General features: G+C 45.2%; 1 protein-coding gene, 2 long non-coding RNA genes and 1 pseudogene across 4 annotated transcripts; 1 reads left to right on the top strand and 3 right to left on the bottom strand.

Moving 5' to 3' along the window:
• Positions 1 to 4554: 4554 nt before the first annotated feature.
• Positions 4555 to 7525, bottom strand: LOC123429310 (receptor-like protein 15). Its single transcript, XM_045113365.1, has 3 exons — positions 7077 to 7525; positions 6834 to 6980; positions 4555 to 6746 (listed from the first exon to the last, which is right to left on the bottom strand). Exons 1-3 carry the CDS (start codon positions 7477 to 7479, stop codon positions 4657 to 4659), a joined length of 2640 nt encoding a protein of 879 aa, XP_044969300.1. The 5' UTR covers positions 7480 to 7525; the 3' UTR covers positions 4555 to 4656.
• A 1644-nt stretch (positions 7526 to 9169) lies between these two features.
• Positions 9170 to 13269, bottom strand: LOC123429309. 2 transcript variants are annotated; one of them, XR_006622639.1, is made up of 4 exons: positions 13196 to 13269; positions 9779 to 9823; positions 9631 to 9689; positions 9170 to 9452 (listed from the first exon to the last, which is right to left on the bottom strand). It is a non-coding gene; the product is annotated as an uncharacterized LOC123429309 (long non-coding RNA). The 2 variants fall into 2 exon arrangements; XR_006622638.1 differs by lacking the exons at positions 9779 to 9823; positions 13196 to 13269 and adding an exon at positions 9859 to 9870.
• Positions 13270 to 20434: 7165 nt separating this feature from the next.
• Positions 20435 to 60677, bottom strand: LOC123425082 (annotated as a pseudogene).
• On the top strand, positions 52140 to 53015 carry LOC123429308. The gene is made up of 3 exons (XR_006622637.1): positions 52140 to 52217; positions 52504 to 52759; positions 52925 to 53015. It is a non-coding gene; the product is annotated as an uncharacterized LOC123429308 (long non-coding RNA).
• Positions 60678 to 72089: the final 11412 nt, after the last annotated feature.

Below are 72089 nucleotides of genomic sequence, written 5' to 3'. Positions count from 1 at the left end.
GTCGCCGCCTTCGTCGGGGAGCCCGGCAGAGCACAGCAATCCCGACCAGGGGGCGCGAGCTGCAAGGGCGCGATGCGGAAGTGAGCACGTCGCCGAAGAAGGGGCTCAGTGGCGAACGCCTCCGCGCGCGGGAGGAGCTCACTGTGTGGCTGCGTGGTGCGTGCATATGTTGGTGCGCTGTTGTGTGCGTGATGGCCATGCAACTTGGCTGGGTTGCTGGCTGGGTGTAGTGCCTGGTTACCCCGTGCCCCTGTTAGACATAATCACGATTAGACAACAGAGTCCGGCACGAACTCGTAGCTTTAGCCGAGTCGGTCATGTATTGGTAGGATAGTAGTACTATATATACTTGTACGTGGCTCCCCTGTAAACTATCAAGATCGAAAGATCAAAGCAATAAAATCCCAAGGCTCGGTACGAGCCTTTTGGCCAACTCGCGTATTGTCTTCTCGCCGAAACTACGTAGTGCAAGCTAGCTAGCCACCGCTGCTACAATCCATCCAGCTACCTGACTGGCTGCTTAGGAACGTACGCGCAACTAGGCTGTACGTGCGTCTTCTGCTGCTGCGTACGTACGTGCTTCGACGGAAAGTATTCGTCTGGAGCAACGTCCGACGCGGGTCTGTGCCAACAATTGGTATCAGAGCCACTTCCATGCCGAGTCCTCCATGCTTGACAAGAGACATACTGGATCCACACGATCCAAGTTGAGGACGTAGAGTCTGTTTGGTGACCTCTGCACCTTCATGATCAGCATTCTCTGACGGTCATACCCCCATAGATAGCCATCTTCGAGCACAATCTTGCAACCACGCTCCTCGAGCTGGCCAAGACTTATGATGTTGCTCTTTAGCTTGGGAATATAGTACACATCTGTGAGTACCTTGTGACCGCCATTCTTCAGCTCAAACAGGACAGTACCTCGCCCTGTGACGTCAACGGTCCGCCCGTCACCGAACCGAACTGTGCCTCCAACCGAGAGATTTAGCTCAGAAAACTGGTCCTTGTCACCGGTCATGTGGTTGCTTGCTCCCGTGTCGAGGTACCGACAAAATTTGAAGAAGCAAATACTGAGGAGTGTTGGCGTCGTGCTATGGATGAAGAGTTGGGATCAATACGAGACAACAAAGTATGGGATCTCGCTGATCTTCCCAACGGTCACAAATCCATAGGGCTCAAGTGGGTGTACAAAGTCAAGAAGGATGCCGAAGGAAACTTGGTCAAACATAAAGCTCGACTCGTAGCTAAAGGATTCGTGCAAGAGCAAGGTGTGGACTTCGAGGAAGTGTTCGCTCCAGTCACAAGGATGGAATCGGTGAGGCTAGTTATAGCTCTCGCGGCTCAAGAATCTTGGAGGCTACATCACATGGATGTAAAATCTGCGTTTTTGAACGGGGAGTTGGAAGAAGAAGTATACGTGAAGCAACCACCGGGGTACATCAAAGAAGGAGAAGAACACAAGGTGTTGAAGCTACACAAGGCATTGTACGGGCTACATCAAGCTCCTCGGACATGGAACATCAAGCTTGACCGTACATTGATTTCTCTTGGTTTTGAGAAAAGTCCACTCGAACATGCTATGTACAAGCGAGGTAAAGGCAAGGATCGTCTCTTAGTGGGCATCTATGTTGATGATCTCTTGATAACTGGAGCAGACGAAGACGAGATTGCAAGATTCAAGCTACAAATGAAGGAGCTATTCAAGATGAGTGATCTAGGGCTCTTGACATACTACCTCGGAACCGAGGTACAACAAAAGCCGAATGGGATCACACTATGTCAAGAGGCATATGCAAAGAAGATACTTGAAAGTTGTAGCATGGAGGATTGCAAACCAACTTATGCTCCAATGGAGCCTCGGCTTAAACTTAGCAAAATGAGTGAAGCCCCTGCGTTGATGCAACGGATTATAGAAGTGTGGTCGGAAGCCTAAGGTATCTTGTGAATACACGACCGGACTTGGCCTATTCCGTTGGCATAGTGAGTCGCTTCATGGAAGCACCCACGACTGAACATTGGGCAGCTGTCAAACATATACTCAGGTACATCAAAGGGACAACAAACTTCGGTTGTGTCTATTTGAGAGAGAAAAAGAAGGAGATGGTGGAGCTACTTGGCTACAGTGATAGCGACCTGACAGGAGATGTGGATGACCGTAAAAGTACCTCGGGTCTGGCATATTTCTTGGGCAGGAGTATAGTAACTTGGCTATCACAAAAGCAGAAGGTGGTCGCGTTATCGTCCTGCGAAGCAGAGTATATAGCAGCTGCAACCGCAGCGGGTCAAGGTGTGTGGCTAGAAAGGCTACTCGGTGACCTCACAGATAAAGAACCTGAAAGAGTGGTGCTCAATGTTGACAACAAGTCTGCGTTTGCCCTGTGTAAGAATCCAGTGCATCTAAGCACATAGATATAAGGTATCACTACATACGACAGTGCGTGGAAGAAGGCAAGATTGAATTCAACTACGTTTGCACCGACGACCAGCTTGCAGATATCCTGACCAAGTCTTTGGGACGACAGAAGTTTACAGAGATGCGGAGAAGGATCGGCGTCCAAGCTGTGAAGTGAGGACATCGTGTTTGGGGGGGGTGATTGTTAGACATAATCACCATTAGGCAACGGAGTCTGGCACGAACTCGTAGCTTTAGCCGAGTCGGTCATGTATTGGTAGGATAGTAGTACTATATATACTTGTACGTGGCTCCCCTGTAAACTATCGAGATCGAAAGATCAAAGAAATAAAATCCCAAGGCTCGATACGAGCCTTTTGGCCAACTCGCGTATTGTCTTCTCGCCGAAACTACGTAGTGCAAGCTAGCTAGCCACCGCTGCTACAATCCATCCAGCTGCCTGACTGGCTGCTTAGGAACGTACGCGCAATTAGCTGTATGTGCGTCTTCTGCTGCTGCGTACGTACGTGCTTCGACGGAAAGTATTCGTCTGGAGCAACGTCCGACGCGGGTCTGTGCCAACAGCCCCGTGGCCGCCGGCGCTAGCCTGGTGTGCTTGCCTGGTTGGCGTCCGGCATGCCTGCGTCCAGCGTGACGGGCTGCCGGCGTGGTGCGTCTGTCCATGACGGGCATCTGCTCGGTGCCCTACGGGACGACATCAAGTTGCAGCAGCACTTGCGGCGGGGAGAAGCTGCAGAACGGGGTGAGGGTAACAAGACCTTGTCGCTCAGGTGACCTTCGAGGCTTCGCCGCCGCCGGTTGACGAACCCTGGCTGTGCGCCTCGTATATATATATTCTAGGGGAGTGTCAGGAAGGAGATCATCACCTTCACTTAATTCACCCAAGATTCAAACAACTGGCAGTTGGCGCAAATCCCCCTCAGCCGTCCATCTCCGATCCAACGCACTCCGGGCGCCCATACCGCTTCGCTGAAGGAGGGGGCCTGGACCTCGTTGATCTTCGATCGAACGGTGATCCAGTGCGCGAGAGTCACTGTCTACTTTCCGACAACCCACCACCGGAGCCGCGACTCCGTTTTCAGCACTTCTTTTCCTCTACTTGTAAGGCTATATAAGCCATGATCCTAGCTCGTTTTGGGCATGACTTTTTCCTAGGGTTTCCCCCTCTTGCGTCGCCAGTGTTCCTAGTTGGCTAGCATGTAACAGCTTGTAAGAATTCCTATGCAATTTGCTACTGAAATCAAGTTAGTTCGAGTACTTTCTGTCCACGTTCAATCTTCAGACCGCTCGGGTCGGACAAGGAGACACACGAGTGTAGAAGCTGATGGGTCGGCCCATATACAGTTTACTGCTTGAGTCAAGCAACGTTAGATTTCGGCGCCATGTCAGCACCGACAACGGGACACACTGGTCATGTTCATCGCCAACGGTTGCTAATCAAACGATTGGCGTCTTTTGAAAACTGTCATGACAGTTGTGGTGGTCTTTCGAAAAAGAAACGAAAGGTGGTTGTTTTCTGAATTAGGGCCCCCAATTATAATGTTTTTCTTTTGCATTTTATTCGATAAATACTAATAAGAAGCACATCCAATCTTGCATCTTATCATCAACCGGTGATGCCCTCCTTACAATCCAGACATATATCATTTCTAGTATTGCTAACATTACATAGACACATTCCTTCAAAAGTCGAGACATTTTCTCGCTATCTGTTTTTTCAGACATTCTATAAAAACATTATCAAGACATTCTATAGAAACGGTCCAGCATTCCACACCTTCAGTTCGCCAAAAGCAGAAAAAACAACATCACCTGCTGTGATGATTCCCAGGTCCCAGCTGAAAACAAGTCGTGATTCATCAAACTTGGGAGTCATCCTCGAACCGAAAAAGATTCTACTTTTACAGTGTCAAGTTTGCCAAAACTTTTCACTGTTAAAAGAGCTTTAAACATCAGACGGCTCTGTTACTTAGGAAGTTAATCTTCCTTCCATCTCATTAAATTAGATGCTACTTCTTGCAAGAGGAAATAATGGGCTCTGAAGAAATCCAATCATCTCACAATCCCACTAGTACCCGTGAGGTCGTGAGATCCAACTAAGGGAAAAAAAATAGATACATAAGCATATTTTACAAATAATATATGCATAATAGGACAGCAATTTCCAAGTCATCTGCCTGTATGTTGTTTACACGTCATCACCGCTCACAAGTATTCATCATCAATCTCTCTATATATATCTATTACAGCTTAAGCACAACACGCCGTCCAAATGGATGGCAAAACACGAATGTGATGGTGGCCCAAAATGCCAAGACGAATGAAACAGCACTGACCACATAGAGGATGGAGTCAGAATCATCAGTCACACTTCTTGCAACAGCATTCGGTGATATGGGACCTGAACTTGAAGTGCATGATCTGAGGTTGTTGTTCCCTCTGTAACTGTCATTATCAAATGTGCTGAGCTGACCAGAGCCTGGTAGACATCCTGATAAGTCGTTGTATGCCACAGAAAACACCTCCAGTGATGATATACGGGTTATCTGCAGTGGTATCGATCCAGTCAACCTGTTTTTGGATAGGTCTAAGCTTTCGATCTCGCTCAAGTTTGCAAAGGTTTCAGGGATGGAGCCGGTAAAGAAATTGTTCGACAAATTCAGAGACTTGATATGGCTCAAATTCCCTATCTCCTTCGGAATCTCACCTGAGAGCATGTTTGCAGATAAGTCCATGCCAGACATCGACATGAAGAAGTTGCGTCCATATGTGTAAGGATTCCCTTTAGTTGTGAAGGTGAAGCTTCCAAGATCATAACCACTGCTAAATGAGAAGCTCGAGTAGTCCGTATCGTCAAACACATCAAAACCCCCTCCAAAATAACCGCTGGTTCCGGGCCAAACAATTATGTAGTTTTTATCTTCTTCAAATGGAATGCTACCAATACACGGTGGTACAGTACCCGAAAGTCTGTTGTGAGAGATGTCAATTATACTCAAGTGTTGGAGACGACAGAGATTTGAAGAGATTCGTCCCTCGAACTTATTACTGCCTAACAACAGTAGACTGATTTCAGAAAGATATTGTGTCCACTCAAGGTTGCCTGTGAACTGATTGCGGCTGATATCTAAAGCTGTAATGAAGGAGCTGTTGAAAAATGCATTCGGGAAGCCTGACAGTAAATTCCCAGATATATCCAGATAATAGAGCGATAATGTAACGCTGCAGTTTGGTATACACCCTGTAAAGTAGTTATCTGATAGATCTAATAGCTGGAGACTTGTTAATTTACAAATTTCTGGATGAATGTCACCACTTAAACTATTTCTAGCAAGGCTCAAAGCTTCTAGTCGAGGAAGATCCCATAGTGAAGTGTCCAGTTCTCCAGACATCTTGTTATCATGTAAATCCATGATCTTGACATTACCAGACAGATTTCTAGGGAAGGTCCCTTCAAATTTGTTGTTGTCTAGGTATATTGCCGACATGACTGACAAGTTACTAGCCCCATCAAGTATCAGGCCTCTGAGATTATTATTTGAGAGCTTCAATATATTCAATGCAGAAAAATCAGTGAATAAGCAAGAAGGTACTTTTCCTGTAAAATTGTTATTTGATAGGTCCATAGATTCCATGCTGCCAATGTTGCACAGTGAAGAGGGTACAGCACCAGACATATTATTACGAGAAACGTCGAGAAACTCCAGTTTGGGAAACATTGAACTGATATTGGCCGGCAGTTGTCCTTCAATATTGTTCAGAGATACGTTCACTAGTTGAAGATTAATTTGGTTTTGCCAAATGGGGTATACTGATCCAACTAACAAGTTGTTTGAAAGATCCAGATAAACCAGTGCCGCTTCATTTGTGAAAAGAAAATTGGGCATGCTTCCCGGCAAATTATTGTTGGACAAATCAAGAAACTGCAGATGATTCTGTGTGCGTAGGAAATGTGGTTCTGTAATCATGCTCTTATCAAGGTTGCACCAAGAGATCGCTAGTGTTGTCAATTTAAATTTAGGTACCCAACCATGCATTTTCACTAGAACAACCAAATCAGTATTTCTGGACAGATCTATCTGTTTGAGCTCGGTACAGTTTCTTAGCCAGAAGAAATCAAATTTACCACTTAGCTTGTTTCCGGATAACCGGATAGTTTGAAGCAACGAGTAACAATTCCAAGATGAGTTTATAGGTATATGTCCTTCAAAGAGGTTTTCTGAAAGATCCAGGTACTCAAGGCATGGAAGGGCAAATACAGATGCTGGGAGGCTACCATTCAATCGATTGGATCCCAGATGCAATTCTCGCAGGTTCTGGAGATTTTCTAAACCTGCCAAATATGTATACATGATTTATAGCAAGTCAAATTTAATTGCACCAAACTGAAAAGGGATGTTCAATCTATTCGTTTCAGTACCTATATTTTGAAGAGCCCCACTCATGTTATTTCCCTTGAGATTTATGACCTCCAGAGAAACCAAGTTGCTGACAGATTCTGGGATATTCCCCATGAAACTGTTATCACTGAGGTTGAGATACTTGAGTTTACCCAATCCTTGTAGACCTGAGGAATTGCTTGATTCAGATTAAAATTTTGAAATCAAACTTATTGGAAGGATACTATATATAGAAATGCATGCATGCAACAGAAGTCACATACCGTCAAAATTTTGTAAGCAAGCATAATTTCCCGAGAAATCTAGCAGCTCAAGCTCCCGGAACGAGGAAAAGATTGTCAAGTTGAGGTTCCAGCATGCAACTTCCGTAGATTTGATTGACGTGGAACCATCACTTCCATAGGTAGGGATTGACTGGTAGAGTCGGGAAAGATCGAGACGCGATATTCGCCGTGTGCTATTGTCGCACGTGATCCCTTCCCAGGAGCAGCAGTCATCACCGTGTCCCCATGAACTGGGAACCACGGACTTTGCCCTCATGAACCAAGAGCTAATATCCATGAGGGCCGCCCTTTCCTCTGTTAAGCAACCTGAAGAAGTCGGAGGCATGGAGTGGACTACGCACAGGACCAGGAGCAGGCATCCCCATGGCAAGAAGCAGCCCATTTGAAAGAGAAAAAAAGCTTCTACTTTATCTTTGTGTTCTAGGGTGTAGGCTAGAGAGCACCCTCTTATCTTTCTGCTCCTAGTGGTGTTTATACACCTGCTATTCGAAATGCAATAAACTTGCTTAGTAAACAAAGTTTTAGTCCATGGTCAAAGAAGGTATGCTTGGACAGTAACTTTACCTAAGGCCAACGGTGCTTGGACAGCAACTTTACATAAAGCGAAGGGCACTGTTGACTTACTGAGGAACATTTTGTTGAAGTCTGTGTCCTTTGCTGGGTAGCCGTCGCCGTCCCCCGTCCGAGCTCCTCCTCCTCCTCACCACACAGACGACGATGAAGCCATGCCGGGAGCCGGTCCGCTAGGACCCAGATGGGGCCCACAGGGCCCAGATCTGGGCCGGGGGCGCGCCACCAGCCAACCTGCGTCACCACGCCGTCTCATTGCCAAGGGGCAACACCACCACCTCGCGCGTCGCCGGCCACTGCTGCCGGGTCGCCGGACCGTCGTCGAGCCGAGGAGCACCGCCGCCGCCCCCATGCCCCGGGCAGGGAGCAGCGCACGTGGGGACAGGCAGTCCCGTCGCCGCCAACACCACCCGGTCAAGCGCCGGGGGTGGCCGTCGGCGGCGGCAGGGAGGGAAGGAGGAGGAGGGAGGCCGAAGAGGGGCGGGGCTCGTGCCACCCCGGCCACCTCCCGGGGAGGCGGCCCGGGGCGGATCCGGGAGGGGGAGGGGGGCGGGGACGGCCGGCAGCGGCGGGGCCTAAGGAGGCCGGCGGCGGTGGCGGCGGCTGGGGGAGGGAGGGAACCCTAGGGAGCGGGGGTCGTGGGGGTCCGGGTTCAGAACACTCTCTCAAAACTCAGTCCACTAATGGCTCGCTTAACTTAATTTTAGTCTCTTTAGTATTTGGATCCAAGCATGGATTAGGCTAGCAAGTTTTAGTCCCACTACTTTTAGTCATGGGACTAAAACGTATCAAGCACCCTTTCACTGTGTATTCAAATTAACTTTGACAGGACGGTAATAACGATCTTAGCATGCTTTTCATATGCACAAGAAGTTCAGTTACTGCTTCAGGCGTAGCTGCAAACGTCCTCCTCACATTATGATCCAGTGTACAGTGTGCTTACACAACACTGGTAGCCTGGATGGTTAAAGGCCGGATTGTTCTCTGACACTATGCCAATCTGCTATTGCAAAATCCATATAACTCGATCCTGGAGCTTGTTAGTTACTCCCTCCGTTCCGAATTATAAGTCGCTGGGGATTATGTTCCGACCAGGTAAAAAAGGGTAAATGGACATTTATGCCCCCAGTTCAAATTCTAAATCAGCCCGTCTTCTTCCTCAGGGTCTTCCACCTCCGCCTGGGCTCCCGTCCTCGCCCTGCACCTCTGCCTCCGCCCCTGTCCGACCTCGTCCTCGACCTCCACCTCCGGCCCCGCCCTCGACCTCCACCTCCCACCTCCAGCGGTCCGGCCTCGTCCTCAACCTCCACCTCCACCTCCACCTCCCACCTCCGACGGTCCGACCTCGTTCTCGACCTCCACCTCCACCTCCCACCTCCGGCGGTCCGGCCTCGCCCTCGACCTCCACCTCCGGCCCCGCCCTCGACCTCCACCTCCACCTCCCACCTCCCACCTCTGGTGGTCCGGCCTCGCCCTCGACCTCCACCTCCGGCCCTGTCCTCAACCTCCACATCCACCTCCACCCAGATCCTGGCGCCTCCACCTCCAAGAGTGCACCCAGGTCCAAGCGCCTCCACTTCTAGGCCCAGGCGATCCTCCTCTCTCGAGCTGCTGCTACTACTGGTGGTGCTGCTGCTGCACACGGCACTCCTCCACTCGACCTCTAGGCCTTATCCTAGAGCTGCTGCTACTAGTGGTGTTGGTGCTGCACACGGCACACCCAGGTGAAGGCTATTCCTGGAGCTGCTGCTGAGGTCGGTTGATGCCCACATTCATCTCATCAACCTGAATTTGGCAACAACTCTATCAATATTTGGCAGTAATGTGAACAAGTTATTGTCAACTGAATTTGAATCGAAATGGTGATATTTACTATTGCTATTGGAGTACTCCAAAATGAATGTTCAGGTGTTTCTAGCCAACAATTCTGAACAAGCACAAATATGGAGAAGAAGGTGCTCACAACTGCCAACAGCAGAGGACACTAGCAGCTGGCTCGGCGCCTCTCCGCATAAACAAGAACTGCATAAACCAAATATGGAGAAGTGGATCAGGCTTTCATCAAGCAATTTCGGAGGGAAAAAGTCTTATGACAGCAAGAGCAGACACACTTTAAAATTGGCCAGCAGACCAGATATGGATGTTCCTGCCACAACCTAAAACCAAAGAAAAGAAGATTCAATTAATTAACTTTAAAATTGGCGAGCAGACCAAATATGGATGTTCCCGAGCATAAACAGAAATAGTCTGCTGGACCATGGCAGTATACATTATTTTTCTTTAGACATAAACCATAAGAGAAGAGAAGAGAAGATGCCCTACGGTTAGTGGAGTACTCCTCTAGCGATGCACTGCTACTGTTAAGCAGAGAAGAGAAGAAAAGAGAAGAGAAGAGAAGCTGCGCCATATCAAGTTTTTGAATAACTACTGCATTAGATCAGCTACTGCTCTAAAAAATTACTGCACCAGATCACCTTCTCTGAATAACTACTCCATTAACAGGAACAAGCTAATCCAAAATTAACAGTGCTCTGAATACTGTAATTAACATGACACCTTCTATGAATAACAGTACAGCGATCAGTTACTCCATTTTAACAGTACTGCTCCATTTGCTCAATGGGAGTGTTGTACCCAGACATCGCTAGAAATCGCGGGCAGCAGCGGCATCAAACAATGCGAATGCAAATCTTAATTCTGAAATCGGAAAGCAAAAGCAGCGTCCACAAACTGAAAATGAAGGCTAAATTATGGTCAAGATATTGCAACCTTTATGTTTCAGAATTCAGCAACCTTTATTTTGCAACCTTTATGCAGAAATTCTGTTCAGCACATATTTTTTTTCTATTTCTTCAATCTTCTTTTATTCTTCTCAAGATATCTTATGTCCTAAGGTTAATTTGCAGCAGGAGTAAGATGGAGAACATGGTTGTGCCAGACCTCAACTGCACTCCACCTGCAGATGAAATGGATGAAGATCCAGTAGTTGAAATGGATGAAGATGCAGTACTTCAAATGGATGAAGATGGAGGTACAATTACAGTAGCATTTCAGACTACTTTCAGTTAACTGCAGCATTTCTGACTATTTTTCCTTTGTTATATTTCTTCGTGCAGGTGTTGAGCAAGCAGTTTGGAAAAGGGACAGCCTTGATGACAAGCAGAAGTATGTTGCTTATGTTGCATTGCATACATTGTGTATGAGTAGAGGGGGCAAATTTCACAGAGATGATAAGAAAAAAGTGGCTGCCTTTTTTGGAGTAGGTGTCTGGAATATTCAAAGAGTTTGGAAGAAAGCGATGAGGCAAATTGCACAAGGTTTGGAGGTTGACGTTTCCAGTCAAAGAAAAGGAAACTGTGGAAGAAAGGCAAAGGACATCAACCTAGACCAAATCCCTACTATCCCTTTGAACAAAAGGTCTACCATCAGGTCACTTGCTTGGCAACTCGGATGCAGCCCCACCACACTCCACAGGAAGTTCACGTTGAAGTTGATAAAGAGGCATTCAAATTGTGTGAAATCAATTTTGAAGGAAAAGAACATGAAGGATAGAATGAAATTTTGCTTCTCAATGCTCGATGAGCCAACAATAGAAACTGGAAGGCCTAAATTCAAGACCATGCACAACATTGTGCATATTGACGAGAAATGGTTCTATATGACAAAAAAGAACAGGAACTATTATCTGCTTGATGAGGAGGAAGAGCCTACAAGAACTATACAAAGCGGCGCTAGTATTGGTAATGTAATGTTCTTGACTGCCGTTGCTAGGCCAAAGTGGGATAGTGAAGGAAATGTGACCTTCTCTGGGAAAATTGGAATTTGGCCATTTGTGAAAGAAATTCCTGCTCAAAGAAAAAGCGACAATAGGCCTAGAGGAACAATGGAGACGAAGTCCATAAAAGTTAACAGGCAAGTGATGAGAGAGTTCATGATAGAAAATCTACTGCCAGCAATTCAATCATCTTGGCCTGATAATGATGCTGGACAAACCATCTTCATAAAGCAGGACAACGCAAAGCCTCATATCCTACCCAATGACCCAGAATTTTTAGTAGCAGTCGAAAGCACAGGACTAGACATCAGACTAATTCAGCAGCCCGCCAATAGCCCTGATTTGAATGGGCTTGACCTTGGATTTTTCAATTCGTTGCAATCGCTGACAGATTGTCTAAGCCCAAGAACCCTTCAAGACCTTATTAAGGGTGTGTTGGAAGAATTTGAAAACTATGAGGTTTACAAACTGAACAGAGTTTTCTTATCCCTACAAGCTTGCATGATTGAAATTTTGAACCATGCAGGCGGCAATGGCTATAAAATACCTCATGTGAACAAGGAAAGGCTCGAGTCTCTTGGGTTGCTACCGCAAAGACTTACATGCCCTCAAGAGGTTTACGCAAATGCCCTACACAACCTACAACTAATGGAGAGATGCTAGAGATGCTTGTTGTTGAGATGAGGCTTGTTGTCGAGATGCTAGAGATGCTTGTTGCTGAGATGAGGCTTGTTGTTGCGATGAGGCTTGTTGTCGAGATGCTAGAGATGCTAGAGATGCTTGTTGCTAAGATGAGGCTTGTTGTTGCGATGAGGCTTTTTGTCGAGATGCTAGAGATGCTTGTTGCTGAGATGAGGCTTGTTGTTGAGATGAGGCTTGTTGTCGAGATGCTAGAGATGCTTGTTGCTGAGATGAGGCTTGTTGTTGCGATGAGGCTTGTTGTCGAGATGCTAGAGATGCCAGAGATGCAGATGAGGCTTGTTGTTGCGATGAGGCTTGTTGTCGAGATGCTAGAGATGCTAGAGATGCTTGTTGCTGAGATGAGGCTTGTTGTTGAGATGAGGCTTGTGTGGAGTATGTGTAACTCCTTGTTTGTGTGGAGTATGTTTAAACCCTAGAGATGAGGCTTGTTGATATGTTGATATGCTTGTGTGGAGTAAATGATATGCAAAGTTTCTGGAATTTGAATTTAAGTTGCTGCAAAGTTTTTTGAATTTTCAGATTTTTGAATTTAAGATGCTAGAGATATTTTTTGAATTCAGTCTAATTATTGAAGGTGCAGAACATGGCTGCTAATAATGGTGTTGACTGGCCACACCCTACTGCTACTACTGGTAAGTGGTAGACAAACTACCTTATCTCTACAGTGCTCTAAAACCTAAGGAAAGTGCTTGTTGGCTCGCTAGAGCGATGTGGAGAGGGTGTGCAGATTTATCCATTTTGTTCATGATATCCTTGCCTGTAGCACATCTCCACACTGCCATGTTTCTTGTGTTAAATATTACTCCATCTATTTGTAGTCAAGTACTGGTTGAATATTAGTCAAGTTCAAACGAACATGTCAGCCCTTTGGCAAATTGAAAACTGAATTCAGTGACATTTTGTCAGTTTCAGCGGTAACTGACACTGAGAACCCTTTTTTGCTCATAAGCACTTTTGAGATCAGAGAAGATTCTATTGAAATAATTGCTCCGGGAGCTTCTCTGATGACTCACAATGGTCATATGAACATTTGTTATGCTTAATGACTCACAATGGTCTTGTTTGCAACCTGACCAGCACTGGGAGCTTCTCTGATGTACTCTTCCATCGTCACGAGAAACGACGCCGGTGGCTGAAGAAAACACAGGGAAAACGAAATCATTCTAGCATTATAAAGATAATCCGGTCAGAGGCAGAGCTCAATGATGAACCAGTAGAAGATGAGAAAAATTCAAAAACCATAGGAAAATAACGCACCACATCCATGAAGTTGATGATGCCATTGTTCACCGTGCAGTAGATCTTGATGCTCTCCTTCAGCACCTGCGTAGTGTTGCCGATATTCACAGTGGTTCGTCAGGATGAGAAACTAGATGCATGATTCAGAAAAATGCTGCTGTGTACTCCAGGCTACCTGCATACAGAACGTGCGACTGAGGGCAGTGAAATTGAGATTGGTTTGGTGGCGAACTGGTGATGGTGCTTGCTTGGTTGGTTGCTTGTCCTCCTCTCATCCTCGTGCTCGCCTCTGCCGGACGGCCTCCTGGGCGTCGGCTCAGTTGCAGCTCCAGCAGGAGCAGCCGCACGCGGTACCGCACTTGCAGGTGGTGCAGTCGCAGCTGCCGGTCTCCCCGTCGGCCATCTCGAACCCGACAGAGCTCCTGCACGTACGTACGCCAATCAACAACATGTGGCCATTCAATTTTCAGTCAAGATGGAGCGTACAGAAAGGACACGGGGGGAGTTGAAAGCTCATACGTACCCCTTGTGGGAGGCGCTGGGCATGACCATGGCGGCGGCCCCGGCGGTGGCCTCAACGTCGGGGAACATCTTGCACCTACCCTGAACTTCCGAAACGAGGCAGAGGCGGAGGCGGATTCACGCAGATTCGTACTGGGGGTGGTGGTCGAGGCAGAGGCGGACCCGCGAGGCCCTGCTGTCGTCGGCGTCCTGGATGAGCTCCGGCGACGCGGTGCTTCCCTCCGTGTAGCAGGCCGCGGATGCCCCCAGTTCGTCGGCCGCGTCGGTGCACGCGGATCCAGTGCGTCCGCCGCCCAAAAGCTCGTTGCTGCCTAAAGCTTCAATCTTTTGACCTTGGGAGAAAAGGGGGGTGGCGCGGTGGTGGGGAGAGGAAAGCCAGTGACGGAGAGGCGGGTGAGAGGACGAGATCTGGCCAGCGACGACGGGGAACGACAGCGCGAGCCAGTGGAGCGAGAGGAACGACAGCGAGAGCGAGTGGAGCGGTGGGAGGGCATTTTCGAAAAGTTGGAAAGTTCCTCTTCGTAAAAAAGTTTGTACGTGAACCTCTTTAACGACCTATAATACGGAACGGAGGGAGTACATATAAGGTGGTGATAGAGAGGTGGAGGTGGCATACCAGCTAAGCACACAGTCGGCTGTGAATGCATGCCCTGGCGCTAGCAACCAGCAGAATTCGTCGTGAGCGCAGCATGTCACCTCCGATGCCATTTTGCCGCCGGCGGTGATTTGAGCCTGCCGCTCGCCGCACGAAATCGAAAGCATAATACGTTTCTTTTTTTTTAACTTAGACTTGATATAATTAAGTATGTGGAGCTTTTATTTAGACTTGATGATGCATTAAAATTGCTTGATGACTAAGTACATAGGCTGTTAAGTTTTAAAAGAATGCATTGTTTGGACCATGACATGTAAATTGATTACTATTTTATCATAATGAGTTTTATGAAAAAAAGTTGCTGTTTATGATGCTAGAAAAGTGACTGAAATTCCTTGATAAAAAATATACACTATGCTAGCATTCACATTTTATAAATTATTATTTTTATCATTTACCTATTCGAGGATGAGTAGTAATTAAGTTTGGGATGCTGATACGTATTCAACGTGTCGATAATTTATGGAGTATTCATGTCATATTTGTCTATGTTTATAATACTTTTATATAGTTTTGATGCACTTTGTATAATTTATTTTGAATTAACCTGAACTGGCGTTGTTTTTAGCAGAATTACCGTGGTATTGTTTTTATGCAGAAAATAAAATTTTTTGGAATCATCCGATTATTATTATTTTTTTGGTAAAAACAAGAAATACCGGATCAAAAAACCACATGAGGGAAGCTACCGATAGTGTATCGGGAGTGACGAATGAGTTCCGGGTTTTTACCGGAAGGGGCCACCCATCCGGAAGAGAACCTAAAAGGCCCATGGGTGGCGCACCAACCCTTAGTGGGCTGGTGAGGCCAGCCCAATGTGGCTGTTTCGCCCAAGAGAAAAAATTCGAAGGAGAAAAAAAAGAGGTGGGAAGGAAGGAAGGGACCCCTCCCTCCAAACCGACTTGGAGGAGGATCCCTCATCCCTCTCGGCCGGCGCCCTAGAGGCAAGCCCCACCTCTTGGCTCCTCCTATATATACTTGAGATTTAGGGCTTCTTGAGACACAACTTTCCCACGTGCAACCCTAAACCTTTACTTCGTAGTTCTTTCTCTAGATCAGATTTCTGCGGAGCTCGGGCGGAGCCGTGCATGAATAAGATCATCACCATCACCGGCGCGCCGTCACGCTGCCGGAGAACTCATCTACTTGCTGGTTGAAGGAGGCGAAGATCGTCATCGAGCTGTACGTGTGCTGAACGCGGAGGTGCCGTCTGTTCGGTGCTAGATCGGGACAGATCGTTGGACGACGGTGATTTGAATCACGAAGCAGTTTCACTACATCAACCGCGTTTCTTAACGCTTCCCGCTTAGCGATCTACAAGGGTATGTGGATCCAATCTCCCCCTCGTAGATGAACATCATCATGATAGGTCTTCATGTGCGTATGAAATTTTTTGTTACCAATGCAACGTTCCCGTACATGAGGTGCCACACTTAAAATGCATTATTAAGAAGATTAGTTGGCCGCCGCACGACAAGACCTATATGCACACGTCACACGTGTATATAGGTACCACGAATAAGCACACGTGTAGTATTGGTATGTCGCCTTGAAGAGCGGATGAATAATGACGAAAAAAAGAGAGCACAGATTACACAGTGAGGTACGTGGGCCTGGCCCATCTGGCCCAAACCAACGGCATTTCTGTGGCTAGTGGGGTGCGACTGGAATATTCTGGACAGAGAAACCCTCCTCGACCTCCATGGCCTGCCGCCGCCACTCCCCGCCGTCGCCGGCGACGGTGCCTCCGCTTGACGACGACGACCTCCTCGGCGAGATCCTCCTCCGCCTCCCCCCGCAGCCTTCCACTCTCCTCCGCGCCTCCCTCGTCAGCAAGCGCTGGCGCGGCCTCGTCAAGCGCCGCCGGTTCCTCCGCCTCTTCCGCGCCCGCCACGGTAGCTCCCCCCTGCTCGGCGTCTTCCCCGGCGAGGCAGACATGGGCTACGCCTTCTTCACGCCCTCCCTCGACCCGCCCGACAGGGTACCCCCATTGCGCTTCCCCATGCCGCTCGACTTCCTCGCCTTCCCCCTCGTCCTCGACTGCCGCCACGGCCTCGCCCTCCTCCTCAACCGTCGGCTCAGCCAGCTCCTGGTGTGGGATCCTGTGACCGGCGACAAGCGCCCGGTGGACCTTCCCCCGGCCTTCAAGGGGCGGCAGGTGATGGTCCACAACGGGTCGGTGCTCTGCGCCGCCGCCGCCGCCACGGAAGGCCGCTGCAATTCCAGCCCCTTCAAGGTGGTGGTGCTGGTCTCCGGCAAAACACACGAGCGACCCTTCTCGGTCTCGGTCTACTCGTCTCACACCGGAGCATGGAGCGATGTGGTTTCAGCAGAGTTTCAGCCTGCCGCAATGGAGCATCTGTATACGGCATCTGAGCTATACATGTATGTCCCCAGTACCTTGGTTGGGAGCTCCCTCTACTGGCTGCTTCGTGGGAATGGCGACACCATCGTCGAGTTTGATATGGATAGCCGGAGCCTAGCTGTGATAGAGATGCCACCAGATCTGTATGACCATAATAGATCCAGCTCCTTCATGACCATGCCAGCGCAGGATGGTGGGCTTGGTTTGATCCTTGTGAATGACTTCTATGCCAAATTATGGAAGAGGGGGGCTGATCGCAATGGTGTCGCTATATGGGTGCCGGGGATAACTATTCAACTGGGCGAGCTTCTTTCACTGAATGCGGAGCACAACAGAGGTCCACTCTCTTTGCTGGGGTTTGCCGAGGACAACAATGCATTCGTGGCTGGGGCATCTAGGATTGGTATGCGGAGCACAATCTTGTTGACGTCAGCAATAAAATGGTCCTTTTCTTGCAGCAACGGCGGGCTATTTGGGAGAGGAAGCTCACTCATATTTAGCCAGGACGATTACGGTGGGCTATTGGGATGGCGACCGCGAGCACGAGCGAAATTTGATGCTACTCCCTCTGCAAACTAATATAAGAACGTTTACATCACTACTTTAGTGATCTAAACGTTTTTATATTAGTTTATAGAGGGAATATTTTAATAACCGGAATGTTGTTTTGTGTCTCCATCATTGATGATGACACTTCAATACAGGCCAAAGATGACACATCGATCGTGTCCATGCCCTGTAGCTCCCTCCTAACAAACAAAACTTAAAAATAATAATATGGCAATGCATAATGAAGGAGTGGAATAACATAAGTATTAGGTGAAATTAGAGCACCAACACATCTAAACTTCAAGTGGTCTCAGCTCATTTTGTTTGAATAGAAGTCAACCTTATATGTATGTCCCCTATTTGCATCGTTCACTTCATGGTCACAAAAATCAGGAATTATCTTTTCGAATGTTTGGAGTAAATTGCAAAAAACAAAAAAAAAACACCACAATTGAGGACCCTAATTCACAAAACCGTCATCATTCTTTTTTTTTTTTCTTCAAAAAACCACCAACATTGCGGTGACAGTTTTTCTTCAAAAAAACACTAATCAGTCGGTCACTGGATGCATGTGAACACCATATCTGACAGATGGGGCCTGTTGTAAGTGCTGATGCGGCAAAGCAACTTGACCCGAGGGCCGGATCCCCATCCCGCGCACGGAGCCCGCCCCGTCGTGAGCCATATAACTAGCCACCTCGCCGGCTGCGGGCAGCCACCTCCAGCTCCTCCCCGCGCGCTTCCCATCCTCCTTCCATATATATCCTGCTCGCCGCCGCGCTCGCCGCCGGCTGCGGACGGAGCCGCACGCGCGGCCTGGATCAGCCACGACCAGCCACCTCGTCAGTTGCAGCCATGGCTGCGCCGGGTCCGACACCATCAGCCGACGGTGGCCCTGGACGGACCCCTGGATGAGCAGCTCGAGCTCCGTATGGAGATGGCGACGGCGATGCACAAGAGGTGTTTGTAAAAAAAGAGAGAGGAACAAACACACTGACGGGTGGGTCCTACGTCTAGCTCAACGGGAGCCACACTTTCTAACGACGTGTGACTAGCACCGTCTGTACCCAGGCCACATGGCGCCCGACAGTGGGACCCAGCGGTCAGATTTTCACTCAAACAACTCTAATTGCTCGTTCACTGTTTTTTAAAAACTGTCACCGTAATGTTGGTGGGCTTTAAAAGGAAAAAAAATCAAATGGTGATGGTTTTGTAAATTACGGTCCCTAGTTGTGTGATGTTTTTTTTATCAATTTACTCAAATATTTATTATAAGAAAGCATCATAGAATTCGAGCACAAACAGATCTCAAAGAACAATGAGAGGTCATAGCTAAGGTTTAGAAACTAAGGATCAATGCAAACGACTAATGCGTCGAGAAATTCTCCCGAGCAACCAAAGAAGCCAACACTACTTCTGATTTTCATCACTCGAGAGTGAAAGACTGTTGCGTGTAGCTGTCCAAAAGTCCCATAGGTACATATGCTGGTCATGAGCATAAGGGCAACTCCAACACGGCCCCTCAAACCACCTGTATACGTTTGGACCGTGCGTTTCAGACGTGTGTTGCCATCCAACACAAACCTGTATCGGTCTGCTCGGTAGTCCGGACACACTTTTTCTTGTAAATCAGAGACAAAGTGCGTGTGTGTGTGGGGGGGGGGGGGGAGGGGGGTTGCAGACATCCCAACAGCTGCCACATCCGCTTCTGACTCCCCTGGCCCATCCAAAACCCTCTGTCGTCACCCATGTGCTTTCCCGCCGAGCGCCATTTGGCACATTCATGCGCTATAGAGCGATCGCTCCGCATTGACGATGGTCCAGTGCAGACACGACCTCTCATCGGCACGAGCATTAAAGTGACTTAATACTGGTACCCATAATATGTGAGAGTCTATTATGAACCATGAGAGAGTGATATATATGCACGTGAGCAATAAACCCAAGAGGAGAAAGAAGGCCACAACCTCGTTGCTCCCAAAAAATGTAAGAGAACATTACCCCTTCTGTTGCTGATGCTACTGGTTGTTGGAATTATTGGGTTGAGACCATTTATTATTTCAGTTTTTTTAAATAATTACTAAGGGAAAATCCCAAAGACCCATAGGGTCCATTCATGCATGACAAGGGAGTGTGAAAAATTTAGTCTCACACTAGCTGTGGAGGGCATGTACCCCTAAAAAAAGGCTGTGGAGGACATTTTTATGTATTAAACTCAATGAGACATTGCCTAATTATGCAATACTGACTGCTTGCAATACCACCACCGCAAAGAGTAGGAAGAATAGGACTGGTAACTTTATGCAAGCACAAAGAAATCCAAAACACATACTCCCTCTGTTTCGGTTTATAAATCATCTTAGGTTGTGCATCGCAACCAAGCCGAAGAGGAAAACAAGAGAAATTAATGTTAACTTGCTAATTAATACCATTGCGTGCAATGAATTGACCACTGCATGTCGTGCTAGTTAGTCTCAAGTCATTAAAAATATACATGCCCCACGTCTCTTATTGGTTGGTTCCTTTATTCAAGTTAAAAAACAAGAAACAAGGTGAATGGTAATGCATTGTGTCTTAGTGTTTTAGAATTATTTGGTTTTCGTAAGATGACTTATAAACCGAGACAGAGGGAGTAGTAAGACTACCGAACACACTAAGGACAAGGTCCCGTTGTTCCCCTCCACCATCACTCCAAGAGCAGCTAGTGGAGGTGAGGGAACTCCCATGACGCTAGAGTCCGAGGCGCCTGCTCCCTCCTTTTTTCAGATCTCTTCTAGGCAACTAACACACGCAGATGCACACACACGCGCGCACGAACACACATAGAGGCTTCTGAAAAATACTCCCTCTGTCAACTAATATAAGAATCGATCTAAACGTTCTTATATTAGTTGACAGAAGGAGTAGATGCTAGCCCATTAGAGAAGGACCAAAAATATAGGCATGGCAAATTGAAGTGCTTAGGCATTGGAGAGGCCATTCTCTGTTGTTGTCGAACTGGAACAGGAATCACGTGAAGGCCATGGCGCACCAGCCATTACTGCTTCGTTTTCCCAGATCTCTCGGGGACAGTTTGTCAGGATCTTGCATCCTTGTGCCGTCACATACTGCAATGATACAGTGCGTTATTAGTGTGGAAATGAAGAACAATTGGTAAAGGGAAATGCAATATGGATGCTACAGAAATGAATGTTGAGCTTGGCTCATGTAACTTTTACTAATTTGATAAAGAGAACATCTGCATTAGAATTGGGTGCTTGCAGTACATTACATTTACATGGAAATCAAACAATGTGGAATCTATACTAACATTGCTTCCAGAAAATCTTCTATTTCACTGTGAGCATAACATAGATGTAAAGTTGAGTTTGGCTCTTGTTACTTTTACTAGAGAAAGAGAACTAGCAGTTAATATATCTGCATTAGAATAGGGGTTGTTTGCAGTACAGTTTGATTTACTTGGAAACCAACAATCAAGATGACCAATTGCACCCTGCCTATGCAACGACACAATACCACAAAGACATCGAGGATGCATACAGTCAATATGATTAAAAATAAGGAGAAGAAAAAAAAAGAGAGACGATGCACCTAACGACATAAAACAGATAATATAATGTATTTGCATTATTTTCTACATACTACTCCCTTTGTACCATAATAATTGTAGTTGAGGAGAACTAGTTTAGTTCTTCCAGAACAGATGCCTTCTAAGCAAATGGTTTTTTAGGCTATCTACGGAAACTGAAGGAATGTGGTTTCAAATACTTAAGAATAAATACTTACATTCAAAAACTTTAGCACAGGTTAAAGTTAGACCAGAGGATTCTCCTTTCTGGAAAGGTCTAATGAAGGTAAAGGTGACCTTTTTCCAGCGGGTAAGATATGTAGTTGGGGATGGTGCATCAACAAGGTTTTGGGAGGACACTTGGTTGGGAGACACTTCTTTAGCCCTTCAATACCCAACTTTATATAACACTGCCCAACGTAAAGATGAATATGTTGTCACGGTACTTCAATCCATACCTGTTAACATGCAATTTAGGAGAACTTTAGTTGGACCACGGTGGAACACATGGTTACATCTGGTCAGAAGGCTAATGCAGATGCAGTTATCTAACCAGACAGATACTATTCGTTGGACTTTGGTTACCAACGGAGTATTCTCAGTTAAATCCATGTACACTGATCTCATTAATAATGGACCAATATCTAGATCATTACATATATGGAAAATCAAGGTGCCCCTAAGGATTAAAATTTTCATGTGGTTCATACACAAGGGTGTGGTATTAATCAAAGATAATTTAACAAAACGAAGATGGAGAGGCAGGGTGAATTGTTGTTTTTGTGGGCAAAATGAAACAATTAAACATCTTTTCTTAGATTGTCCTCTTGCAAAACTTCTATGGCGCACCTTACATATAGCTTTTAATATATCTCCACCTACATGTATGAATTCGCTATTCCCAACGTGGCTCAGTGGAGTGGACGACAGAATATCAAAACTTATTACAATTGGAGTCTGTGCGTTATTTTGGGCTATATGGAATACTAGGAATGACATGATTTTTAATGGCAAGAATTTCAACAACTTTTTGCAGGTTATTTTCAGAGCAACGTCCTGGATCCGTATGTGGTCGTTACTCAGTCATGTGGAATCCAGGGATCTTATGGATATTGGGTGCAACCGATGGGAGACGGCCTCTCGGGTTATCTTCAACCGATTTGGATGGCGTGCTAATAATAGGCTAGGTGTATAGGCATCGTAGTCTGTTATCAGTTAAGCCGGATGTGGGATTTATTTGTTTAATTTTTGTATTCAGATCCAGATATTTGTGGACATCAGACACATTTTCATTTATTATCAATAATATGGCTGCATGCATCGATTGATGCAGAGGCCGGGGGCTCGTTTCCTCCTTTTCAAAAAAAACTACAATTATTATAGTACGGAGGGAGTATAAGTTATCCATTACAAGTAGGAGTCACTAGTAGAAAAATGGCTTTTTGTCCCGGTTCGTAAGGGCCTTCTGTCCCGGTTTTGGAACCGGGACTAAAAGGTCGTTACTAATGCCCTCGGCCTTTAGTCCCGGTTCTTACACCAACCGGGACAGATGGGCCTCCACGTGGCCGGTGCGGCGAGCCCGGGCAGGGGGGCCTTTAGTCTCGGTTGGTGACACCAACCGGGACCAAAAGGCATCCACGCGTCAGCATTTCAGGTGATGGGTTTTTTTGAAAGGGGGGGTGTTAGGGGGTTTTGGGGGGGTTAATTTAGGGGTTTCATATATTGTGTTCGCTAGCTAATGAATAGAGAGAAGTGTCCTCTCTTATCTTCGTGCTTGGTCGACGCTGCATACTATACGTATAGAGAGGACTAGACACGCTAGCTAGTAAGCAAATGAAGGAAACAGAAGATCGTCATGAACATATGCATACAAAGAGAAGTGATATCGACCACCTCTCCTTCTCTGAGAGATTAGTCGAACAACAAGTTCTCGTATATCTATCCGACACTACTGGCTACATATATACAATATAATTATCTCTTACAATATAATCTCCTAATTAAAATTCAACCGATTAGGGTTCACATGGTATTCTCCGTCTTTAGCGATCACGTGGTCAAGAAAGAATGCCGCCAATTCCTCTTGAATTCCTCGCATACGATCTGCTGGTATGAGTTCATTCCGCATCCGATATATCTAATTTGAAGAAGGGGGTCAATACATATATATGAATAAATGAAACTGAACACAAATGATGGTAATAAAATAAAATTGTGAATTTTATTATTTACGCACGTCATATTGTTTGTCAGAGTAGCCCCGCTCACAGATCGTGTGGCGGATGGACTCGCAAATGTAGTATCCACAGTAATCATTCCCTAGTTCCTGCCACAACCACTTTACAAGAAATAGAGGTCAGTCAAACTGATAGTTAGCAAGCATGCTAAATGGTATTGATGAAACTAGCGCTTGAATCACTAGGAGATGCGTGGAACATGCTACTATAGTACTTACTTTCGGGTGTCTAAATTGCAGCTTCTTCGGCAGTCCCGGAGTTTTTGAGGTGAATTTCTTCCAAACCCTGCCAGGCAAAGAAAACAATTACTTGATATCAGGAAATGAACAAAGTTACCGATATGGTGCGATAATGATCGATTTAACTTACCTGTGTAGAATTTCAGTCATGTCCGCATACTCGTTGGGATCTTTTCGTCTCGAGTCTAAGACGGTTACTAGTCCCTGCTCAAGCTTAATCTCTAGGAGAATATAGTGGAAGCTGCGCATGCATGCATAACTCATCAATTACATTACTATAACCTTGACTAATAAGGGAAACCGAATATGCACAAGACAGTAACACTCACTGGAATTCGTAAGGGAAGAGTATTATAGCTTTGTTTTGATTCAATACAAACGATTGTAGCAGGTTGGCCTAGGTATCTTTGCCCTGAAATTTAATCATAAATTCATCTACGAGATTTGTGTTAATGAACCCAATATCACCGATTTGTGTTTTCTTCAATTCGATGATCTTCAATCTGCATATAATATAGTGAGGATAATTAAAAATACATGCAATGAAAGAGCTGACCTATTTATATAGACTTAATGACAGAAGTAGTACTACTTACAGGCAGTAGCAAGTGATCATTAATTTATCGAGGGCTAGGAGATTGAAAAACGGGAAGAACTCCTCAAATGGAACCATCAACAGTTCAAGTCCAACGAGGTCATGCTCCTTTCTAACTCTCAGCGTCAAAATATTACCCCCCCAGACTCTTTGCAAGTTTTCATGTACCAATCATGGAATCTTCGCATCATCGTTGTTAGAGATCTTTCATCTTTGATGAGAGGCTTCCCGTACACGTATTTGTGTTCGTCCACCTCCAATAAATCAAAATGTGCATCATCGGGCAGGTAATCTGCAGGATTGGTACCGGGCAACAAGATCCCCGGATGATTAGCGACGATATCGCTAGACACCTTGAGCGGGGGGAACGATTGGTTTGCTTGTTCGCCGAGCTGGGCAACTTTTTTCCCAGCTCGTCGTTCTGCTAACCTTTGATCACTCACAGTACTTCCCGACCGTTGCGCTTTGATAAATGACTTTGTAATAATGCGCTCATAGTTGCCTTTCGTCGGAGACTTTGGTGGTTTCTTTAGGGCAGCCAGAGTACGCTTTGCTTTGACCTGATCTATGTTCTCCTCCGGAGGTGGATGTTTTTTTGCTTTCACCCCTTCAAAGAAGTTCTTCACTTCCGCTTCCACGATCTTCGTGATTTCCTCCTGGCTCCTCTCGTATGGTAACTTCTCTGGAGTCTTCAGAGAAGGACCGTATCTGTATTGCCTGGCTCTCGCTGTAGTGCTAGACGCCGGAGCAGACGGAGCGGCTGCGGCTGTCTTTCCTTTCTTACGAGGCGAAGGAGAAGGACGACGCGCCGGAGGAGCCGGAGCGGCTGTGACGCCCTCGGCTTAATCGTACGCTAATCATACACGCAAATGCGTACGATCAAACCCAAGGACTCACGGGGAGATATCACAACACAACTATAGACACAAACAAAATAACATCAGCTTCATATTACAAGCCAGGGGCCTCGAGGGCTAGAATACGAAAGCTCGATAAACACACGAGTCAACGGAAGCAACAAATATCTGAGTACAGACATAAAACATGGGGTGCCTTAGAGAAGGCTAGCACAAAAGATACAACGATCGAACGAGGCGAGGCCTCCTGCCTGGGAACCTCCTAACTACTCCTGATCATCAGCGGCCTCCACGTAGTAGTAGGCACCATCGGGGGAGCAGTCGTCGGTGGCGGGGACCTCCATCTCCTGGGCTCCATCATCTGGTCGCAGCAAACGGATCAAGGGGACAAGGGGGGAGCAAAGTAGCGGTGAGTACTCATCCAAAGTACTCGCAAGTCTTACATCAGAACTATTCTAATTATGCACCAGTATCAAAGAAGGGGGTTATATGTGGACTGACTGCAGCAATGCGAGAATAGAGAGAGAAGGCCTAGTCCTATCGAAGACTAGCATCTTCAGGGTCTTGCAGCAATAGACGAGAGTAGAACAGGGGTAACACATTAATAGTCATATTGTAGCAGCAATATTAAAGTGAGGTCACGCATAAAGATCCTCCCTCGACTCCCTGCGAGGAAGCAATCCCGAGGCAAACTAATTCCAGTTAAGTAACAATTGTAGTTGTATAAGATCGGGGCACAACTCCAAGTCGTCCTGTAACCGTGGACACGGCTATCCGAATAGTTAATTTTCATCCCTGCAGGGGTGCACCACATGTCCCGTCACGCTCGATAACACTCTGGCCGGACATACTTTTCTGGGTCCTGCCCGGCCTCGGAATATCGACACGTCGCAGCCCCACCTAAGACTAATCAGAGAGGCCAGCCCGCCGGTCTAAATCCTAAGCACAAAGGGTTCATGGGCCCAGTTCCCCTTCACGCTCCTGCACGTGGCGTGGGCGGCCGACGTCAGTCCTAGCATCCCTTAATCACAAGCGCGATGCATCTCGGGACCACTCGGGTGCGCGCCGCTACACTGCTGGCATCTGAAAAGCTTCGGCTGATACCGCGACGCCGAGTACCCATAATTCTTCCCGCGTAGCCGGTTAGTGCGAAAAGGTCTCCGACCAACCCAGATCAAATACCCAAATCCATTAGCATTTTAATTAGGCCAACAACACAGTCTCGCGGGAATCCACCCGTCTTACAACTAATCACCAAGATCCCAGTAACATGGTTGAGTAACTGTGTGGTTGTAACATCGGGGGGAATCCGAGGAATCACCCTCGTTGGATCCCGAATGATGTACCCGTCAAGGTGGGCTTAGAGGAATCACCCTCGGGGGTCCCACACTTGCGGGGTTGCACGACAGAGACGTCATCGGGAATGGTGAAAGAGGAATCTCCCTCGATAACCACGACCGACTAGCTATACTACAGAGATATCATCAGGAGTACTTAGCGAGGTGTCACCCTCGGTACCCGATAGTATCGCTGTAGCGTCGTACAACGAAGGGGGTGAAAGTGTTGTGTCGGGTCTGGCTCGTCGATCAGAGATCGAGATTTGAAAACAAGCGGGGCAACTGAGCTACGGGGTCAGAGGGGATGACTGCTCCACCTATACTAAGCAGATTAAAAGTACATGACTGAAAGTAGCAGTTCATCAAAAACAGGCTATGCATCAGATATAGGAGCTAACTACAACAGTAGCAAAATACTAATGCAACCAGTAGGAAGAAAGACATAGGCGATATAGGAATGATCAAGGGGGGTTTGCTTGCCTTGCTGCTCTGCGGCAAAGGACTGATCGGCAGGGTCGTAGATGTACGCCGCAGCAGCGTCAGTCTCGGGGTCTACCGGTAAGAAGAGGGGGAAGAAACAATAAATAATAGCACCAATGCAACGCAAGGCATGACATGGAAAGATGCAGGCTAGATATAAGCTAACGCAGCAACATCCGTCATAGACGGGTCGGAAGAATATTTGACGACATTTTCCGGATCTCGGGCTACTACCGGTTATACTGAAAACGATGGAAAAGTTCCATGTTTGCTATGCTGGGGACGCGTGACAGACGAACGGACCGTGTATCCGGGTTCGTCTCGCTTTGCTGATCAACTTTCATGTTGAAAATATTTTGATCTGACTTACGGATTATTTTATATTAATTTTCAAAGTTTTATTAATTATTTAGAAATTAAAAACAGATTTAAAAGATTTAATAAAATCCCATTATGACATCATCGCGATGTCATGCTGACATCAACATTTGACCGGTCAACTGACCAGCGGGTCCCGAACGTCATAGGCACAAGTTTTATTTAAGATTAACTATTATTTAAACAGATTAATTTAGTGGGGGACCCGCGTGTCATTCTCTAATTATGTTAATTAATTAATTTAACTAAAATATCTATTTAACTAATCCATTAACTCATTAATTAATTATTATATCAATTAATTAGTTATTTAATAAATACATATATCTTTATTATTATTATTTGCTTTCATTTTCCCTACTAATTTTAAATGTTTTAAGGGCGGCGGCCCCGTATGTCATTGAGACATCGATTACGCAAAAACAATTACACGCACACGCACTCGATGCACACATATATATATACGTACGTACATACATCCATTATATCATACATACATACATATTTAAGTTCGTACATACATATCCTCGCACATACATACACCTTCACCTATACGTACACACATATATATTCATGCATACATACATACGATTATACATATATATTTCTTTTTTTTCATTTTTGTTCCTTACATACAAAAACGCACGTCACAGAGGGGCGCCGGATCAATGGAGAAAGAGGAGAGGGGGCTCACTACTCCTGTAGGGGAGGGGCAGCGGGCGCGAGGAGGCCGTTGCGGTGGTGCTGGTGGTGGCCGGTTGGAGTAGCGATGGCCGGCGACGTCGAGGTGGAGAAGGGGAGCCGGCGAGGGATTCGGCGGCGGGGCGGTGTAGTGGAGGCGGGGCGGCCTGGCAAGGAGGAGGCACCGGAGGGAGCTCGGTCGCGGTGCAAGGGCCGGCCGGCGCAGGCCTCGGCCCGGGGCGAGCGGAGGGAGGCCGAGGCGGGGCCGCCACGACCGGCGAGGCCCCGACCGAGGTGCCGATGGGGTGGGGCAGCTGGGGGGGGGGGGTCGCCGGGGCACCGTCGGTGTAGGAGCCCGACGGGGGGGGGGGGGGGGGGGGCGCCGGCGGGAGGAACTGGGAGGGAGGAGGCGACGTGGGAGAGAGGATCTGGGAGGAGGGGAGGTGGAGAGGAGGGGGGCGACGGGATGGGATCTGGCGTGGGATGGGGCTCGGTTCGTGGGGGAGGGAGTGTCGGTGGGGATGGGGGGGCCGAGACGAGGGAGTGGGGGGCGCTGTCGTGTGGGTGGGGTGGGGCCGCGAGGGGAGGGGAGTGGCGGCGCCAAGGGGGAGGGGAGGGAGTAGCGAGGGGAGGGGTCTGGTCGCCAGGGGGAACTAGGGTTTGCGGGATGGGGGTGGGTGGCCGGCTGGGCCTTGAGCCCAGTTGGGCCACGGGGTGGGGTTGTTCTTTTTTTTTTATTACTACTTATTCTAATCCCTTTTTCTTTATTCTATTCTTATTTACTTTCTTTCATCATTTATTATTTATACTTTTAGTCCTTTCTTTTGTTTATTTATCTTCATTTACTATATCTCTTTACTTACTTTGTTAAAGCCCCTTTTCTTAATATATCGGGATCATCAATGATTCCAAAAGTACCCGACTTGATATTATAATTTGTTAGGGAATCTTTATAACTCCCCGACGTTGTTATCTCAACAACATAAAAATCTTTTCACGTTTGACTTAATCCCGAAGCTTCGAATTATGATTCGGTTTCAACCATCACGAGAACATTGATAAAGTTAACGGTGACGTGGCATCATTAGCGCAGGATCACTGTAGCTTAATTACAATAATCACTGTAGCAAAAGTCGAGGATGTCACAATTCTCCCCTACTAACAAGAATTCTCGTCCCGAGAATTAAGAGGTAGAGGGAAAAAGCCCGGGGTATTCATCACGAAGATGATCCTCGCGTTCCCAAGTGGCTTCATCTTCAGAGTGATTTGACCACTGCACCTTAAGGAACTTGGTGACCTTGCGACGAGTCTTATATTCAGCTTGGTCGAGAATGCGGACCGGATGCTCTTTATAAGAGAGGTCTTGTTGTAGCTCAAGCATATCGTGATCCACTGCTCGAATAGGGTCCTTGAAGCAGCGACGGAGCTGAGAAACATGGAAGACATCGTGAACCTGAGAAAGGTTCGCCGGCAGTTCCAATTGATAAGCCACTCTTCCACGCCTTTCGAGAACAGTGAAAGGACCAATATAACGAGGAGCTAACTTGCCCTTGATTCCGAAACGGTGTGCACCTCTCATTAGTGTGACACGAAGATAAGCCTTTTCGCCAGGTTGATAGACCATATCTTGATGATGACGGTCATACTGACTCTTCTGACGAGACTGAGCAGCCTTCAGATTCTCATGAATAATACGGACTTGATCTTCGGCATGTTGAATAATATCCGGACCGAAGAGTGATCGGTACATTGAACGGTGGCTCGAGAATTTCATACGAAGACAAGTATAAGGGATACCTTGGAATCAAAGATGTACAGGAGAGTCAGGTTTCAATCCTGTGGAACTTTGGGTTATGGGTCCACCATGTGGCCCGAAAGTAGGCCGAGGGATGACATACTATACGGTCTTGGTAGCAAGACATGTCAGAGGGTAACCTGTCAGTAATGTTGGTAACAACGTCAGTACCAAGGGCGGGGAACGAATAGAACCATTTTCCTGCTCGTTGAAACGAGGCGGACCAATAGGCAAGGCTCTCGTCCACCGGTGGCTACCAGAATGTTATCCATAATAGTAGCAGAGTCTTACCGACAGAGTCGTAAACCAAGAATTTTACCTAAGCAGGGAATTAACACTGCTTAGATAAGTTATGCCACAATAAAAATCAAACAGACCAATGGGAGGGAAAATGTGTTCACACACACACAAGTATTAGAGTATACCATTCCCGAGGAAATCATAGAGTATGGTATACATGATAGGTCATCCAGCACATAACCATCTTGGTAAAGAGACAAGAAGAATCAACATGTTTATCCATACCATGCGGTTTGGATAATTGATCAGGAACAATTTAGCATCGCGCTTCCAATGTTCCTGTTGAATTTAGACTACCACATCCGTGCTTTGGGGTAGCATCGACATGGTCATGAGATAAAGGTTGGACTTATGGATATACAAAAAGGAACCAGGAGGGACAACTTACAAAGCTAAGTCATACAATTTCCTCATGGTAGAATGGCGAACCTTACATATGGAAGGATTTATAACAATAGGTCCTCCGACCCAGTGTGCCAGACAAGACATCACTGTACCGGTTTACCTAAAGACCAAAGTTATAATTATTGGGAAAATGTCACAACCATCATATCTGCCCGAGGTTCAGATCTGGTTGGTGTTAGCATTCCTCAGACTCAAGATACCTGAGAAGAAAAGATGATGATGTCGGATTCTCAGTGTATGAACTTCACAAGTAATCCTTGAATCATGAGTTTGATTGTAAGACATATGAGCACAATGTCAAGACATTCGTGCCCACAAAGAATTCTTACGCCAAAATGTAACTGAGTTCTGATTTTGAGAACCATCACCGAGGATGTCAAGGTTCCATGTGTAAGTCTGGATTAGTTCTTATGAAGGAACTTCTTTTCCCTTGATCAAATCAGTCAGTGGCTTCGCGTGCTAGGAGAAATTATATGAAGTGAAGATAACAAATCTTCAAAACATATAACACTTCGCACATGCGTGAATGATTTGGTATTTCCCAAGAGGAAGCGAAACAAAACTTTCACGTATTCACGGTGGAAAGAGTGCACGTGAACTTTGGGAAAATACACTTCTACTATCCACATATTCTTCATGAGCTAGGCACAAGGATAATGATTTCAAGAGCTTCATCGTGGAACATAGAGAAGTTCAGGGTGTGGCCGATGTGCTCAACAACAATCCCTCAAAATTTTGATAGCCAAAATTATAATATCAAAGAGATAGCATTTGTCAAATCAAATGGTATAATGTCGTATGCTCGAGGGAACAACAACAATTAAACATTGGTCGAAGGATGCACTCGGAAATACGGGTTGAGTAGCACAACCAATGCTAAAATGATGAGTCAACACCCAACACACCAAGAAGGAAAGAATCAGTTGTTAACCTCAAGGGGATAGGGTTGACAGAAGTATGGGGAAGCTTCGGCAGGTCGTTTGCTGCGATCTGCTTCTCGTTCCTCTAGCCCTTGTACCCTTTCGTGCAGCGCTTGCAGTTGGCTATGCTCCACTTTCTTCCTCCTCTCCTGGGTTTTGTAACCCGTGCGTCCGAAAACCCAGTGTTCCACGGAAGGGAGCCTGGCGTGCCTCGTGTCCGTCCAGGGTGCTCAGGATTCCCGAGGGCCATTGTGAGCTCGTCCTTCTCTCTGTCTGGAACGAACGTCCCTTCCTGTGCTGCGGCGATATAGCGCCGAAGCTTCGTGACGGGTATTCGCAGTTGCTCTTCCGTCCAAACGCACTTCCCTGATATAGGGTCCAAGGATCCGCCAACCCCGAAGAACCAAGTCCGACAACGGTCTGGCCATCTCAATGTCTCTGGTTCGACCCCTTTAGCAATCAGGTCATTCTGAGCCTTGTCCTACAAAGGTCGGGCTTTGAGGTAACCACCTGACCCCGTGCGATGGTGATGCTTCTTCTTCGCAACATTTTTCTTATTTGTCGTTGACATCTTCTTACTCTTTTCCGATGTCTTGTGGGCCACAAATGCGGGCCATTGATCTATGATCTTCTCAAACCAGCCGGTGAATTCTGGTGTCTCTTCTTTGTCGACAAACGTTTTCAGCTCATTCTTCCACCTCCTGAATAGTTCTGCCATCTTCTTAAGAGCATGAGACTTGATCAATTCCTCTTTAACTGGCTTCTCTGGATCCTCCTCTGGCGGTAGGGTGAAATTTGCCTTAAGCGTTGTCCGAAGATCTTCTTTCTGCATATCGGAGACATAAGACGTCGGCACCTCAGGGTCTTCCTTCTTTGGCTTTATCCATTGCTGGATAATGATCGGGATCTTGTCCCTAACAAGAACCCCGCACTGAGCACGAAATGCAACCCTTGTCCGGATGGGTTCAATCGGCTTGCCATCGCACGCGATTGATGTGATCTCAAACCTTTCATCCGAGCGCAACTTTTTCTTCGGGCCTAGTTTCTTTACCGAAGTTGAGCTCAATCCGGAAGGCTAGAGAAAAAAAGAAGAAAGACGAGAGTTAATTAATATGTGTACATATGAAAACAATGAATGCATCAATTAACTAGTCAACACAGGCTTAACTAATATATATATACCTAGCCGGACTCGGTTCGGTCACCGGAGCCGTCATCACGGTCTCCTTCTTGTACCTCCATTGGGTCACCGGAGCCATCATGAACATAGCCCTCTTCTTGTACCGGCATTAATGGGTCACCGGAGCCATCATGAACATAGTCCTCTTATTCACCCGGTCCTTCCTGACCATCGGTGTCGTAGAGAAACGATGCAATGACATCACTTCCTTGTGCGATTATCTCCCCCAACATCGCTTCTGTTGCTTCGTCTCGGGAGTGATCCATAGTTTCTGCAAATATTTACAACATGTCAATTATTATTCAAACATGATACAGATGGATATATATTAGTGGCAAATGTAGAACTAGCTAGCTAATCACAATAAGGAATCATGTTAGTGGCCTCGACGCTGCTTCTCTAGGGTTTGGGGTGGCCTAGACAATGCTTCAAGGGTTTGGGGTGGCCTCGACACAACGCTTCAAGGGTTTGGGGTGGCCTCGACGACAACGCTCTTTTAACTTGGTAAATTTGGGTGGCCTCGAGAGAGTTTGTCGGGTAGGGGCGCGGAGGGAAGGGGTAGGAGACCAACATCGTTTTTTCTCTAGGGTTTGGGTGTCCTCGAGAGTTTTGGTCGAGCGAGAGGGCCGAGGGGGGTGCTCCCGTGGTATAAGTTATCACGGTCGAGAGTGGGTATATATATCGACCGCCCCTCATGTCGAAGTTATCCGGGAGGGGGTTATATCGACAATGACGCGACATACATATACATGGGAAATAATGTTATCGGGGAGGGGGTATATCGGTACCCCCCCTCATGTTGAAGTTTGATCGGGAGGGGGTATATCGACAACGACATACCCGATAAAAAATAAGAAGACAAAAGAAGAAATAAAAAGAGGAGAAGAAGAAAGGAATAGAAGAGAAGCAATCGAAGAAAAAAAGAAGAAAAAAATGAGAAGAAGAAAGGAATAGAGGAGAAAGAAGAAAAATAAACTTTTTCTTCTTTCTCCTCTATTCCTTTCTTCTTCTCCTCTTATTTTTATTCTTTTTTCCTCTTCTTATTTATTTCTCCTCTTCTTCCTCTCCTCTTCTTCTCCTTTCTTCCTCTTCTTATTTTCCTTTTTCTCCTCTCATTCTTTTTCTTCTTCTTCATTATCTTCCTAGCTATATATAATACTTTTCTAAAAATGTAACTTTTGCATATATAAATTTTTTTCTTCTTCTTCCTTCTTCCTTCTTCCTTCTCTTCCTTCTTTTCCTAAATATATAAAACTTTTCTAAAAATGAAACTAACCTAAAATGTACTAAATCAGAGAACATATATAGATAAAACTAACCTAAAATGTACCCAAATGTACTAAAAATCTAACTTTTATATGCACAGAGAACATACATACATATATACATTTTTATAAAAAAGCAAAGAACAAATCATCATTTATATGAACAAAAAATCCTAAAAAAGACATATAATCATATATACACACATACATATGCTCACACATATACACATAATCTGGAAAAAAAATTATATAATCTAAAAACCAAAGGAGAGGACAGGGTGGGCGGCGCCGGCCTGATCAAGGAGAGGCACGACGCCGGCGTCGGTGTAGAGGGCGGCAACGACAGCGTGGTGGGGGCAGGGGCGATGGCGATCGACGGGGCAAAGGGCGGCGACGACGTCGACGGCGCGGGTAGGGGCACGGTAGAGGCACGGCGAGGGAGCGCGGCGTGGTCGGGGGCAGGGGCGACGACGGCGTGGTCGGGCCGGGCAACGGCGGCGTGGTCGGGGGCAGGGGCGACGACGGCGAGCTCGGGCAGCCTAGCGGCGTCGTCGGAGGGATCGAAGAACTGACGAAATTTTCACAAGTGCTAGCTTATATAGCAAAGCCATTGGTACCGGTTGGTGCCACCAACCGGTACCAATGCCCCCTTTAGTCCCGGTTGGTGCCACCAACCGGGACCAAATGTCACTTTTCAGCAACCCAAAGGGCGGGAAGCGGCGGCCTTTGGTCCCGGTTGGTGGCACAAACCGGGACTAAAGGTCACTTTTCTGCAGCCCAAAGGGCGGGAAGCGGCGGCCTTTGGTCCCGGTTGGTGCCACGAACCGGTACCAATGCACCCCCTTTAGTCCCGGTTGGTGCCACGAACCGGTACCAATGCACCCCCTTTAGTCCCAGTTGGTGCCACCAACCGGGACCAATGCACCCCCTTTAGTCCCAGTTGGTGCCACCAACCGGGACCAAAGGCTGCCCGCGTCGCGGCCAAAGTTTAGTCCCACCTCGCTAGTTGAGAGGGCCGCGGAGTGGTTTATAAGCCCCACTGCCGCACCCCTCTCGAGCTCCTCTCCAGTGCACGCTTACGGGCCTACTTGCTACTGCTTTGTCTAATGGGCCTTCTGGGCCTACTGCGGGCCTGAATCATGGCCCATGGATGGGTTTCTAGTCGTATTCAGGCTGTGGTGGCCGAGTTGGTGGCAACTTTTTTATTTTTTCCCAGTTTTTTTTTTCTTTTTTGCTTTATTTATTTTGTTTTGTTTCTACTTACAACAAAATACTTATTTATTTTATTTTATTTTGTTTATAATTACTTATTAATTTTATTTTATGATAATTCTTTTTGCTATTAAAGTTTCTAACAAAAAAAGTTCTTTATGAAAAATCTTTTTTGCTTTTAATGACTTTGAACAGAAAATACTTTGATAATTTTAGGTGCATGAATTTTATATAATTTTAGTTTCAATAATACTAGAAGTTGCTTATAATGTTTTGAACAAAAAATACTTTGATAATTTTAGTTCACAAATTTTATTTATGTTATTAAAGTTTTTTTTGTTTCTACTTATCTATTTTATTAAAGTTTATATTATTTTGTTTCAAATTACTTATTTATTTTATTTTATTTTGTTTCTGACTTCATTTGTTATTTTTCATTTACTGATTATTTTGAGCTATAAGACCATGAAATTGTAAAGCATTTGAAATGAACTCTGAAAAAGTTCCAAGTTGGCATGGTATCATAATTTCACCCACATAGCATGTGCAAGAAAGTAGAGAGGCTTACGACAAAAACTGGATGCACTTCGTGTACAAAACAGACAATCTCCTTCGAAGTAGGAGGGTTTCATACGGAAACTCGTCTGTTACAAAGGGATTTCAAATTTTTTGAACTTATTTGAACCCCCTTGTTTTTCTGTGTTCAAAATGCACCATTCAAAGACACATCATCAATTTACAACCCTTTCCGACTTCATTTGTTATTTTCATGCATTTACTGATTGTTTTGAGCTATAAGACCTGAAAACCATTTGAAATGAACTGTGAAAAGGTTCCAAGTTGGCATGGTATCATCATTTCACCCACATAGCATGTGCAAGAAAGTAGAGAGGCTTACGACAAAAACTGGATGCACTTCGTGTACAAAACAGACAATCTCCTTCGAAGTATCAGGGTTTCATACGGAAACTCGTTTGTTACAAAGGGATTTCAATTTTTTTGAACTTATTTGAACCCCCTTGTTTTTATGTGTTCAAAATGCACCATTCAAAGCCACATCATCAATTTACAACCCTTTCTGACTTCATTTATTATTTTTCATGCATTTACTGATTATTTTGAGCTATAAGACCATGAAATTGAAAAGCATTTGAAATGAACTGTGAAAAGGTTCCAAGTTGGCATGGTATTATCATTTCACCCACATAGCATGTGCAAGAAAGTTGGATTTTATTTTTTGAACTTATTTAAACTCCCTTGTTTTTCTGTGTTCAAAATGCACCATTCAAAGCTGTAAGACCATGAAGTTGCTGAAAAGCATTTGAAATGAACTCTGAAACCAAAGTACATACATAGTTCTCCAGAGCATTAAAACCAAAGTACATACATAGTTCTCATTGAACAACATATAGCGCTCCAGAGCATCTAATTAAACCATACATTGAAATTATGTAAAACATTTCAATGCAAAAACAAATGCGATCATAACCGCAACCAAGGTAACAACTGATCCAACTGCATAATGATACCAAGACTCGGTATGAATGGCGTATTTTCTAATCTTTTTAATCTTCAACCGCATTGCATCCATCTTGATCTTGTGATCATCGACGACATCCGCAACATGCAACTCCAATATCATCTTCTCCTCCTCAATTTTTCTTATTTTTTCCTTCGAGTAATTGTTTTCTTCTTCAACTAAATTTAACCTCTCGACAATAGGGTCGGTTGGAATTTCCGGTTCAACAACCTCCTAGATAAATAAAATCTATGTCACATTGATCGGCATAATTGTCATAAAGAATAAATGAACCAAATAGTTATGAAAAGATAATATATACCACATCTGAATCATAGACAGGACGAGGGCCGACGGGGGCGGATACCAAAACCATCGCACTATATAATAACAAGGAATAATAAAAGTAAGAAAATTAGACAAGTATCTATCTGAGTTAAGAATTTTTTTCTTTCAGAAAGAAGATAAGAACAAGAGGCTCACCACGGTGGTGCCGGCGACGAGATCGGCGCGGGCGATCGACGGCGGTGAAGACGGGGCGGGGACGGGGCGTGACGGACAGCTAAATCTAGACAAATCTCGTTGAAAATGGAGCTCGGAGGTCGAGTTTCGAGAGGAGAAAGCTTAACTAGTGTGGCTCGGGCATTTCATCGAACACCTCATGTGCATAGGAGGTGAACTAGAGCACCCAAATGCCCTCCCCTCGCCGGCTTGACAAAAACAGAGCACTGTGGAGTGCTCTGCCGCGACGGTGGGTATATGTAGGCAAGTTATTTGTCCCGGTTCAAGCCACGAACCGGGACCAATGGTTGTGGGCCAGCAGCGAGGACCATTGGTCTCGGTTCGTGGCTCGAACCGGGACAAATGGTTCCACACGAACCGAGACCAATGCCCACGAGGCCCCGGCCGCCCCCCTGGGCTCACGAACCGAGTCGAATACCCCTCCATTGGTCCCGGTTCTTGAAAAAACGGGACTAATGGACTGGCCAGGCCGAACGATAGCCCTGTTTCTACTAGTGAGTGCACCAATAGTAAACAAAGCGTTATTGTGTAATGCATTTCTTAAGTTGTATTGCTATGTATCAGAAAAGTGCAACCAAGACATACCAGATTACTTTCGATGCGAACACCACCAAAGCTTTTGTACATTTCTATATTTTCCCAATTAAAGAACTTTGAGGAAATTGGGTCATCCCTGGCATGCCTTAGCAAAGCGTCAATGAAATAACAGCCTGGTTCGACCGTAATAACCTGCAATACAGACCACAAGAGCTCAAATGTTTTGTTATACCTATAGATTAGATTCCCACCCACTCTTCTGAACACGGGGGCACAAAGTACATGATCTCTTGTTTCATTACACAAACTACATTTTCCTTCAGTTTTTTTGCTCCACTTTTAGTGACAGAAATATACCAAAAATATAGGAGGATAAGTACATTACGTTAGGAAAGTTCTAAAAGTTTCCTAGTAAGATGACCGTCAAATAGAGAGTGGTTTGTGCACATGCAAGGGTGGGTCTATTTAGTTTATATATGAAAAATAGAAAGACCCAAAAAGAATGCATCTCAAGGCTTTAGAGCATCTCCAACAGCCGCGCAAAAAGGCGTGCGCGCTAAAAAAACGACAGTTTACCGCGCGCGGGACTGAAATGCGCGCTCCAGCAGCGGCGGGAAAACCGCACGCGCGGGAACCGCTAGCGCGCGCGCGAAAAGGCGGCAGCCCGCGCGCCATTTTTGCGGCGCCGCGTCCCGCGCGCCCATAAAAGGCAGCGCGCTGCCCTGCCTCTCGCGCCGCGTTCTCTCTCCCTCTGCCTCTCGCGCCGCCGCTGCGTTCTCTCTGCCTCTCGCGCCGCCGCCGCCGACGACGAGCCACCATGCCGCCGCGCCGCCGTTCTGCGTCGGGCTACCGCGGCGTTCGCCAGCGCCCCAACGGCGGGTTCTACGCCGAGATACGCTCCGGCGATCTCCGGCTGAGCCTCGGCACCTACGACACGGTGCACGAGGCCGCCCGCGCGTTCGACGCGGCGGCGTGGCGCCTAGGCAGGCCGCGACTGCAGATGAATTTCCCGGACGTCCGCACGCTCCAGCATGCGTTAGACCTGGCCCCGCCGCCTCGTCTAAACTCCGCACAAGACCGTGCGGAGCACACTGCGCTGCAGCGCCGCCTCCTCGTCGCCCAGGAGGACGAGCGGGTCATGGCGGAGTGGCGCCGGCACCACCCGGAAGACGTCGCCTACGAGCAGGAATACTGGGAACGGCGCCGCGAGGAGGACACGCGCCGGCGCCGCGAGGAGCGGTTGGACAGACGTCGTCGGAAGGCTTTGGCGTGTGCGCAGGCCGACCTCGTCAATGCAGGCGGGAGGTCCTTCTTCACTGAAGAAGATGAACGTTGGTTTGACATCTGGCTGTCAACCTCCGACGACACCGACGATGATGGTGGTGCAGATAACTGGAGCGACTAGGATTAGTTTTTTTTTATCGAACTATCTACCACCGAACTATCTATCTATGTTTTCGAACTACCTATCTAGTTGCTATCTATGTAAAATAACTTTGTATCTTTTTTATTTAATGCAATCTATTTATTAAAAAAAATTATGCGCGGGCTGCATTTTTGGGCACTGCTGGAGCGGCGCGCGCGCTGCATTATAGCGCGGCTGTTGGAGCCAGCGCTGCGCGACGCGCAAAACCAGGCGACCAGCGCGCGGCAAACTCGTTTTTTAGGTGCGGCGCGAAGCGCGCCTGTTGGAGATGCTCTTATGCCCAATGCTTTCAAAAAAGCAGTTTGCCTATGAATAACTGACAAGAACACAAAAGGGAATAACTTTCAGAAGTGATAAATCCATAGACATCGGAACACACAAACTGAGCACAAGCAATTAACCTATACATGATGATGCACAGTTAAACTATATCCATGAGATCAGGTAAGTGTGAAAAGTAATAACAAGGTTTTCCCAAATGGGGAACACGAAATCTCATTAATATGTGGTTATGCTCTCAAAACAGAATATATTAACACAAGAGCAACTTGGTCACTCGGTAACTTCTCAAACAATTGTGCATATAACTGAAAGAGCATTATGTATGTTGAATAAATTATTGATAAATGTAATTACTTACCATGCCTTTTTTAAGTTCTCTTATGGTCCGCGAGGATCTCAATCCTAGCTCCTTTGGCTTCTCTGAGCCCTATGATCGACAAACAAACATTAGTCTATGTTGAAAAGTAGGTAAGTATGGCATGATTAAACTGGATACAAATATTAATAAAGTCAAAATCTAACCTCAGGGTACCCACCGGGATCATGGGTGTCGATTCCAAGTAAGTGCCCGACCATGAGGCATGAAAACAGCACCCAACCTTTGATTCATCATATCACCAATATCACTGAAATAAATGGTTATGGAAAATAGATAAATCAACATCAAGCTTTACATATTATCATATTGAAATTCAATAAGTACAAATAATTAGCTCTCTCGCACACCCATGGATAATATTTTCTTTCTTTAGAGATTCAAGTATTCTCTGCTCTGCCAGCCTGCAATAAAGTTCATATGACGCTTAGACAATTGAAGACAATATGATAGACAAACAGATGGATAAACAATGTGATTTGGTTAAAGTTAATCAGATTGAGACATTAGGCCAAAAGAGCTAAAAAATAGCTTCCAAATATTTATCAGGAACCCAATTTTACGACACAGGTACAACAGTGAATAATCTTCAAGCACACTTACAATTGTATTCAAATTGTAAAATACTCTGTTAAAGCACAATTATTTCTCAGAAACCATATTTGACAACACAAAAAAAATCATTAGAAATTGCAAGGTCTATAAGTGACGAGCAAGATTTCTTACTTGTGCATATCGATCCATTTTACTCCAGGATGAATATGTGATATCACATCATTTTGAGCCTTAAGGACAGCCTATGAAATACAGTCAGTCTTTTTTTTTTTTAAAAAAAGGAGGAAACGAGCCCCCGGCCTCTGCATCAATCGATGCATGCAGCCATATTATTAAAAATAAACGTAAAGTATGTGTTGTCCACAAATCTCTGAACCTGAGTACAAAAATTACACAAATAAATTGCCCATCCGGCTCAACTGATAACAGACTACGATGCCTATACACCTAGCCTATTATTAGCACGCCATCCAAATCGGTTGAAGATAACCCGAGCGGCCGTCTCCCATCGGTTGCACCCAATATCCATAAGATCCCTGGAGTCCACATGACTGAGTAACGACCACATACGGATCCAGGACGTTGCTCTGAAAATAACCTGCAAAAAGTTGTTGAAATTCTTGCCATTAAAAATCATGTCATTCCTAATATTTCATATAGCCCAACATAACGCACATACTCCAATTCTAATAAGTTTCGATATTCTGTCGTCGACTCCATTGAGCCACGTTGTGAATAACGAATTCATACATGTAGGTGGAGATATATTAAAAGCTATGTGTAGTGTGCGCCAAAGAAGTTTTGCAAGCGGACATTCTAAAAAAAGATGTTTAATCGTTTCATTTTGCTCACAAAAACAACAATTCACCCTGCCTCTCCATCTTCGTTTTTTCAAATTATCTTTGGTTAATACCACACCCTTGTGTATGAACCACATGAAAACTTTAATCCTTAGGGGCACCTTGATTTTCCATATATGTAGCGATCTAGATATTAGTGCATTATTAATGAGATCCGTGTACATAGATTTAACTAAGAATACTCCGTTGGAAGGCAAAGTCCAACGAATAGTATCTGTCTGGTTAGATAGTTGAATCTGCATTAACCTTCTGACCAGATGTAGCCATGTGTTCCACCGTGGTCCAACTAAAGCTCTCCTAAATTGTATGTTAAGAGGTATGGATTGAAGTACTGTGGCAACATAATCCTCTTTTCGTTGGGCAATGTTATATAGAGTTGGATATTGAAGAGCTAGGGGAGTGTCTCCCAACCAAGTATCCTCCCAAAACCTTGTTGATGCACCATCCCCAACTACAAATCTTACCCGCTGGAAAAAGGTCACCTTTACCTTCATTAGACCTTTCCAGAAAGGAGAATCCTCTGGTCTAACTTTAACCTGTGCTAAAGTTTTTGAATGTAAGTATTTATTTTTAAGTATTTGAAACCACATTCCTTCAGTTTCCGTAGATAGCCTAAAAAGCCATTTGCTGAGAAGGCATCTGTTCTTGACTTCTGAGTTTTCAATACCCATACCCCCCTGTTCTTTAGGTCTACATATAATATCCCAACGTGTCAGTCTGTATTTCTTCTTGACCTCATCGCTTTGCCAGAAGAACCGAGACCTATAAAAATCTAGTCTTTTTTGAACCCCTACTGGTATTTCAAAAAAAGACAAGAGAAACATGGGTAGGCTAGTTAACACCGAATTTATTAATACTAGCCTTCCTCCATATGACATAAGCTTGCCCTTCCAACAACTTAGTTTTTTTTCAAATCTATCTTCAATAAATTTCCACTCCTTATTCGTCAGTCGCCTATGATGAATAGGGATCCCAAGATAACTAAATGGTAGTGATCCCATTTCACATCCAAAAAGCTGTCTATAAGCGTCCTGTTCCTCTTTTGCCTTTCCAAAGAAAAATAGTTCACTTTTGTTGAAATTTATTTTTAATCCTGATAATTGTTCAAAAAGACACAATAATAGTTTCATGTTCCTTGCTTTGGCCATATCGTGCTCCATGAAAATAATTGTATCATCCGCGTATTGTAAAATAGACACCCCTCCTTCTACAAGATTTGGTATGAGGCCTCCAACTTGGCCTTTTTCTTTGGCTCTTTGTATTAATATTGTTAACATGTCTCCAACTATGTTAAACAACACTGGGGATAATGAATCACCTTGCCTGAGTCCCTTATGTGTTTGGAAAAAATGACCTATGTCATCATTAACTTTAACACCTACACTCCCTTTTTGGATGAAATTATCAACCTGATTTCTCCATGCATCATTGAATCCTTTCATACGTAAGGCCTGTTGGAGAAAAGACCATTTTACTTTATCATATGCTTTCTCGAAATCCACTTTAAATATAACCCCATCTAGTTTCTTTGTATGGATTTCATGCAATGTCTCATGCAGGACCACAACACCCTCCAAGATATGTCTCCCAGGCATGAACGCAGTCTGCGTCGGTTGGACTACAGAATTAGCAATCTTTGTTAATCTGTTTGTCCAACTTTTGTAAAGATCTTGAAACTCACATTGAGCAGACATATCGGTCTAAACTGTTCAATTCGAATAGCTTCCACCTTTTTTGGCAACAATGTAATTGTTCCAAAGTTGAGATGAAATAATTGCAAGTGACCATTAAATAGATCATGAAACATACGCATCAAGTCACTCTTAATAATGTACCAACACTTCTTATAAAACTCTGCAGGGAACCCATCTGGTCCCGGTGCTTTATTTAGTTTCATTTGTGTGATTGAGTCATATACTTCTTTCTCTGTAAATGGAGCTGATAGCACCTCATTTTCATCTGCATTTAGTTGAGGTATATCATGAGTGATGCTTTCATCCAGAGAGACCCTTGTCTCTTCTGGTTTAGCAAATAATTTTTTGTAAAATTCAGAGATATATAATTTTAAGTTCTCATGTCCTATAATTGTTCCTTCATCTTGCTCAAGTTGAGTAATTTTTTTCTTCCTGTGTTTGCCATTTGCAATCATGTGGAAGAATTGTGTGTTATCATCCCCATGAACCACCTTTGCCACCTTGGCTCTAGTTGCCCATTTCATGTCCTCTTCTCTTAGGAGTTTTTGCAACCTCCTCTCAGCATCAATCTTTTTATTCCTGTCCATCAAATTGAGTTGATTAGACTCCACTTTAATGTCTAATTCATCAATCAGACGACTGAGTAGTTCTTTTTCAATTCTATATTTACCACTCTGATTTTTTGCCCATCCTCTTAAAAACTGTCGTAAATTTCTAATTTTGTTTTGCCATATTTCGATATTTGTTATTCCACCCAAATCCCTTGCCCATTCTTCGGCTATGAGATCCATGAAACCTTCTCTTTCAAACCAACTTAATTCAAAAGAAAAGATATTTCTATTTCCCACATGATTTGCCTCTCCGGAGTCCAGTAGGAGAGGCGTGTGATCAGATATATCTCTTTGCAAGGCCTGTACTGTAACCATTGGGTATTTCTGTTCCCACTCAACGCTAGTCAGTACCCGGTCCAATTTCTCATATGTTGGTACCGGTAAAAAATTTGCCCAAGTAAATTGTCTACCACTGAGATCAATCTCCCTCAAATTAAGACTCTCAATGACCATGTTAAACATAGTGGACCAACGTGTATCAAAATTATCATTGTTTTTTTCATTTTGTCTTCTAATGATGTTAAAGTCTCCCCCCACCATAAGTGGTAATCTTTTGTCTCCACAAATCCGTACCAAATCTGCCAGAAAATGAGGTTTGAGTTCTGGTTGCGCTGCCCCATATACAGCCACCAGAGCCCACCTGAACCCATCGGTCTTCGACCTCAGTCGAAATTTAATCGTGAACTCGCCATATATCACATTCATCACCTCTAATGTTTCACATTTTACCCCAAGTAAGATCCCACCAGATCTTCCCCTTGGCGGCAAACAATGCCAGTCAAAATCAACCCCTCCCGAGAGGATATTAAGAAATTGCGGTGTGAAATTATCCCTACCCGTTTCTTGTAAAGCTATAAAGTCAAGTTTATGTTCGAGAGATGCTTCTCTAAGGAACCTTCTTTTAGCCAAGTCCGCTAGACCTCTGCTATTCCAAAAAATCCCTTTCATATCTCATCATGAAATTTTTTCTTTTGTTTTACTCTGGCACTCCTCCTGACCGCTGATTGAGGAAATACTTTTCTATTCCAAGGTCTCTTGGGTTTGTCTTTAATACCATCTAAGTTATTTTGTACTACTCTGACATTTGGTAGACAACCGTCAATCGAAGGAGCCACATACCCCTCCGATCCCATGTCATCCAGATCTACCTCATCTTCCTCTAGATGTAGTAAATTGTCACAAAGAGTCTGTAGTTGTGCACCTCCTAAGTCATTAATATCTGAATCTTCCATTGGTTTTAATGCTGCTAAATGCTTAATAAAGTCAATGGTTCTGTCTGCTTCTAAGTCTAAAATATCATTGATAGATTTAGCTACTTGTTTGCCTGAGGAACCAAGAGAAATACCTATGTCGCTAGCATTATTAATAATATCTGAATCTGAAAGTTGAAGAATTGATGCTTCAGGAACGACACACATACCTGAAGTGTTTTCAGCATCTCGGATTTTAGCGGCCCTCATGGCGCGCCCTATGGACATGTCATCAGCATCTGGTTGTTCCTGGATACGTTGACTGTAGCGTTTATTTCCAGAGGAAGGATCTGCGATCCCTCCAAATGAGATCACCTCCTCCATAGATACCTCTGAATGTTTACGACCGTCTGTCGCACATCCTCCCTTGGCTGCATCTCCCTCCGGATCAGCCGTATGAACTGTGGATAATATGGTCGTAGGATATGTCACGTGGTCCTCCTGAATGATGACACGTGCATTGTCAGCATGATGCACTGAATTGTCGCTGCAATGTTGCCCAAGGCCCTCTCTTGTTCGCTGCGAGTCCGCCGGCGTTGAAGGAGAAAAATGATCAGTGCTCATCTGAATGCCGTTGCCCTGCGGCGAACTAGGCAATGTAATCTTGCGTGTGCTATACTCATGCTGCGGTATGAGTAATGTATTTTCCTGGACCTTACACGCATGGTGTTTCTGGGCATTGTCCCCATGCATATCCTGTATCATGCATGCATGCTGTACCTGATAATTATTTGGAACATGCACACTAGCATTGCTGGCCACTGTGCCATGTTTGTCATGTGGCATTTCCTCCTGCTGTGTCATCATGCATGCATGGTTGCTAGTGACTTGAGCACCCAAATTTAATTGAGCTGCACCCCCTAAGCGACCCATATCATGCATGACCTCAAATGATCCGAGACATAGGGTATCCATATGGGCAGAAGAAGATGAAGGTGTAACCTCATTAATATATGAAATACAGTCAGTCTTGCATCAACAAAGAATAAAAATAGCAAAGTGGATAATTTTACCACCAGGGTACTTACATTGTATACAATTGCCTGGTTTCTTTTGAATTTTCCATTTACCTAAAAACAGACAAACTCATTCAAGTAACATTACAAGACAAACACTATATTAGAATGTAATAAATGGAAGAATGCGACACTTTATATCGAGACTAATTAGTTTCATGCAAGAATTACATTAGCTATGATCCGATCTCAGTAAAAAATTTAATTGCTAAGTAAAAATAATCCTAACATATCATTAGACTGAAGTGAAAAGGAAATGACCCGAGAGTGTAAATAACACTTTTAAAAATAAATAACAAAAACTGATATTGATTTTGGAAAGTAGTGTATCATAGAAATACACATATTCCAAACGACTTACAGGGTATGAACATGTGATGTCAGAACCATAGAAATTGTATTCAGCTCCCATGTCCATTAGGGCCATGTCTCCATCTTTCAACGTCTGAAAATATACGAGATAAGTATGTACAGAGAGAAAAGGCGTAATCCTCCCCTATAGAAATCATGAACACCAAATAATACTTCAAGTCCATAGCTATTTCTTCATACGATTTCTATCCTCTAGTTCATACATTTGGTATTAGTGTTTTCCTTTACTTGATTAATTGATCCAGCATAATAATAACATTAAGGTTGGTTAAGGTCCTTTGCCCATCCAACTGTACCAAGTTTCGTTCATAATTGTCTAACTCTCACTGTGAACACTATCACACAATGCTGACACGCACATGCTTCAATTGAGCTTATTTTCTGCCGACACACTAATGATAGCAGATATCATACAACATTCAGTTCATGAATGTCATGGGCTATTTGATTGATTCAGTGATATACCAACTAACTATGATCGTCTCATCACAGTTCTCATTTTTCCAATATGCATGAATTCTGAACACATAGAACAACGAGCAAAATATGTTGCTCAAACTTACAAATTTCAATGTCTCATGGTACTTAACAACTAGTATATACTAGTTGACACGGACGCAGCTTCAGTGACTTGCTGAAGCTAAGTCTCACTGTAACTTAGCCCCTCTATCAACCGTCCGATATAGATCCGACGTAACAGATTGATTCAAATTCTAAACAATTTTTTGTTCAAAAAAATCTGAAAAAATTCTAATAAATCATAAATATTTCGTTTTGTATTATGTGAAAATTTCAGTCCATTTGAATGTACCATTTATGAATAAACAGTATTTATTTACTTGTCCTTAAAATGCTATTTAATCACAATCACCACATTCAAATGGACTGAAATTTTCACAGAATACAAAATGAAACATTTAAGATTTATTGGAATTTTTTTAGATTTTTTCGAACAATTTTTTAAAAAAGTTTAGCATTTGAATCAATGAGGTACGTTGGATCTATATCGGATGGCTGATAGAGGAGGCTAAGTTACAGTGAGACTTGGCTTCAGTAAGTCACTGAAGCTGCGTCCAGTTGACACATATTTTCTTCAGAAAAGCAGTTAAGAAAGACGAAGGTACACCAACTCTGTTGTCTGAAACTAAAATAAAGCATACCCTTTTCCAAGTAGCTACTGTATATTATGAAAACTAACCATTCCTATAATATTCGAGCTAGCCCTATGGACAACATAATCTAAATTTTGTTGTTAGTGCGATTTACAAGTTCGAATAAGTAAAAGTAACACCAACACGTAAGCTGCAGCCCACAAGCATCATAAAAAATTGTACCCGATCATTTGGAGCTCCTGCGTGTCCATAATGAAGAATAGAACTGCAAGATGTAGAGTTATATAGCACACAAGAGAGCAGTGCAAACAAGATAGTCCAACTGGAGCAAACCCATATACAAAAGGCATGGGCCTATTATTTTTAACTAACTAAGAAAGCATTCCTACATAACTTTCCATAGCTATTCACCAATTCACAGAAGTCAACAAATATGCATTGTTGTGCATATAAAAAAGTAAACTTGAAAAGAGAGACCTATTGAAATCATGTAAAGTGAGTAGTTTATTCTGACACTAAGATATTTTACACTAAGATGTTTATCTCATACTACCTGAAGTTCATGGCGTTAGAGAATTTGGGGAAATAAATCACTAAGCTTCATCTAGAAACAAAGCATAAAACTACTTATACTGTTGGCACTGGGATGGTGATTTGGTATTACAATATCTGTATGTTAGTTCAGGTGACGACGTCTACATATACCTTACAAAAAATGGTTAGTTAAATAATTAGTGACAATTTCTAGATATTTGTAACTACTCATTACTTGTTTCACATTAGGAAGAATATGTAAACTCGCCTGTTCTCTCCAGTAGCACATATACATGTGTAGGAACAATGTCGACAGTCTCCGTAATAATTTGCATGATAAAGAAAAGTGCTTTCTAACTGAGATTCCTTCATGCCTGGTTTTATCTTCCGCATAACCTTGTAAAGTGCAAGTCAACAATCAGATGTGTTTAATTTAACTCTAAACAAGAGTTAAGTATGTTAGTGAGAAGTAGTAACACCTAAATGATACTAGATTGACATAGTGCATATTTCTGCAAAATAGGATGTCTAAAATAATAGGAGCAGTGAAAGGTGGAAATAGATTATTAGGATTGATAACTTTTTATACCTCAATGTGTGCTTCTGAGCTGACATCATTAGCATATTGAATGAGGGCAAGCTCCATGTCAGATTTTATAACACGACATTCAGTTAATATAGGATGAAGCGTGCTTAAATCAGTGTCAAACTTCTTTATCCCCTGCCATGGACAAAGAAAATGCATAGTAAGTTAGTAACCCAAATTTACTTCTTTATACCTAGGTACGTAGACCATATCACAAAATGTGGATTTTACTATAAGATGCAGCTGAGGACCAAAAGAAGATAGTAATGCAATATTAATAATGTGAGTGATTGCGCTTTCCAGTGACAGTGTTTGACAAAACAATAAGACTAAACACTGAGGTTCGAAAGAACATGGTAATGCAATATTAACACGAATGATTGTGCATTTCCAATGATGATAGTGTTTGGCGAAACTATCCCGCAAAAAAAAAGATAGTGTTTGGCGAAACTGCAAAATTAAGCATCTTAACTTGTTTCATGCTCCAAGCAAAAAAAAAAAACTTGTTTCATGCTTGTGTGGCTAATTATATATCACATACGTACATAACGTACTTCAAAACTAGCAGGCTTTGAGTAATTTCCGCTGTCAGTATTCTTCCCGTATAAGAGAAAGAGAAGTGGCTCTCCATGCTCACTAAACTGACTCCGGACAACCTGTGCAAGCTCATCAACATAGAAGACAGAATCGACCTTGTACGTATCCTGTACAGATTTAATGAGATATTAGGCAAAATCTGAGAGGAGCGGCACATGCACCCACAATATGGTCTCTGGAATATTAATTACCTTAAAAAAAGACAGTGTTTTTTCACCCATGAAAACAGCGCAGTCAGGTGTCAGCCTTGGAGCAAATCTATACTACTAATAAAAGATCAAACGAAAACTTCTCCAAGTACACACAACTATTACCCCCATAAAAACAAACACCAATCACCACCACATAATTAGTCAACAAATTACAATCTAACGGCCTTCCACCATTCATTCAGTCCGACGGTGTGTAGTTACCAAATTAACAAAGGCTGACCGTGCTCCACCTCCTCCTACAACGAACAAGTGTTGCACCTCCCCGAAAAAAAAGAGCCAATCAACTACAGAAATTTAGGAAGAATTAACGGCAGCCAGACGCCCTGGCCTGCACCATCGCCGTCGCCTCCACCTCCGCCTCCCCCTCCCCGTCCGCCTCCGCGTCCAACTCCCCCTCCCCGTCCGCCTCCTCCCCTCCCCTCTCCGCACCCGCCCGCTCGCCCCACCCATTGCCTGCTCGCCCCGCCCGCCGCCTCTCCCCCGCTCAGCCCCGCCCTCCGCCTGCTCGCCCCGCACGTCGCCTGTTCCGCCTCTCCCCTGCTCAGCCCGCCCGCCGCCTCTCCCCTGCTCGCCCCGCCCGCTCGCCCCGCCCGCCGCCCTCTGCCTGCTCAGCCCCGCCCACCGCCTGCTCGCCCCGCCGCGCCGTGCCGCTCCCCCTGCCGCTCGCCGCACTGGCCCCGCCGCGCCGCGTCGCTCGCCGCGCTCGCCCCATGATTTTTTCCCAAATGAATCATAAACTAGGAACAGTGTCTCATCATATGAATCCCTCTCAGCAGCGCAGCATCCTCCCCCCCCCCCCCCCCCATGATTTTTTCCCTACTGGCCATGGCCCATGGTAGTCAGCGGCCCTCCCGTCTCCGGCCATCCAACAAGAGGCGGTTCAAGGGGAGGTGGATCTCCGTGGTCTCCTGCTGCTCGCAGTCAAGTTTCCCCAATTCCCATGGCGGCCTCCTAGATGGCGATGGGTTCTTCAATCGGCAGCGGCCGGAGCCTGAGAGGACCCTCGGCAAGATGTGGTCAGGTATGGGCTTTTGGTTTTCCTTATCGGTATATCTTGCTGAAACCATTCAAAGCTTCTTGTGATGTGCAACTAGCTTCACAAATGTGTAATGCGACTAGAACTAGAAAAATCCTGCTAGAATTTCCTCAATAGTTTAACTTGTTTGACTTCACAAGCACTTCTCCAGAGTACCATTTGATCCCAACGAGTATGCATATGAGTAATTGTACTGACCCCAACGTTTGTTATTTTTGGCAGCCGGGTCTGCGGAAACTCGCATGGACTGATCAGGAAGTATGGGCTGATGTGCTGCAGGCAGTGTTTCCGCAGCAACGCCAAGGACATTGGCTTCATCAAGGTATACAGCAAGACTCATTATCATGTATCAGGAATTCCGAAATTGTCTACTCTCTACTATCCATATTAATTGTCCTACTTACACAGAGACAACAAATAAGGATTGGACAGATTAATTATTTTGTCAGTCATGGTTCTCTTCGTAGTCCTTTAGTCAACAGCTTCAAATGTCAGTTATGATTTATAATTGTTTTGGTGCTGCATTACTTCTAGATAGATGGTTCTCCCTTTAAAATATGTGATGCCTTATTTGCCTTCTAGAGTTTGATGATTCGTACCTATTCCTAGACCAGAATGCTGCCATTTGAGTCTGCATGTTTGATTTGGTTCAAAATAGAAATGATTGATTAACAAATTGATTTACTCCATAGTTCTATGGATAGCTCTTACAGTTTTCTTTATTGTCTTGTGAAGAGTTTTGCTGGTGTTTTATTACATTGATGTTGTCACTTATGAAATGTGTACTTTTATGTGGGTTATTATTATTCATCAAATAATATAATAGTCGAGCTTTGATAGCGTTGATATGCAGTGTTGAGTCTTTTACATCTAGCCTTATAGAATTTGTAGTTGATGCTGCCATTCGAGTCTGCATGTTTGATTTGGTTCAAAATTTGTAGTTAGACATACATTACTTTTCTTCTTTTGGGCTTGGTAGTTGCTGATTTCAGTAATGTAGTTAGACATACATTACTTTTCTACAGACGACGTAGACCCGCGTCCCTACGCGTCGGAGGACCTCCATCTCTACCCTCCGGCAGACTTTTGGCTCGATGCGCCGGCGGGCCGCCGCCCCAACCATATGAACGAGTCCCGCCTCGGGTTTTTGTGGTATGTATCCATTTCCCTCTCCACCAAATCTCGCTCTCTGTGTGCCTTCTGCTGTTTGTGTCCATGCTCTGCCTCGGTATTGTGCTTGTGCGTGCTCTGTATCTGGATCGTTGGCATGTGTGCGTGTGTGCTTTCTACATTTCTGAATTTTTGCTATGTACAATATTCAGGTTCGTTCAGGTTGCAATGGCACTTTGTTCTACATTTCTGAAATTTTCCTATGTGCAATATTCAGATTCTGAACTGATTAAACTTACGACCATTATGCCAGTCAGAATAAGAGAGTTAACAGATTAACACATTTATCTGGGAAATATATATGATGATACTATCTAGAAAATGGAACATGAAAAACAATATCCAAACCTAATGTATTTTTTAATACATAACCATGCGGATGAGCTAGATGATCTTTGCCAATGGCGGCCCTGCTCCGTGTGTGGCTAGATGACCTTATGCTCTGTCAATTAGGATCAAGTGTAGCAAATTGCATACTTTATCCATGTTTCCTAAATGCTGAACTTTCTGAGAAGATGCCATGATCTTTTAGTTGTACTTTCAATCATGACTGAAACACTTCTTTTCTTTCTTAACCTCATTACTGAAATTCTGCTTGATTTTCATAACCCCTCCCCCCGCTCGCCGCCGCGACGCCTCCTCCCGCCGCTCAACGGACCTCCTCCTCCACCCTAAACGAAGGGACAACGACGACGGCGGTTCCAGACCGGACGGCGTCGCGGTCAGGTATGTCCTGCTCCCTCTCCCCTATCCCTTTCTCTTTCCCTCCCTTCCTTTCTCTGATTCGGTAATGATTCGCGGTCAGGGAAGCAATCAATCATGCATTGTGTTCTAGATGCATGACACAAGTATGATAGCAATTTATATTTTTACTTACTGTTTTCAACTATATCTATATAACTTTATTTTTGCAATACACAGGTAGTTTACTTTTGCAGTGGAGATTTGAGCTTGTGTGAGTATTATCATTATGGGCTTGCATCTGCTCTGTACACTCATTTCATTTCTCCTATTCGCAGATATGCAGGTTAGTTTTTTTCACTGTTAGGTGCTTTGATGCTCAATGATATTACCTGAATTCGACTGATGATTCTTGGACATAGCAAGTATTTATCCATGTTACTTTCTCCGTCTATGAGCTAATTAGTTTAGTCGGAAAGTTTAATTGGAATAACTATTTTCATGCACCTTTTGTACAAAGTGAAAGTTGTTTGTAAGGCATCGTATTTTCTGTAGACTAAGTAGAAGAAAGAAGAGGACGAAACCTATAAACTGTGAGATTGGTGTCTGATTGTACATCTTTTCCATTGCAGATGTTGTGGTGCATAGGTTGCTAGCTGCTGCTCTAGATATTGCGAAACTTCCACCAGTCTTCCAGGATGGTCCGCAACTCACAGGCATCGCTGACAGTGAGTGATCCAATGTACTACTGAAGTGGGTCTTTATATGTTTTGCAACATTTGATACTGACATTATTATCATATCAGACTTGAATTATAGGCACCGAAATGCCCAAATGGCAAGCAGAGCATCGGTTGAGCTCGACGCTCTCATATATTTCAGGACAAGGTACATTTTAATTGTCAATGGCTCTTTTATTTATAAGTTACATTAGATAGTATGTTATTCAAGACGAGGGTAGTAAGAAATGGCTCAAGTCTGTTCTTGGAGTACATGTATCATCTAAGTGACCATAGTGATTATTAATACTGCTCTACACTTCTAACTGTGCAGGCCTGTGGATACTGAAGCTAGAATAGTAAAGATCAAGGCAAATGGTTTCATAGTCTTCGTACCGAAGTATGGATCTCTCTTCACAGCCCCCCCAACCTCATTTCTCCGCCTTCTCATTTATTTGCCAAGTTAGAGTAACAATGAACGTCCTGCTCAGAAGTCACAAGTATAAAAAATCACACCCCAGCAATGACCTGATCCGTCATCTTAAATTAAATTAGTACCAACTTACTGATGGATCTGAGGTAACCCAAACCAGGATCTGCCAATTGCTATCGTATGGATTCTGAGCTTCAATCTTGTTTCTGGCCACTATGTTCTTAGAAATATGAGATGACAGGTCTGCTTAAACAAATTAGTTGGCTGTTTGTAGTTTAATACGTATTGAGATATCCGAGCATTTGGTTGACACACTATGGGGCATTTTGATTCCCTACCCTTCCTCAGGGAAGCCAAAAATTGGTAATGCTCATGGAGATTAGCTAGCACGCTATGATTTGCTTGCTTTCTGTATCTGGTAATGCACCCCAAAATGCCCTACGGAAGTTTCCCAGTTTCTAGGCGTGTAAAATAGGTCCACTTCTTCTTCTCTTCGTTCTTTTTGTCATGTTTAAACTTTCCGTTTGCACCTCATGCTCATACTTCTCTGTTTTCTTATGCTTTTGACAGCATGTGCATCTTCTCCTATTGCTGTCCAGCGCAATTGTTCTACATTACCGTTTTCATCATTTAGGAGTGCTTTCTTGCAACGACCAGTCCATACTACCCTGACCTCTGGACCATCATTTATGTCTTGTTTTCGAACTGTAAGATGTGCCTATCCAACACCATTGGGTATGTCCCGTTTAGTTTTCCTGCTCTTTGAAAAATTTTCTCCCTATTTAATTGGTATGTTTCTTCTTTTTCCACGGTTTTCTCTGCCGTATGTTCATCTTCTTCAAGTTGGATTGAATTGGAGAAAGAGGAAATTTATTTGGAAACATCGACCAGGCAAAATTAGAAGTATGAACTTTCCTACTATTCATATTGACCATCTTACTGTTTACATGCTTTCTTCTCCTTGCTAATTTAATTGATGCTCATGGTTTTGTTTTTAGTTAAAAAACTTGCGCCTCTATTTTCCAAAGATCACATTGATTTCCTGAAAGATACGTACTTTTAGCCTTTTCTCACGGTGTGACATCCAGTTCATCATTTTTCCTACAAATATTGTCGATTAAAAAAGAAATTTTAATGTTACGTGCTTATTTCTTTTCCAAGACAAAAATGCGTGCTTAGAATCTACCAAATTATGAACATAGATACAATGTATTTAAAGCCAGATGATCATTACCATTTGCACAATATATGTCCTGACAATGTTGGAAACCTACTTATTTATTATCATTTGTAAATCCTGTGTTGTTTCTTTTTGGATGGCCTCCGTGAACTACGCGTGCTCGAACGCAGATTGCATAGCGCTAGGGTACGGGTGCTCATGCAACGGTCTCATCCATGATGGCAACATATCGTACGCGTTCAACATCTACTTCCAGACGATGGATCAGGACGTCAGGGCGTGTTCGTTTGGAGGCCTCGCGAAGATCGTGACGACGAATGCTTCTCAGGGAGGATGCGTGTTTCCAGTGCAGATTCTGAGTGGTTCGGCAAGGGTGGTGCCGCTGAGCCTTTTCGCCGCGTCCTTGGTTGTTTCAGTAGCTGTGTTCATCCTCATGTAGGCGAGGGGAGGCGAGGCAGGGCAGTGAGCACTGGTACATCAAGTTGCTGCCAGAAGCTGTTACATGACACGGGTGGGGAGCACGGGATTGCGAGAGTGGACTTTTTGCTCGTACTACAATAGTCTGTGAAAGGCACAGCTGGTGGGTGATTCAAGACATAGTCTACTTTCAGAGGACAGTCTCACAATGCAACAAGTGTAAAAATTCTGAATGTTCTGCGCGTCGATTCCCAAGCTGACTGTTGATATTCTACAGCAAGCATGGCTTCCAGGTTTCTGTTTGACACCGCTGCTACCTATACCTGTTTACTGGCCAGTAGTCAGCCTGAGCCGTATACCAACCCAATGAGCAGCTTGCTCGGTTTTAACTGTCCTGCATTTGCAGACTCCATCTTTTCTGGATGCATGAACTGCAAAGAGAAACATGCGTTTCAGCATGACAGGCACACGGAAGGAGCAGAATTCGTGATGTTTCTGTCTGTTCCTTGAGTTACTGATGGAGCCAAATTTCGTTTCCTACAATGCCATACAATGCATTGGTAAATTCAATTTCGTTTCCTAGATGTTTTCTAGGTATGGTATAGATGTTTGCATGTTTACGGAGATATTTAACAAATTATGAGATCGTGGGACGCTTATAACTTACATATTCCATCATGTTCTATAAAAAAATGAAGACGTGCGTTGCACGTGCACGCTAACTAGTAACATAGATTGTCCGGAGGCAATGTCCTTGGCGAACATTTAAAAAGGACAAGTTAGAAACATGCATGGCATCAAATAAGCAAGAAATCACATCCTAGATATACTTAATTAAGCAATTAATAAACTACCCGTATGTATATATCGTGGGGCTCAAGAAGAGAAAACTTACAACTGCACCGTAGAACCCTGGCTCTCGAACTCCCAAGAGATAAGCGAAGTAGCTCTCCTGCCTGGAGACATTTTTTTACCAATTTACGTATATAAATCAATTGAATCTGCCATGCATATCATGCAGGAAAAGGTGAAAGGGAAATGGGGAAATTGTTAATGCAGGCGCCGTTCACCTGAAGATCGGGACGCGGTCGGTGCAGTAAAGAGTCTGCTCCTCGCCGCCCTTGAGAGTTGAGAGAGACAGTAGACGTATATACTCCCTCCGATCCTTTTTAATCTGCATATTAGCTTTGTCCGAAGTTAAAGTATCTCTATTTTGATCAAATTTATAGAAATATGTATCAACATTCACAATGTCAAATTAATATTGTTAGATTCATTGCGAAAAGTAGTTTCATGATATGTATATTTGGTATTATAGATGTTGATATTTTTCAATATATATTTGATAAAACTTTATAAAGTTTGACTTGACCCAAATCTAATACGCGGAGTAAAAAGGACCGGAGGGAGTACCAGATTAACAGAGGAACCCAAATGGTATAGTAAAGAGCTTTTTTATGGTACCCTATACTACTAAAGATGTGAGTAACCAGTATACAGTCATCCATCGTTGATTGAATGAGGGTAGTCTCGTCAGTTTTCCGTTTTCCAGAATAACTCTAACCCATGAGCAATCGGTGTTCGCCCTGGTTGTGCTATCACCCTGTTCCGGCTGCCCACTCGACGTAGCTTACCCTCCGCCTGCGATTCCGCCGTCATCATCGTCGAACTCGCCGCTACGTCCTTGTTCCCAGCTCGTCCTAGCCATTGCCCTCCGCCTACGAACTTGAACGAGACCGTCGGATGCAGTTCGACCTCGCCGCCGTGTCCTCACACTTCCAGCCGCGCCTCCCACGGGACACACATCATCCTCATACGCCCACGTCCAGACAGTATAAGGCACTACCCGCCGAGAAACTACAGATCGCAACCTCATCTTCTCTTCCTTTGGTGCCATGAAATACTACGTCTAATTTCCAAGTTAGCAGGCGCCCGATGGCCGCGAGGCGACACCGCCGAAAACGAAAGAAGAGGAGCTCGTTGTAATCGGACAATTGCACCATACCACCGAGCGCTCGGTCCATGAGTATGGCTGATGAAGGGACGCAAACGAAGACGATATGCGGCGGCCGCCGCGGGCACAAAGAAAGGGTAGGACTCTAGGAGAGAGGTCTCGTCGAGGAAGACGATGCGGGGTAGTGGTCGACGTGCTCCCGAGACCGAGTAATCAATGTGAAGCCGACGAGGCAGCCACCGGAATTCTAGCCGACGGGAGAATGGGTTGGCTCGGTCGCGAGCCCGGCTGATTGTTTTCCCTTCCTAAATCACCCTGGCAGCATATACTGTTGCACGCAGAGCGGCCAGTGCTACGGAATACTGCCCGCGATGATACTGACCCTGTTGAGCAGTATGGATCAATCAGTACCATTGGATTTCAAGAATAGATGGTTCATATCTATTACAGGGTACAGTAAAAGAGCTCATAGTAAAGGGAGAGATGGACGGGGAGCGAGCGTAGAACGAACCTGGAGAAGGACGATGCCGCGAAGAAGGCGGCCGGAGGCGGAGAGGTGGGCGGTGAGCGCGGCGACGAGGCGCTCGCGGTTGCCGGCGTGCAGCTCCATGGACACCGCGGGTGGAGCAAGGGAGGACTCGGACTCGCTCATCTTGCAAAATTAAGCATCTTAACATGTTTTGAATTTGAACGCTGGATTCACAGTAAAGTACTGTAGTATCGAGGTCTCTGGTTTGAATGTCCATTCATTCAGTTATTTGAGATCAAAATTCAACTACAAAATTCTTTCAAAATATTCTTGATATTTCTCGATAACCGTCTGGTAACCACGCTAAGAGCATCTCCAGCCGTTAGGCGTCCACATGGGCCATAATAGCGTCGTTTGAAGGCCAACCGGCTAAAAAAATGCCCTCACCCAGCCGGCCACATGAGGAGAGAGACAGGGAGAGAGAAAAGATTTCTTTTTCGCATGCACATGATGAATCTAGTAAAAAAAGAGGAAAGACAGAGAGAGGAGAGAGGCTGACCGGTGCGGTTTATGCATACAAAAATAATGTTGGTCGCTCCCCAAGCGCCCGCCAGGAGAGCTGGGTTTGGACTGAGATTGCCGGGGCTAGTTTTTGCCAAATCAGACCCAAACCGACGTCCTAAAGACATGACTAGGCTATTTTTTTTTAGCGTCGGTGACTAAAGACGTTTGGAAGGGCGTTTCGGGAGCGCGATTGAAGATGCTTTAACCGTACCACTCGATAAAAATCCTCCATTCGGTAACGAAAACATTGGTTTGTTGCACTAGCTGCTACTACAGACAGAATGACCCGCGAGGTGCAGCAACGGTGGAGAGAGCCGGACATGCATCGGAACGAAAGAAAGGCCGGTGGCCGACGGAGGCCGGATCACGTACGTGCCGACGGCGCTTGCTGCTGAGTACGTAGATCCTTGCGCCTCTCCATTTGGTTGGTTGCCTCTGTTTACGTGATGAATGACTGCTTCTCAAATCAACATGCCTTTTCCTTGTGCATGCATTTCAGTGGACGACTTGCAAGCTTTTTTACGACTGTTCATCAGGTATATGCAAGGGCGGGCGAACCCAGATCTCCGCCTCCCTCCGTCGTCGGTGCCTGCGCCGCGGCAGCTCCCTGGCGGCCCGGGAGATGACTTCTTGTCCCTCCACGCCTTTGAACGGGACTCCACTGCCAGTTTTGAGCTAGATATGTAGATCTCTCTGCCGTCTTCGCTTGGATGTCCAGCCAACCCTAGGGAGGCAGCTGCTTAGAGGGAACAGGGATAAATAATCGAAAAGGTGTGGTTGTTGAATAAATCCTAGTGCATCTCTTTCTGCTAGATAGGTAGTTTCTCTGAATCTTACTGTAGCTCATCAGGCTATTGTCGCCGTCAGACTGTAGTTAGATTAGGTCCTTCTTTCTTCGGTTATTTTATTAGTTAGTTAGCGATAGGATTAGTTGTCCTGGTCTTTGCCTAACAAACCAGGACTGATTCCAGCGGACACACGACTCGCTCGTGGGATGGCGCGAGGTTTACAGATCGTGGAGTTCTGCACTTGCTTTGTATTCAGAATAAGAGACTTGGAATAGACACTGAGAAAAGTTGCAGCTTCAGGCAACACAAAATCGACTGTCCACTGCATCGATAGTTGATCACACTTGCTATTTTCGATCTTCAGTGATAACAATTGGCATCAGAGCCTCTTGAAACCGCGATGGTTGGGACGCCACCACCGGCGGCGGTCGCCGGATCGAGGTTGCTTGCAGGCGGGCCACGTCGTGTGCGCTCACCGAGCCGCGGACGGAGCAGGGCTCGGAGAACTGGCGGCGGTGAAGTGGTGGTGCGCGAGACCATCGTGAGGGAGACCGGCGGCGGCGGCGCCGTCTCATGGCCTCTCCTCACAAAGACCGAGTGGGCCATCCTGATGCGCGTCAAGCTGCAAGGCGCAGGCCTCTGGGAGGCGATCGAGACCGGCGACACACCGGAGCGGCAGGAGAGACAGGCCCTAGGGGCCATCCTGAGCTCGGTGCCGCCTGAGATGGTCCAGATCCTGGCCGCCAAGGATGACGCAAAGGTGGCCTGGGACACCATCAAGACACTTCGCGTCGGCGTGGATCGCGTCCGAGAAGCACGCCGACAGAAGCTGCGGAAGGATTTCGACGCGCTCACATTCAAGGCAGGAGAGAACGTCGAGGACTTCTCTCTCCGTGTCTCGAGCGTGGTCACAGAGCTGCAGTCCCTTGGGGACACCATCTCCAAGCTCGACGGTGTGCAGAAGATTTTGCTTGTTGTGCCGCCCCGGTACTCCCAGATGGCGTTCTCCATAGAGACGCTGCTGGATCTAAAGGAGCTCTCCATCGACGAGCTGAGTGGACGCCTTGCGGCGTCGGAAGGGCGTGGCGCGCCGGAGCAAGATGCGAGTGGGCGGCTGCTCCTCACGGCGGAGGAGTGGCGGGCCCGCGACGCAAATCACCACGGCGGCAGCGGTTCATCCGGCGGCGGTGGCAAAGGAAAAAAGCCACAAGGCCGTCCACAGAGCAGGGACACCGGAGGCAAGACTGACAGCGGCGGCTCCCGCCGCAAAGGGAAGTGTAACTACTGTGGCTACGAAGGCCACTGGGCTCGCGAATGTCGCAAGGCGAAGCGCGAGCGTGGCGACCAAGGGTGTGTTTGGTTGCCCGGGTCACATTTGGCTGCATTGCACCTAGCATGCTGGCTGATTGTGGCCTGGCTGGGCTAATGCAATGGTACATTGAGATGTGTGTTTGGTTTCTTGTGTGTTGTGTGACTGGTCAGGATGAACATGTGTTTGGTAGGTTGTATGAGGGGCCACAGGATGAGTGACATATTGTTTGGTTAATTGGTCATGCTACTTGCAGCAAATAAAAGAAGCCTGTCTATTTCAGATAAAATTAACAGGCAGTCTTTATTTACAAATACAACAACAAACACAGCCGACATCAACCATGGCACTAGCCATTAGAATGTAGCTAAAAACTAAATTCAGAACTTCCTCGAAAAAATTCGCTGCCGCCATCGGCCGTTTGACGTCGAGCGCGCACAGCTCGGCCTCAACCGCGCCGGATCTGGCGACCTTTGCCAGGATTCATGGATTCCGCGCCGGATCTGGCGACCCGTGCCAGGATTCATGGATCCCGCGCCGGATCTGGCATCCCTCCTCTCGTGTGTTTTCTCTTGTTGACGGCAGCCAGCAAAAAAGGGGCGAGGACGGAGAGGAGGAGAAGGAGGCAATGGCGGAGAGAGTGAGGAGACGATGGTGGCGGGGGTGAGGAGGCAGCGGCGGCGAATCTGAAGTTGCACGCGGGCTGCAGGGGTGGGTGCAGGTGTTTTGCATAACTCGTGCATGCATCCAAGGAACGACCGAATCCGGCGTAGCTCTCAGCCTGGCTAAGAGGATATTTTTTGCATCAGTCGAGCCAGGCCCAGATGGCCATACAGTTTACCAAACAAACTGAAAATTGCATCTGGGATGCCATGCAGGTGCAACGCGGGCAACCAAACACGCCCCAAGGGAAGCGGGAAGAGGTCAATCTCGTACAGGCCACGTCCGAAGAAACCGATGGCGATCCCGCCATGTTCATGATACAGGAGATACCGAGGGAGCAGGGATAAATAATCGAAAAGGTGTGGTAGCATCCGGGGGTCCCGACCCTCGGTTATCATGTCTGTCCAGCCCGTCAAGATTCGTGCTCCGTACTCACAAGCTGCAGAGTTTTTACTGTTGGAGCATGCTCGACCAGGCCATTTCACCATTCTACCAAAGGCGTTTCTTGATACAACGGCAACGGGTCTGGCTACTGTTGCCGTTGTATCAAACAGTTTATCCACGTCGGCATGGGACCCAGATGGCGGCGGCTACTGTCAAACAGTTTTTCTCTGCGTCCGCATCCTTCTTCTTCTTCTCCGGCGACGAAGCACGGCAACGCCGGCAAGCTCCGATTCAGAAAAGAAAATTTACAAGCATTTGAAAGCAAATCAACCGAATTCAAACAGACATAGATTCATTTTTCCAGCAAACATTTCAGAAACAAACATAGATAGGGTTCGATTACAAGGGCTCGTCGGAGCAATATTCCAGAGACGATTACAGGTTCGACCTTCGATTACACGGGCTCCTAAGCTCCTACCTCACCCCTGCTACATCTCCAAAAGTGGGCTCACCTGGGCCCCAGGGGTGCGGCCCCGACGAGGCGGCGGCGCCGGTTAGTCGGAGTCGGAGTCAGAAGCGACCCACCCCCTGTCGGTGCGGGATTCCTCGATGGCTTGGCGGAGGCGGATCTCGTCGAGCTCCTCTTCCCTCTGCCGGCGCGCGGCGACCTGCTGGGCCTCTTCCTTGGTGCGCTCCATAACCTCGGCGATGACGCCGTCGAGGTCGCCGTCGTCGACGCAGTCTTCCGGTAGAAAGCCCTACTCCTCCCCCTCCCTGTTCGAAGGCGGCAGCAGTGCGGGTCCAATGACGGAGCTCGCTGTAGAGGAGCCCGCGGCAGAGGAGCGTGCCGCTGCCACCATCTGGCGATCGTACTCCTCCACCTCGCGCGGAGCAAACGCACGCGGTGGCGCGAGCCCCCAGTTGGTGTACCTTCGCGCGCCGCACTTTCGAGCAGCGTCGGAAGCAACCCACACCGCCTGTTCGCGGTCAGAGTCAGGGGTGTCAGGCGCCGGCCGCTTCGCCCTCTGTTTTCCGCCGCCGGAATGGCTGCCACGCGAGCTGGAAGATCCTGGCCTCATGATCGTCGCACGGTGGAGCTTGATCTGCGACGGGGCTGGATTGCGTGGTTTCGACGGGGGTCGCCGGAGGCGAGGGGCGAGAGGGGGCGAGAGCGGCGCAGATCTGGAAATAGCTAGGGTACGACACATTTCACTGTATAAGTAGCTCGGGTACGACACTGATGTGACACACACTGACTTCCCTGGCCCATGGGTCAGATTGACCGGTCAGCCCCTGCTCTGTTTCGAACGTTGTCCTGTTTTCAGTTGAGCCATCATCTTTCCTGCATATCTTTGTTTAAATGTTTGAAACTTCTCTTGTTCATGTTTGAAACTTGTTTAAATGTTTGTCAAACTTTGGTTTGACCAAGTTTGAAATGAGCATAAAAATAAAAAAAAAACAAAAAATTGGAAAACCAATGCACATATTCTTACTTTGTCATATACTAACAACTCAAATTGATTTGGCTGTTTTAGACATGGTGGACAATAAAACTTGTTTAGAAATGGGGTATTAACCCCCTTTGGAGCTAATTTGAAACTCATGTGTGAAGACAAGTGATTTTGGGTGTTGAACTTCAAACTTCCAAAAATATCACAAAACTTCATTTTGGAGTGACTAAGAAGGATCCAGGCTTGGTTTGTCATTTTCATGTTTGAAACTTGTTTAAATGTTTGTCAAACTTAGGTTTGACCAAGTTTGAAATGAGCATAAAAAATTAAAATATATATTGGAAAACCAGTACACATGTTCTTACTTTGTCATATACTAACAACTCAAATTGATTTGGCTGTTTTAGACATGGTGGACAAAAAAACTTGTTTAGAAATGAGGGATTTACCCCTTTGGAGCTAATTTGAACTCATGTGTAAAGACAAGTGGTTTTGGGTGTTGAACTTCAAACCTTCAAAAACATCACAAAAGCTTCATTTGGGAGTGACTAAGAAGGATCCATGCTTGGTTTGTCATTTTCATGTTTGAAACTTCTTTATATGTTTGTTAAACTTAGGTTTGACCAAGTTTGAAATGAGCATAAAAAAATAAAAATAAAATAAAATATTGGAAAACCAGTACACTTGTTCTTACTTTGTCATATACTAACAACTCAAATTGATTGGCACCAGTTTTTTATTTTTTTGATTTTTTTGAATTACTTATGCTCAACCTTTGAAAACCCTACAACCTCATTCGTGATAGCCAAGTTTGTGAAGATTTTTTCATGAAAAACTCCATAGTCCAGATTTCTTATTTTTCCTATGGAGATAGTCACATAGAATGATGATTGGCACCAGTTTTATATTTTTTGATTTTTTTTGAATAATTATGCTCAACCCTAATCTTTGAAAACTGTACAACCTCGTTCGTGATAGCCAAGTTTGTGAAGGTTTTTTCATGAAAAACTCCATAGCCCGGATTTCTTATTTTCCTATGGAGTTAGTCACATAGAATGATGATTGCCACAAGTTTCCAATTTTTTGATTTTTTTTGAATTACTTATGCTCAACCCTAACGTTTGAAAACCTCTCAAAACCCCATCAAAACCTCCTCAAAACCCCATCAAAACCCCGCACCTGTCCGGACCATTGGATCGCCGTGAATGGACGGCATGGATCAGGAAGTAGTTCTACGTCAGCGATCCGCGGGCTGCGCTTTCATTGGTCGGCCCAGCTCCACCGAAACCAAGTTTCATTGTAATAGTTGTGAAGCAACACCATTTCTATCATTCCAAAAATTCTCAAATAATTCTCATAAATCTCTTGGGTCATATCTTCCTCAGATATGACAAAATATTTCCTTGCCATGTTCAAAAATATTCCTCAAATATTCCTTTATGATTCTGCCCTATCTGTCAAGTTGTGAAGCAAGTACCCTTTTTATTTGCTTGATCGCTCTCAAAATTTGTGGGCACACTTTCCTATCCATATCATTGCCTCATGCCAAAATTCAACTCAATTTAGCAAGTAAATATTTCTTGGCAAATTTCCAAAGTTTCTGATCCAGAGGAAACTTTGTAAAGCAAGTGCTATCTAGGAGTGTTCAAATGCGTTGAAACTTTGCGATCATCTCAAAATGCTGAAATAATACCTCTTCTCCAAATTTGAGCATCACTCCTTCAACCATGTGATCATAGCATCAAATCTTTGTCTCTGGTCATTATTTTGGATTGTGAAGCAACTATGTTTTATGTTGCTCCATAATTTTTGAAATTTTACCAGGACATTCTCCTACCTATAAAACCTCTCTAAACCAATTTTAAGCTCATTTTATTTAGCCTATTATTCCCGGTAATTCTTCTAAGATTCTGTCCAGCAGGATATTGTGTGAAGGAAGTGCCACTTTGGCTTATCAAGATCACATGAAATTTATACAGCATATTCATAACCCTAAAATATTTATATCCTCCAAGTTTCAGCTCCATTCAAGCAATATCCTGCTGATAGCCATGTTCAAAAATATTCCTCAAATATTCCTTTCTGATTCTGCCCTATCTGTCAAGTTGTGAAGCAAGTACCCTTTTTATTTGCTTGATCGCTCTCAAAATTTGTGGGCACTCTTTCCTATCCATATCATTGCCTCATGCCAAAATTCAACTCAATTTAGCAAGTAAATATTTCTTGGCAAATTTCCAAAATTTCTGATCCAGAGGAAGCTTTGTAAAGCAAGTGCTATCTAGGAGTGTTCAAATGCGTTGAAACTTTGCCATCATCTCAAAATGCTGAAATAATACCGCTTCTCCAAATTTGAGCATCACTCCTTCAACCATGTGACCATAGCATCAAATCTTTGTCTCTGGTCATTATTTTGGATTGTGAAGAAACTATGTTTTATGTTGCTCCATAATTTTTGAAATTTTACCAGGACATTCTCCTACCTATAAAACCTCTCTAAACCAATTTTAAGCTCATTTCATTTAGCCAATTATTCCCAGTAATTCTTCTAAGATTTTGTCCAGCAGGATGTTGTGTGAAGGAAGTGCCACTTTGGCTTATCAAGATCACATGAAGTTTATACAGCATCTTCATAACCCTAAAATATTTATATCCTCCAAGTTTCAGCTCCATTCAAGCCAGTATGTGAGTGCCACATCAAAATCTCTATTCTGGACCAGATTAGCTAGTTCCAAAGCAACCCTATTAAATATTGATCCTGTGCTCCTCAAATTTCACAAGATTGTAGTCCTTCCTACCCTAAACCTCCCAGACATGGTGCTTTGCCCTTATCCCTTCTCTGTTGAAGTGAGAGCATTCTCCATTATCAAATTTGCAGATGTGAGTGGTGACATTGGATGGCTTGATATATGTTCTTGTAATATCTCCGTGGAATAATTAATAAAGATGACCATATGCATCAATTGATGCAGAGGCCGAGGGTTTAACCACCTTCTGTATACTTATGTCCCGGTTGTGTGAAGAGATTGATGAAGAAAATATCTGAGGTTTCTCCTTCTACTTTTGGGATCTTGCTTCTGCTAGGTGTAGGCTTGATATTGTATCATACCTTTGTTTAGTTTTGTAATATCATCGGGATCACCGATTCATGGGTAGGTGAGTTGCTGCAAGTTTTTTCTTCATTTTTTCCATCTTTCTCGTCGTCTTTGACTGTGACGATGACCCGTCGTCCCCGACCATGAGGAAAGGTACACCATGCGGTGACCCAACGCTCTGATTGGCAACAAATTATTGCGGTGTTGCATATACAAATATATTTTACAACCATTGAAGTGCATCACCGGAGTTCAAAGGCATGAGGACTAAGGACTTACAAAAGTGGCTTCGATAGGTATAGTCATGCCCTTCATCTTGTCGGTGTCACAATCCTTGAAAATTTCCATTGCCTAACCAGCAATCTGGATCAAATCGACCAAAAACAGAGGGAAACAAAGGGGGCAGAGGCGATGCAGTTATATCTAACTCAACACGAAGGAGAACAAGACGGGTATCAGAAAAGGACAGGGCTCTCACCACAGCCGCCGACGTCGCCGAGAACGAAAGCGCCGCCACTGCTGTCACCCAGAACAAAAGCTCCTCCGCCGCCGCTGGCTCACCACCGGAAATGAAGAGGAGGGAGCAACACAGGTTCAGACAGAGATACCCATTCGGACACGCACGGGAACACGTTTGACCTGATGCACTGACAAGTGGGGCTGTAACTAGATGAACTGCCAAGTAGGGCCCGTGCTTACTGTTGGAATTATGCCCTAGAGGCAATAATAAATGTATAGTTATTATTATAATTCCTGTATCAAGATAATAGTTTATTATCCATGCTATAATTGTATTGAATGAAGGCTCATTTACATGTGTGGATACATAGACAAAACACCGTCCCTAGCATGCCTCTAGTTGGCTAGCCAGTTGATCGATGATAGTCAGTGTCTTCTGATTATGAACAAAGTGTTGTTGCTTGATAACTGGATCACGTCATTGGGAGAATCACGTGATGGACTAGACCCAAACTAATAGACGTAGCATGTTGATCGTGTCATTTTGTTGCTACTGTTTTCTGCGTGTCAAGTATTTATTCCTATGACCATGAGATCATATAACTCACTGACACCGGAGGAATGCCTTGTGTGTATCAAACGTCGCAACGTAACTGGGTGACTATAAAGATGCTCTACAGGTATCTCCGAAGGTGTTAGTTGAGTTAGTATGGATCAAGACTGGGATTTGTCACTCCGTATGACGGAGAGGTATCTCGGGGCCCACTCGGTAATACAACATCACACACAAGCCTTGCAAGCAATGTAACTTAGTGTAAGTTGCGGGATCTTGTATTACGGAACGAGTAAAGAGACTTGCCGGTAAACGAGATTGAAATAGGTATGCGGATACCGACGATCGAATCTCGGGCAAGTAACATACCGAAGGACAAAGGGAATGACATACGGGATTATACGAATCCTTGGCACTGAGGTTCAAACGATAAGATCTTCGTAGAATATGTAGGATCCAATATGGGCATCCTGGTCCCGCTATTGGATATTGACCGAGGAGTCTCTTGGGTCATGTCTACATAGTTCTCGAACCCGCAGGGTCTGCACACTTAAGGTTCGACGTTGTTTTATGCGTATTTGAGTTATATGGTTGGTTACCGAATGTTGTTCGGAGTCCCGGATGAGATCACGGACGTCACGAGGGTTTCCGTAATGGTCCGGAAACGAAGATTGATATATAGGATGACCTCATTTGATTACCGGAAGGTTTTCGGAGTTACCGGGAATGTACCGGGAATGACGAATGGGTTCCGGGAGTTCACCGGGGGGGGGGGGGGGGGGGCAACCCACCCCGGGGAAGCCCATAGGCTTTTGGGGAGCCACACCAGCCCTTAGTGGGCTGGTGGGACAGCCCACAAGTCCCCTATGCGCCAAGGATAAAAATCAAAGGAGAAAATAAAAAAAAGGGGGAAGTGGGAAAGGGGAAGGACTCCCTCCCACCAAACCTAGTCCAACTCGGTTTGGGGGGGGAGAGTCCTCCCCCCTGGCTCGGCCGACCCCTTGGGGATCCCTTGGACCCCAAGGCAAGGTCCCCCTCCCTCCTCCTATATATATGGGGCTTTTAGGGCAGATTTGAGATGACTTTCTCACGGCTGCCCGACCACATACCTCCATAGTTTTTCCTCTAGATCGCGTTTCTGCGGAGCTCGGGCGGAGCCCTGCTGAGACGAGATCACCACCAACCTCTGGAGCGCCGTCACGCTGCCGGAGAACTCTTCTACCTCTCCGTCTCTCTTGCTGGACCAAGAAGGCCGAGATCATCGTCGAGCTGTACGTGTGCTGAACGCGGAGGTGTCGTCCGTTCGGTACTAGATCGTGGGACTGATCGCGGGATTGTTCGCGGGGCGGATCGAGGGACGTGAGGACGTTCCACTACATCAACCGCGTTCTCTAACGCTTCTGCTGTACGATCTACAAGGGTACGTAGATCACTCATCCCCTCTCGTAGATGGACATCACCATGATAGGTCTTCGTGCGCGTAGGAAATTTTTTGTTTCCCATGCGACGTTCCCCAACAGTGGCATCATGAGCTAGGTTCATGCGTAGATGTCTTCTCGAGTAGAACACAAAAGGTTTTGTGGGCGGTGATGTGCGTTTTTCTGCCCTCCTTAGTCTTTTGTTGATTCCGCGGTATTGTTGGATTGAAGCGGCTTGGACCGACATTACTCGTACGCTTACGAGAGACTGGTTTCATCGTTACGAGTACCCCCTTTGCTCAAAGATGACTGGCAAGTGTCGGTTTCTCCAACTTTAGTTGAATCGGATTTGACCGAGGAGGTCCTTGGATGAGGTTAAATAGCAACTCATATATCTCCGTTGTGGTGTTTGCATAAGTAAGATGCGATCCTACTAGATACCCTTGGTCACCACGTAAAACATGCAACAACAAAATTAGAGGACGTCTAACTTGTTTTTGCAGGGTATGATTGTGATGTGATATGGCCAACGATGTGATGTGATATATTGGATGTATGAGATGATCATGATGTAATAGAAATATCGACTTGCACGTCGATGGTACGGCAACCGGCAGGAGCCATAGGGTTGTCTTTATACTAACATATGTGCTTGCAGATGCGTTTACTATTTTGCTAGGATGTAGCTTTAGTAGTGATAGCATAAGTAGCACGACAACCACGATGGCAACACGTTGATGGATGATCATGGTGTGGCGCCGGTGACAAGAAGATCGTGCCGGTGCTTTGGTGATGGAGATCAAGAAGCACGTGATGATGGCCATATCATGTCACTTATGAATTGCATGTGATGTTAATCCTTTTTGCACATTATTTTGCTTAGAACGACGGTAGCATTATGAGGTGATCTCTCACTAAAATTTCAAGACGAAATTGTGTTCTCCCCGACTGTGCACCGTTGCTACAGTTCGTCGTTTCGAGACACCACGTGATGATCGGGTGTGATAGACTCAACGTTCACATACAACGGGTGCAAAACAGTTGCGCACGCGGAACACTCGGGTTAAGCTTGACGAGCCTAGCATGTGCAGACATGGCCTCGGAACACATGAGACCGAAAGGTCGATCATGAATCATATAGTTGATATGATTAGCATAGGGATGCTTACCACTGAAACTATTCTCAACTCACGTGATGATCGGACTTGGGATAGTGTAAGTGGATCATGAACCACTCAAATGACTAGAGAGATGTACTTTTTGAGTGGGAGTTTAGCATATAATCTGATTAAGTTGAACTCTAATTATCTTGAACATAGTCTAAGTCCACTTTGAATATATTTGTGTTGTAGATCATGGCTCACGCAAGTGTCATCCTGAATTTTAATACGTTCCTAGAGAAAGCTAAGTTGAAAGATGATGGAAGCAACTTTGTAGACTGGGCTCGTAATCTTAAGCTAATCTTACAAGCTGGAAAGAAGGATTATGTCCTTAATGCTGCGCTAGGAGATGAACCACCCGCTACGGCTGATCAGGATGTTAAGAACGCTTGGTTAGCGCGTAAGGAGGACTACTCAATAGTTCAATGTGCAGTCTTGTATGGCTTAGAACCGGGACTTCAACGTCGCTTTGAGCATCATGGAGCATTTGAGATGTTCCAGGAGTTGAAGTTTATCTTTCAGAAGAATGCCCGGATCGAGAGGTATGAGACCTCCGATAAATTCTATGCTTGCAAGATGGAGGAAAACTCGTCTGTCAGTGAACATGTGCTCAAAATGTCTGGGTACTCAAACCGTCTAGCTGAACTGGGGATTGAACTCCCGCAAGAAGATATCACTGACAGAATCCTTCAATCACTGCCGCCAAGCTACAAAGGCTTTGTGTTGAACTACAACATGCAAGGGATGAACAAGTCTCCCGGCGAGTTGTTTGCGATGCTGAAAGTCGCAGAGTCTGAACTCCGTAAAGAGCATCAAGTGTTGATGGTGAGCAAGACCACTAGTTTCAAGAGAAACGGCAAAGGCAAGAAGGGCAATTCGAAGAAGAGCGGCAAGCCTGTTGCCAATCCGCCGAAGAAACCCAAGGCTGGACCTAAGCCTGAAACAGAGTGCTTCTGTTGCAAGGGTATGGGTCACTGGAAGCGCAATTGCCCCAAGTATCTGGCAGATAAGAAGGCGGGCAAAGAAAAATCAGGTATATTTGATATACATGTTATTGATGTGTACTTAACCGGCTCTCGTAGTAGTGCCTGGGTATTTGATACCGGTTCTGTGGCTCACATTTGCAACTCGAAGCAGGAACTGCGGAATAGACGAAGGCTGGCGAAAGACGAAGTGACGATGCGCGTAGGAAACGGTTCCAAGGTTGATGCAATCGCCGTCGGCACAGTGTCACTTCAACTACCATCGGGATTAGTGATGAACTTAAATCATTGTTATTTAGTGCCTGCGTTGAGCATGAACATTATATCTGGATCTTGTTTATTGCGAGACGGTTACTCTTTTAAGTCTGAGAATAATGGTTGTTCTATTTCTATGAGTAACATCTTTTATGGTCATGCACCGAATGTGAGAGGATTGTTCATATTGAATCTCGATAGCGATACGCATATACATAACATTGAGACCAAAAGAGTTAGAGTAAACAATGATAGCGCCAAATTTTTGTGGCACTGCCGCTTGGGTCATATTGGTGTAAAGCGCATGAAGAAACTCCATGCTGATGGACTTTTGGAGTCACTTGACTTTGATTCACTTGACACGTGCGAACCATGCCTCATGGGCAAGATGACTAAGACTCCGTTCTCCGGAACAATGGAGCGTGCAAGTGACTTGTTGGAAATCGTACATACCGATGTGTGTGGTCCAATGAGCGTGGAGGCACGCGGCAGATATCGTTATTTTCTCACCTTCACTGACGATTTAAGTAGATATGGTTATGTCTACTTAATGAAGCACAAGTCTGAAACATTTGAAAAGTTCAAGCAATTTCAGAGTGAAGTGGAAAATCATCGTAACAAGAAGATCAAGTTCCTACGGTCTGATCGTGGGGGTGAATATCTGAGTTTCGAGTTTGGTACTCACTTAAGACAATGTGGAATTGTTTCACAGTTAACACCGCCTGGAACACCACAGCGTAATGGTGTGTCCGAACGTCGTAATCGTACTTTGTTAGAGATGGTGCGATCTATGATGTCTCTTACTGATTTGCCGTTATCTTTTTGGGGTTATGCATTAGAAACAGCTGCATTCACTTTAAATAGGGCACCATCGAAATCCGTTGAGACGACACCATACGAACTGTGGTATGGCAAAAGGCCAAAGTTGTCGTTTCTTAAAGTTTGGGGATGTGATGCTTATGTCAAAAAGCTTCAGCCTGAAAAGCTGGAACCCAAAGCGGAAAAGTGCGTCTTCATAGGTTACCCAAAAGAGACAGTTGGGTACACCTTCTATCTCAAATCCGAGGGCAAAGTGTTTGTTGCTAAAAACGGAACTTTTGTCGAGAAGGAGTTTCTCTCGAGAGAATTGAGTGGGAGGAAGATAGAACTTGACGAGGTTGTCGAACCTCTCGTCCCTCTGGATGGTGGCGCAGGGCAAGGGGAAACCTCTGTCGTTGCGACGCCGGTTGAGGAGGAAGTTAATGATAATGATCATGAAACTCCAGTTCAAGTTTCTGTTGAACCACGCAGGTCGACGAGATCACTGTTGGAAATATGCCCTAGAGGCAATAATAAAATGGTTATTATCATATTTCCTTGTTCATGATAATCGTCTATCGTTCATGCTATAATTGTATTAACAGGAAACAGTAATACATGTGTGAATGAATAGATCACAATGTGTCCCTAGCAAGCCTCTAGTTAGCTAGCTCGTTGGTCAATAGATGATCATGGTTTCCTGATCATGGACATTGGATGTCATTGATAACGGGATCACATCATTGGGAGAATGATGTGGTGGACAAGACCCAATCCTAAGCCTAGCACTAGATCGTATTGTTCGTATGCTAATGCTTTTCTAATGTCAAGTATCTTTTCCTTCGACCGTGAGATTGTGCAACTCCCGGATACCGTAGGAGTGCTTTGGGTGTATCAAACGTCACAACGTAACTGGGTGACTATAAAGGTGCACTACGGGTACCTCCGAAAGTGTCTGTTGGGTTGGCACGAATCGAGATCGGGATTTGTCACTCCGTGTGACGGAGAGGTATCTCTGGGCCCACTCGGTAGAACATCATCATGAGCTCAATGTGACTAAGGAGTTAGTCGCACGATGACGTGCTACGGAACGAGTAAAGAGACTTACCGGTAACGAGATTGAACAAGGTATATGTATACCGACGATCAAATCTCGGGCAAGTTCTATA

This window comes from Hordeum vulgare, chromosome 2H (assembly GCF_904849725.1).
Source record: "Hordeum vulgare subsp. vulgare chromosome 2H, MorexV3_pseudomolecules_assembly, whole genome shotgun sequence".
Classification (NCBI taxonomy): Eukaryota; Viridiplantae; Streptophyta; class Magnoliopsida; order Poales; family Poaceae; genus Hordeum; species Hordeum vulgare.
Note: the sequence above shows the minus strand (reverse complement) of the source record. Positions and strands in the feature narration are given on the sequence as shown.

Coding starts and splice junctions, on each gene's coding strand:
- LOC123429310 (XM_045113365.1), bottom strand. CDS start 7,479: ATGGGCTGCTTCTTGCCATGGGGATGCCTGCTCCTGGTCCTGTGCGTA. Junction 6,981..7,076: donor TTGCTTACAAAATTTTGACG/GTATGTGACTTC, acceptor GCAATTCCTCAG/GTCTACAAGGATTGGGTAAA. Junction 6,747..6,833: donor TGGGGCTCTTCAAAATATAG/GTACTGAAACGA, acceptor CATATTTGGCAG/GTTTAGAAAATCTCCAGAAC.